At 36.8% G+C, this 72,089-nt stretch overlaps 3 protein-coding genes across 3 annotated transcripts in view; all 3 read right to left on the bottom strand.

Annotated features, from left to right (window-relative positions):
• Positions 1-6,105: 6,105 nt before the first annotated feature.
• On the bottom strand, positions 6,106-8,154 carry rassf10a (Ras association domain family member 10a). The gene has a single exon (XM_065273567.2). It carries the CDS (start codon positions 7,935-7,937, stop codon positions 6,576-6,578), a length of 1,362 nt encoding a protein of 453 aa, XP_065129639.2. The 5' UTR covers positions 7,938-8,154; the 3' UTR covers positions 6,106-6,575.
• A 1,608-nt stretch (positions 8,155-9,762) lies between these two features.
• tead1a (TEA domain family member 1a) lies at positions 9,763-55,872 on the bottom strand. The gene is made up of 13 exons (XM_065273539.2): positions 55,685-55,872; positions 55,248-55,332; positions 39,462-39,707; positions 24,191-24,255; positions 20,439-20,501; positions 19,139-19,273; positions 18,263-18,303; positions 17,847-17,902; positions 16,942-17,066; positions 16,077-16,250; positions 13,512-13,652; positions 12,204-12,356; positions 9,763-11,608 (listed from the first exon to the last, which is right to left on the bottom strand). Exons 3-13 carry the CDS (start codon positions 39,661-39,663, stop codon positions 11,495-11,497), a joined length of 1,269 nt encoding a protein of 422 aa, XP_065129611.1. The 5' UTR covers positions 39,664-39,707; positions 55,248-55,332; positions 55,685-55,872; the 3' UTR covers positions 9,763-11,494.
• Positions 55,873-59,502: 3,630 nt separating this feature from the next.
• The window catches only part of parvaa (parvin, alpha a), a 14,640-nt gene continuing 2,053 nt past the window's right edge, over positions 59,503-72,089 (bottom strand). Inside the window, exons 2-13 of the mRNA XM_065273528.2 lie at positions 69,422-69,511; positions 69,227-69,297; positions 68,994-69,096; positions 68,737-68,877; positions 66,865-66,980; positions 65,381-65,439; positions 64,678-64,697; positions 64,541-64,602; positions 64,389-64,457; positions 61,921-62,022; positions 61,475-61,547; positions 59,503-61,045 (exon numbers count right to left, since the gene is read on the bottom strand). Of these exons, the coding sequence (XP_065129600.1) occupies positions 60,969-61,045; positions 61,475-61,547; positions 61,921-62,022; positions 64,389-64,457; positions 64,541-64,602; positions 64,678-64,697; positions 65,381-65,439; positions 66,865-66,980; positions 68,737-68,877; positions 68,994-69,096; positions 69,227-69,297; positions 69,422-69,511 (983 nt within the window). The 3' untranslated portion in view covers positions 59,503-60,968. The remainder of the gene's footprint in view (positions 61,046-61,474; positions 61,548-61,920; positions 62,023-64,388; positions 64,458-64,540; positions 64,603-64,677; positions 64,698-65,380; positions 65,440-66,864; positions 66,981-68,736; positions 68,878-68,993; positions 69,097-69,226; positions 69,298-69,421; positions 69,512-72,089) is intronic.

Here is a 72,089-nt window from a genome sequence, read left to right on the forward strand (position 1 = left end):
AGAAGTTAAATAAAATAATCAAAGGCATTGCAGATATGTGGGAATTTATCTTTGTCTATAAGCAAATAAAAGTGAACAAACACTAAAGAGCTGAAATCAACTTAACCATTTATTCTGAACTGTTTTTCCATGGCTTGCCATCCACTTAACACAATGCAGGTGTTTTTAGTAATAAAATTAGAAAAATTGTCATTGGGAGAAACTTAAATAATGCTTAAACAATGGCAACATCATATGCCAAACCTGAATAATCTGCATAAAATTAATGATAAATAAATTTGTGATGTGCCATCAGTTGTGGTCTTGACCGCTCTCTCTTTGTCTGAGACCGAGACGAGACCGAGTAAAAATGCTGTCGATTCCGAGACGAGACCAAAACCTTTAAAAAGACCGGTCTCGAGAACTACAACACTACTGTACAATATTGGCTAGTGATCGACTTATGTTTAATTACATGCAAATAAAATAAACAACATAATGACTTTTAAAGCCACTTTTTAAATGTCTATTAACAAATGACTCATCTGCCACAATGTTTTAATGTCTTAATCTTTATTAAGAGGCATTGTTTAGCAAATTTGATAAACAGTATGTGATTATAACATATTATAAATTATTATTACATTGCTTGGTAGGTTTGTTATTCCCATGACAACCGCTCAATAACACACGGTAACCCGGATTCTGCAAATCATTTTGACAGGTTCAGTTTAATATTACACAAAAATAAAATAAAAATATGTTTTTTGATAACATATATTACATTATATTTAAAAATGATTAAACCATCGTGTTCTTCACATTTGAACGTCTTGTCTTATCTGAAAACCGAAAAAGAATGTGTTTTCCTCATGCTTTGAAAAAAAAATGAGTAAATAAAATATTTAAAATCAATATTTAATGTTTCTTACCTTACTTATGAGTTAAATAGCCATGTAATAAGCTTTTCGTTGGGATTCTGCGATATCAGTCGGCTATCACTTGCTTAGCATATGTGTTTTTTTCACAAATGATTGACAGGCCAAGTTTGTTCAAGGGTGCCGACACCTGTGCTGCATACCATAGTAAATAAATCATAAGCGCAATAATTACTTTTGAAACTATTTACCTGGTTATAAAACACAACATCTTTTGTTTCATTATTTCATTAAGTTTGCGCTGTTTGGGCCGTGAACCGCTGCTAGGGAACATGATGTCTCAGCCAGCAGAACATGTTTGCTCATATTCTGGGTTTGTCTGTCACACAGAGCAATGCGAGGTCAAGGCATCCAGCCAGATGTGTTTACCTTTTGTAAATGAGTAATCCTTCATCCAAAGACTTGCATTCCTTTACTGTAAATCACCACAGTCAAACAGTAAAATCAATGCGTTGTTTTGGGTGTTTGCGCGCTCCTGCTTCGTCAATACAACAATGCATCCGATTCATACGTATATATGCATACACCTGATGTAAGCAAGGAACTTGATATGGACGATTTATTTAAATGAATGAATAATAGCCAATAATATCACATTCTCTGCTACTGTAGCATTAATGTTTCAGTCATCTTGACTCAGTGGATAGTATTTAACCAAACTTCACAATCGGCTGACCGTAATCTTTTCTTAAGTCATTGCTTGAGGAAACTATTGTTTGAAATCTTCTCATGAGTTGCTTATTATGCCTCAGAGAGATGGCATTGCTTAATCTGTCTAACGCATTATGTGTGTGAGTTGATCCATTTTGAAACATTTATGAGAGCTGCCAGGGTCTTCCTCCATCTGACCCAGCTGATATTAAATAAATATATATAAATATATATTATAATATATAAAATAAATAAAGGCTGGGCATAGATTAATCTAGATTAATCTCATACAAAATAAAAGTAATTTTTTGCATAACATATGAGTTTGTGCTGTGTGTAATTATTATGTACAACGCATAAATACACACGCATTCATATATGTGTTTAAGAAACATTCACACGTGTATATACATTTATTTATATTTTTATATATTCTATATTATATATAAATAAAATATATATATATATATATATATATATATATATATATATATATATATATATATATATATATATATATATATATATATATATATATAATAAATGTGTGTGTATATATATATATATATATATAATAATAAATGTGTATATATATATATATGTATGTGTGTGCCTTTAAATATACTTAATATACCACAAACTCATATATTATGCAAAAAATTACTTTTATTTTGTATGAGATTAATCTAGATTAACCTATGCCTAGCCCATATATATATATATATATATATATATATATATATATATATATATATATATATATTAGTACATAATCTATACACAGTATGCAAGAGTTTGGGTGTATATGTGACCCTGTCTGTGAAAACCAGCTTAAAGTGTCCTAATCTAATAATTTCACATTGATATCAATATTTGGCATGACCTTACTCAGTCAATATTAAAGATATCAAGATTATATTTTCACAGGCAGGGATTCATTTAATGTAATACGTCACATATAAAAATACCCCATGATTCATTGCACCTCCCTGCTTTGTTGCATCTTGCATTTCCTGCGTCATTTTATGTTACAAACAGGTTGGTACATTTATTACCAACCTTTTATAAAACATTACTGCCCAAATGTGCTTTGATAGGGCTGCACGCGCTAGGAACGGCACGCTGCGTTGACAATAGATGTGTTTGTTTTAACAGGTCATTCCACTAGATCAGTAGGCAGTTGTAAATAAAACAAATTGCATAAGCCGAGGGCTATAAATACGCCTGGTTGAACTCTAAGACACAATGGTAGGATTTGCATTGTATGTTTGTCAACATATAATGTAAAGGAAACTTTTAAATATGTTGCAGAGATCTACTGTAATAAAAGAGATGCTGGATCTATCCCGGGCAGGTGTGCGTGCGAGTATCTGGACACCTGGGTACTGTAATGTGCTCAGTGGCTCTGAACTAATTTAATGTGGCGCCCTGATGTCAATGTATTATTCCCATTGGTGGGGATAACACGCGACATCTGTACTGAACGCACCAATATTTGTTTAACTGGTATGACTAAACCCTGCCATTCATTTATGAATCGCCAACACACACACCAGTATGAGATGCTTTTATATACATTTTTAAATCTGTATGTTTGGGGATCGAACCCATAATAATCCAATAGATTTACATTAACTCGTATCCAAAGACTGATATTTTTACCTGATCCAAGAAAGCATCAGACTGGAATACCTACCTAGTAACACCTAAGCAACCTCATACAGTAGCATCGCCCTGGCAACCGTCCACAGTCAAACTCCAGCCTGTGTTAGCACATGCGCTAATCGCTTTATTATTAAGCATACAATTTAATTCAAGCTTTGTATTTCATTGCATTGTGTTAGGTTGGAACCTAACAAATTGATCTGCAAAATGTAATTTGCTCTCAAATATCATCACATAAAGTACTGCTAGCAATCTGCATTTATTCCAGCATTAGAAATTACAATTGGTCTGTTTACTTTTCGAATAACAGTAAAATATATTTTTGTAAATCTTACATGACAATTAGGATATGACTGAGTCCACGTATTAACTTTGAAGACAAGTACAAAACTGGTACACGTTTGCCTTCAAGGTATTTTAACTCAGCAAAGCTGACTTTCTTCACATGTCAGTCTCGAACGCACCACTTCCTCTTAAAAATAAATGCGCGTTATGGAACGTGACCCTCTTGTATTCCTGTGATCTCTTTGCGAGACGTAATTTAAAATGCTTGGATGACATGTCATTTGATCTTGCCAAAACTGTACTATTAATCTCAATTATGCTTGTGTAATGACTCGGCCATGTCTGTAAAGGCAGTAAGCCCATTATGCTTTCATGAGCACCAAAATAAAACGTATCTACACTGGTTTATAATGATAAAACTCCTGCTTTTAATATAGACAGATTTTAGGAATAAATAATGGCATATATTGCAATATAAAAGTTTGAAAATTCCCAGAGTAGGCTAATCCGGGTTTTGTTGGATCACGCGCATGATGTCCGACGTCAGTGTTTGTCCCGTTCTTGTGGATTTCTGTCCGTCCAGCTGTTCTTGAATCTTTTCCAAACCCCACTAGAGCAGCTGGTGTTACACATCCGCAGACACACATTTATTTCCGCTGTTGTTTATTTGAAATGGTTCAATCCGATCCAGATTATTGGCGCTTCATCATCTTTCCTGCCCATCCTCCTCTTAAGTTTTAATCACAGCACAGACTGCTGCCAACAGGAAACCAGCAGACCCAGAATTTTCCTCGTGTCTATTTGACTCTAAAGTACATCTACTGTATATATGACTTAAGTTTAGTTCCTCTGGCTTTGCGTTGTTTTATGTTATGACAAAGTGAATGACTAGGGTCTATGAAAGTATAAAGATGTTAATAGTTTTAAATTATTCCAATTTAATTATAACCATCATGGTTACACACCTAGTGCAAAGGAAATTTCCAGTTTGTGTTTGTTTATCGGTGTGGCTAGCAGTGGCGGTTCAAGACTGCTCTTTCGAGGGGCGCAAATTCAAAATATGTGTTCAGACACTGAGTGTCGTGTGTTGCTCATGTTTTCAAAATATGTGTTTGTTGCGCCATGTGAACCATGTGCATTACGTGTTTTGTCAAAATAACGAAAATACACGCAAAAAACTCCCTTAACAGTAAACTCTGATTACGCATGAGATTATGCGAGTATCTGGCAAACGTGATCGTCTCTTTTATCATAAACCCTTTAGACACGTCTGCAGTAGGCACTTATTTTGACAAGACACGTGATGCACATAAGTTCACTCGACGCGCAGGACACATATTTTGAAATTACGAACCACACACATGACGGGCTACATACATGTTGTGACGAACTTCACATCGTGCGCCTTTGAAAAAAGAAGTCAACGACTGCCACTGCTGGCTAGTGTGTAAGGGTTGTGGCTAGAAGGGATACAGCAAACGCCAAAATCTCACTGGATGAGCGCTGTTTTATCCAGTGTATGGTAAGTTACTCAGAAAAGTAATTCATTACTAGTTACCAATTAAATCTTCAATCATATAATTAGATTATTGTACAAAACGCTCTCTCCAAAAAGTATTTAATACATTTTTACAAAATCCTAATTTAGTAAATGATACAAAGATAGGCTTGCATAAATCATATAAAAGTAAATAAATCACACTTTTTAAGGTTCAATTGTCACTATTAACTAATCTTTTAACTACTACTCCTAATTACTGCTTATTAATACTTAGTAAAGTAGTTTAAGAATTGGATAAGATTAAGGATGTTGAATAAGGTCTTGCAGAATCAGGCATTAATATGTGCTTTTTAAGTAGTAGTAAACAGCCAATATCTCTGTAATATTAACGCTAATAACCAACCAATTAATAGTGAGAATTGCAAACAAGACTAGAGTGTTACCCTACACCCAAAATTTCACAGGATTTGCGGCGTAGCTGTATCCCATCTAGCCCGAACTGCTGTTTTCCTCCTAATCCTACCCATAAACCCAACATCTCACAATATTTAGGTTGCTGTGTACCTTCAAGTCAAAACTGTAAACTGACCTCTGGAATAAATAAATAAAAAATGCAAAAATAAAAAACGTTTCAGTTTCCTAAAGACAAGGGGAGACGGCGAGCATGGATCACTGCTTTACAGTTTGCTAGATTTTTGGGGTGGCACAGTTTACGCACTTTACTATCTTATCCCACTTGCCTAAATATTTATTGACCAAATAAGTCAATTATTTGTTTTGAGTCTAATTTAGAGTGTAAAAAATAGACTATAGACAAAGAATGCTTTATGTAGTGCATTTTAAGTGCTGTGCAACTTAAAATGAATGTGTTGAATATGTTGTCTGTGTACATATCTAACATTTAACATACTGGGGTTTTTCCACAATGCCATAATTTCTGCAAGTACTGCCAGGAAAACTATGTTGGGTGGATTTCCCTTCTCTTCCTGTTTAAAACACCATATTTAAGGCTTAACGCTTAAATCCGCTGGATGTTCCCTGCCAAAACGTGAAAACAGTATTTGTTTTAAAGCATGACAAAGTTAATGCTTTATAAAGACTTTTACTATAGGGTTGCACCAAAGTTCAGACATTAATTTCTATTCATACAGTATATCCATCCAAATGTGGTGGGTAGTGTATAAAAGCATGAACAGAAATGACATCATCTTCAGTTTTTCTTTCTTCTGTCTCCAAACGTTTTATGCAGAGATTCACGCATAAGTTACAATAAATAATTCTTTAACATTAGCTTACGTGCTTGAAAGACAAATGCATGTCCGAGTAGTGTTCATATATTATAACATTGGTCTGCACACAGTGAACATCTCAGTCTATACATTGGTTAATTAGTTACTATTTGGTAAGTAAGCACCTTACAAGCTTGTACATGTTAGAGAGCGAGGTGACCATAACACTACTCTGGTATATTTTGCATGCATTTCTCTCTTATAAAGAGAGAATATAACATTGAAATCTACTGAGGCCGAGGTTCCCTGAGTTCAGCATTGAGCGATTCACACAAGTGACTCGCAGACAGCTGGGTTATCTGAGTCCTGGCTGTGCATTGAGCTCAGTCCCGTATCCGAATCATCATCATTGGCCCTGCAGGTTTTTGAGAGTCCCCTCGCCTGCTCCACCCAAATATTATCCTTATCCACACCTAACTGTTCACATTCAGCCTCAGGTGGCCCATCTTTCCCATCCTTCGATTCTTTCCCCTCCAGTTCGTCTAATCTATGCACCTTTTCCAGCAGTTCTCTCAGGTCTCGTTCCTTTGCATCCAAAATCTCCTGACTGATATCCAAGTCGTTCTTTACAGTCTCCATATCTGTTTTCAAGCGCAGCCCGATGTATAAACTCGTATCCAGTTGAGTTTTGATCCTCTCCTCGTCTAACTCAAGTTCAGTGTCTAATAGAGGCTCGTGGGACACTGAGATTGGTTCCCCGGGCACCGAAGTCACCTTAAGGGCCATTTCATCACCTACATTCTCCGCGTCTTTGTTGGAGAGGACCTCTCGTCGCCGTCTCATCCACCTGTGGTTAAGTTCCTCCTGTATTTCACCCGTAAGTATTTCCACGAGAGCCTCGCGCTCGGTTATTTCCTCTTGCAGTTGGATTACTTGGTCGCACCGTGACGCGTAATCCTCAAACTGCTCGATTGCTTCACCAAATGCGCACGGCGCGTCTCCGGTGTTTTCAGTGTCCTGTTCCTGCAAATAAGTGTCTTGTACGTAATTCACACCGTGTCTTTTCATCCGATCAAAGTGCACTTTTGATTCACACCTCTCGATTTCACCGTCCAACTCTTTAATCCGCTGTATCTGCTGCCGGATAGTGTGATCCTGCGAAATGATAAGATGCACAAGCGTCTCCATTTTCTCCACAGACGGATTGTCTCGTATTAAAACCTCCTCTTTCTTTTTATTAATTTTGTCCAGCTTTCTGAAAGCCTTGCGCACGACCCTGCGCTGTTTTTCCTGAGAAATCCCCATCGTGGGTTTGGTTGCGCTGTTCTGGGGACTCTCCTTACTGAGCACAACGCGCGCCTCAGCGCTCCGCGGTCCGGTGTTGGGCAGCGAAGCGTCGTTTTTAACCAAAACAAACCTCACGTTCTCCTGCTCGCCGCCCCACGCGCTCCAAAGGCGCATGATTTTGGTTTTATTAGGCAATATCCTTTCATATCCTCTCCATTTCTCCACGATGCAGTACGACTGCGGGGTGCCGGTGAGCATCGGCGCGCTCGCGCCTTTCTGTAAGTTGTGGTCATCCAGCAGAACTCTCACCACGTCCGCGCAGGTGGTGCGTCTCGACACACCGGACACCAGCTTCTCCTCGCGGCAAACCCATACTGAGATTTTACTCTCCTCCGGTTCCATAATTATTTACAGTCAGTTTACTGAAACCGGTTTAACCGTCCAGGAATTCATGGATAATGTGGCATATGGAGACACCATCCACCACCGTTTATCATCCGCTCCCCATTGGTCCGCTGGAAAGTTGCACAGTTTGAAGAAAATGACTTAAAAAGATCTAATTGTGCCAGCTGGTTGCGTTTCGTCCGTCCGTGACATTCAACTGATAGTTGTGTTTGTCTTTAAACTACTCAAGTGCGTTTGGGCGCGCGCAGGCACCGCCCACACCGTACCAAGATCACATGATGCATTTATACAGCAACTTTTAAATAAACACTGCTCACACTGCAAAAAAAAACCCTCTTTCTTAGTATTTATGTGTTGTTTTAAGTAAAAATATCTAAAAATTCTTAAATTAAGATTAATGACCTAGGAAAATTAATGACCTAGAAAAATAAGTCTAGTTTTTAGACAAAAAAAATAAGGGAATTTGTGCTTAAAACAAGCAAAAAAAATCTGCCAATGGAATAAGAAACATTTTTTTGAATTAAGTGTTTATGAAAACTTGGTAGATTTGCTTGTTTTAAGCTTGTTTAAAGCACTAATTTACTAAAAATTATATATTTTTTTGTCTAGCAACTACTTATTTTCCCAGGTCATTTTGCTCATCAAGAAAAAAAATTTAAATTTAAGAATTTTTAGATATTTTACTGAAAAAAAACAAACAAAAAAACTAAGTAAGAAAGTCTTTTTTTATTAAATGACAAAATATTACCTTCAATAGGCTAGGCTTCAATATTAATCCAGCTGTGTCTGCTTATTGTTGTTGTGACTACTGAGGTCAGGCACACCTGGATTAATCAGTTTGTCCAATAATGGCAGACAGGAAACAAGGAGCTGGCTGAAGTTCAGGAAGTAGTGCAGCTGGGCATAAAGTTTTTATATTTATGCCAAAAACAGCATGTTCGTTGTTTCATCTTTTTAACATTATAATAAAATTCCTTTTATTTAGTAAAATTAGTATATTTAATGGTAACTGGTTCCCATCTGCCAGATAACAGCAACAAAACCCACACATTACCATTAGAGACCCATAAACCATTATAGTCTCCATTAAAACCAATACAAAGCCCATTATAACCATTAAATTCAGTAGAATTTCTGTAATGATATACATTTAACCTAACTCTTTATTTCAATTTATTTCAATTTTTTAATGCACCTTAACATAATTAACAAGGGACCAATCAAAATGTATGGTTATTAACTTTCCACACAGTCTGTATTTTACCTGATATAGGATATACCAGTGAAATGTAATGTCACCTTGTAATAATGTTCATGCAAGTTATATTAAAATTCAAGGTGATTTGACATGACGAGATTTTGAATATGAGATTTAATCGTATTGTAAAGAGGATCACTAAGGTCAGTGAGTCCACATCATACATCACTGTATCCAGATGTACATTAATCTTTTCAAGCGTGTCATTGCATTGAAGGTTTTACTGTTATTTTGGGACATCTGTGCATCCCATTGCTAATTTAATGAAGATATATATTTAATAATTTCAACTTTAGTAAAATATGTATAGAATATATTTAAATTTGATCAAATCCAGTTTCAGGAACGCTTTAATCATTTTCTGAATTCTACCGCCATCTAGTGGTCTGAACATAAATATGAAATATATTCTACTTAAAAATAGTTGAGCGTCTATATCTTATAACAAATATAAAATATATCAATATAAAAAAGTATAAATGGCACAAAAATATTAATATTATTAACAAAGAGTGAAAATAACCTAGCAAGACATATAAAATAAACTAAACAGAACCGTTTGTGGTACCAACACTAAAAGTTTATTTTCATTTCGTTTTTTTTTGTGTCATCTCTTCAATGTAACGAAAAAACACACAATTGAAAACAATCATTTGACAAAAGAGTACATCTAGTAAAAAAGCTATTCAGTGCTTTCCAGACAACATATTCTCTTACTGAAAACAAATGAACAAGAACTCATGATGCCATTAAATACATTAGTGTGCAGTTTACTAACAGATACTTTCCAAAACATATAAAACAAGGGTGACCAAAAATATATCTTGCTGGACAAATAAACTGAGATCAACACTTTAAAATTGATTATTTCTGAACCATTAGCCAATTATTTTTTTTTCTTTTCTTGTAACTCTTGATGCCTTTGTGTATATAAAATCTTATCAGCCATCTCCACACATACTGTACATGATACTAAAATCCATGGATTTTCTATACAGGGTTTTCTGTGCATTTTGCCCCATCAAGCAATATTGCGTTGTTGGTGACCGCATTGGTGACCGCAAGTCCAGTAGCAAAATGCACAAGAGAAAGCATTTATCATTCATCTAGTTTCAGAGTTAATTTCTCCTCAGCTTGCAAAAGACTTAAAATGTCAAAGGCATTGTGGTGATATAATCCAAATATAACTCACTTATTTTTTGGTGTCCACATTTTGAATCTTTTCTGAGCTGAAAAACACAAAAGGCACTTTCAACACCTGTAGCATAACCATGGTATGAACAGAAGTGATGGGACGGATTTATTTGGTGTACAAGACCTACTTTTCTTTGACCGACTTGACTGAAATGTGTAGGACAAAATACAAACGCCAAGGGAGAATAAGACTAAATCTGTGATGCTAGACACTAAGGCACAGTATGCTTTGGTGATTTTGCTATGTAAATTCCCTTTCTTCTGTAATATCTTAATTTGAAAAGGAAAAGACTTTTTGAAAAACACTAATGTGATCATAAATCAAAAGAAACATTGAAAATTCACAAACAAAACTGACCAATAGGTTAACCTAAATAACAGGTGGTGATACACGAAAAGCTGTTTGTATCTGTGTGTCTTTAACATTTCCTGTGGCCTGATATTTTTTTCAATTATATTAAGAAAACTCTTTAGTGTTTTAGTATCTTTAATCGTATGTCACACTGAAAGAGCCCGTGTGCAGCGTAAGGCAGGCGGTTCCACATAAATAATACAGTACATTTTCAATGCTCTTTTAAAAAAAGTTAAATTCACTAAGAGTGAAAAACACCCGGGGGTAAAAGTCTTAGTGTTCAGTGTGAGAATAACAGATAGCACAACAGAAACAAAAGCTTGCGTGTACTATACCGATACAACTTTATATAAGCAACATCCTTCCGAAACGATGTCAGTTAAACACATCAACCAGGTTAATAACAAATAACGTAACAAAACCGTACCTCCAATTTACCGAAAACAAACAAACAAACAAACACCAAAACACAAATGACAAAAAATGATAATAAATGTAATTATTTTAGACCCCACCCAAAACGTGACAAAAGCCTTCTGGGTGGGACTGATCCAGGCACAGCCGCTTAAATTGAGGTTGTGAGTCATCGAAAAGGCTTGTTTTAGTCCTCTACTACAGCCATCGGCTGTGTGTAGTTGCCTTGGCTTAAAGTCTCAGTGAATATAAAGTCTCTACTGTTCACTTTTTCCTCTCTGTGGCCAGCAGGGAGCTGAAATCTTCTTAAGTTTGATTCGTACGTGACGCGGAGCTTCAATCCTTGACCAGGCGGTAGATGTGATGCTGTGCGCCGTGCTCGCTGTTGGAGACCTCGAACACGCAGGCCATGCACAGCAGGGTCTCTTGCGTTTCTCTGTTCGTCACCACCTGCCACAGCGCACAATAAAGTTGTTGTCAGTAATCGCTGAGACCAAAACAGAGTTTATATAAACCACAGTTTACAATTAAAGTCAGATGATGGGGTCGTGGGAGATGTCATGGCAACCTCTGATAACATACTTCTTTAATAGATTTACTTACAAATGTTGAGTCCTCTTGCAATGCATTTAGGCACTGTAGATAACTGAGGTATTGTACTATAAAGTGTATTATTGACATTGTGTACAGCATGCATTTAACTATGTGAATGTAAATTTACTACAAATGTGAAATATATTTCGTTATACGACGGGGCTGTTGAATGCTTTATTCTGATTGGCTGAGAAATATTTAATAGGTGTTGATGTTTTTCTGTAAACCGCACACTTAACCTTTTAAATGTCTTAAAAATAAGCACCAGAGCAATGTTTGTGGTAACTGTGGTATAAAAGAAATAATTGACTTCAGTCCTTTGAATAATTTTAAAATAATGCACACCCACGGCGTAAAGGCACGACGCAGGGTGTGCATTATTTTCTTATAATTCCACGGCCCGTTGTCAATTATTCCTTACTTATTTTTAATAATAATTTATATGACTTACCAGTAGGATGGTGAAGTTCTCTAGTACGCTGTTCATCATGTATTTCTCAGGCAGATGTTTCAGTTTATGGATGAAGTTGATCATGTATTCACACATTGGGGACCGGTTGATTTTATACACGAAACGGCCGTTCTCAAAACGTGCATATTCTGTCTAAAAGAGGAAAGAAAGAGACCACTTAACCTTAATTTTTTAAAATTTTGTTTTCAGTGATTGGTAAACAGAAATTAGTGGTGAAATGTAGTAATAATAATAATGAATATTAATAAATAAATAATAATAATAATAGTAGTAATAAAAAATAATAATAATAGTAATAAAAATAATAGTAATAATTAATAATAATACTAACAAACAACAACAATAATAACAGTAATAGGCAATAATAGTAATAAATAATAATGATAATAATAATACTAACACCAATGATAGTGATAGTAATAGACAATAATGATGAAAATAATAAACAATAATAATACTAGTAATAAAAATGTATACACAATAATAATAGTAATATAGTAGTAATAATAATAATAATAAACAAATAAATAAATAATATTAATAGTGACAGTCATAAATAATAATAATAATAATAAATACTAATAGTTATAATAATAAATAAAAGTAATAAACAATAATGATGATAATAGTAATAAAAACAATAATACTAATAGTAATAATTAATAATAGTAATAATAAACAACGGAAATATAAACACAAATATTTTTGTAGTATTTTTATAATAAAAAATTATTTTATAATAATTAATGTAAACATTACTTTAAATAAAGTGCAGAGAGAGGACACTTTAGTTGGACAAATTTATTTATTTAGCCTTCTTGGGCTTAACTTAGCACCCTCTGCTATACGTTACATTAGTAATACGCTCACTTATAATGTTGATTCGTAGCCGTAGCAAATTTAGCTGCTTATTGTGTATTATGTTATGCTATCTGTCGATTTTCTGTGCTTTTCACTGCTTCTATTAATGTAAAGCTGCTTTGAAACAATTACCAACTGTGAAAAGCGCTATATAAATAAAATTGAATTGAATTCAGAAAAATCTAATGAATTCTAAATACATGGCATGATTTGATCCATTCAGAAATAATTGGATTGTAAAAACACTGGTAGGCAGCTATTTGTTGAATCTTAAGCTGCCTTGCTGATGCCAGTGGAAACAGAATGTAGTTTTACAACATTTTTATCACATGTACACAGATTTATTTACATCATTTTATCTAGCTTTATTTAATTAATATTCCTAAATGACTTTTTTATTTAATTTGAAGCTCAGCAATTTCTCACCTCAACTTTTTCAACCACTTGTTTTCCGAAAGAGCAGACTTTTGTCGAGCAGGTGATGGTCATATTCTCTGAACTTTCGTAATGACTGGTCACACCGTAAAACGCTCCAGAATCTTCCTGGATGTTACAATTTAGGTCAGCCTATGGAGACATTAGATGATAATTTAACATTGATAAACAAACAGCATTACAAGACAAACTGCTGACAAAAATGCAATTCACATTTTATCTGCACACCAGTGTTGGGGAAAGCTACTTTTAAAAGTAATGCACTACAATATTAACATTACATTTTAGATACTTTTGCGTTACTTTTTCTTGGCTGAGGCTTGATCTCTTTCAGGCCTTGCAGGTGTTTTTATGACTGAAAAGTTCTGCATTCAGAAATTGCATATTTCATCACAAAAATGCTCTGGCCAGCCATCTCAGTTTCTTATTCAAACTGTTTCCACACAGGCGTGTACACATAGAGTGCATAATGGGACTATGTTTAGTTTAATTCAGTACATCATTTTTTTTTAATCAAATAAATTAAAGTAACTTGCATTACTTTTTTGAAAAAGTAACTCAAGTACTATTGTGTACATTTAAAAAGTAATGCGGTACTTTACTCGTTACTTCAGAAAAGTAATATTATTACATAATGCACGTTACTTGTAATGCATTACACCCAACACTGGTGCACACATGGGCAAACAAACACATGTGTAATTAGCAAACCTTCAAATTTGCAGGAGTAATGCACTTTACACTAACAGTAAACTTAATCTTTAGGCACTTAAACCTTCAAAAGGGTCTCTTCTGATATCCATAAGAGTATGACACCCAGAATGGCCTTTCAGATGATTTTAATGAAACATTTTAGCACATTTTTCAATTAAAACAGTGAATACATCAAGCACCACTGAAAGGCAGATAAAAAAAAACTCAAGGCTATATAAAACAAGATTTATTACAAGTGCCACGACTGTGTCCACAAAACCGAAATGAAAAGCGTAAGGATGCAGTGTCTGCTCTTCTACTAAAAACATCTATTAATAATAACAACAAACAAACAAGGCGTATGTTTGCAGGTATAGAAAAAACAGCTGTGTCGAGCTCAAGCATCCCAGCTAAGACTTTAATAAGAATTAACCTCTAGAGAATGATGCCAGAGAGAGAATACACTTTATATAGCTCTGTACAGGATGTAGCTGGCTGTTTCGCTCATGTGCCTGCACCTGCCGTCCACAGCGGCAGGTGTTCAAATAAAGCGTCTCTATCTAACTCGGCATCAGCAGTATTGAAGGACGCCACTAGTTTGGTTACACATTCAAACCGCGCTGGGATTAAATACACGACTGCAGGCTTTTAAACAGCACTTTAATCACATCTGATGCTTTCAGCTGGCCGCATTCAGACAGACACTGGTGGCTAGTGGCCGAACCATTAAGAACCGATTATACTACAATCCTGTGGTTTTATTTTAACAACTTTAATCTTACATTTATGCATTTGACAGACGCTTTAGTTTAAAGTGACTTACAATGCATTCAGTCTATACATGTGCCATGGAATCGAAACCACAACCATGCTAAATTTTAAATAGTTCCTGTAGTAGTTGGTAGAGGATTGCATTAAGGGATAGTTCAGCCAAAAATGATATTATACCCATGATTTACTCACCCCCAAGCTGTCTGAGTTGCATATGTGCATCGTTTTTCAGACAAACACATTTTCGGATATTTTAGAAAATGTTTAGATCTTTCAGTTGATTAAATGTAATGTTACGGGGTCCACGACCTTCAAGTCCAAAAAAAGTGCGTCCATCCTTCACAAATTAAATCCAAACGGCTCCTGGATGATAAACAAAGGTCTTCTGAGGGTAATCCACGCGGTGTTGTTGTAGAAATATCCATATTTAAAACTTTATTAACGTAAATAACTACCTTCCGGTAGCGCCGCCATCTTAGTCGCGTCCGCATTCAGGATGAGAGCTTACGCAGCCTACGGAGGCTACTCTGCTGCTGCTCTGTGCCCCCGCCCTCCGAATTTGTCATACGTCACTAAGAAAAGTGCGTTCACTACGCTAATACTCTCTCCTGAATACAGAGGAGTCTAAGATGGCGGCGCTACCGGAAGGTAGTTATTTTCGTTAATAAAGTTTTAAATATGGATATTTCTACAACAAAACCGCGTGGATTACCCTCAGAAGACCTTTGTTTATCATCCTGGAGCCGTTTGGATTTAATTTGTGAAGGATGGACGCACTTTTTTTGGACTTTTCTTTTAGGTCGTGGACCCCGTAACATTACATTTAATCAACTGAAAGATCTAAAACATTTTCTAAAATATCCGAAATGTGTTTGTCTGAAAAACGATGGACATATGCAACTCAGACAGCTTGGGGGTGCGTAAATCATGGGTTTAATTTCATTTTTGGCCGAACTATCCTTTTAGCAATGCAAAGGTTGCTTTGGGTTTGCAGGAAACACACAAGCTAATACAATGTATCGTTTGAAGTTGTTTTGGATAAAAGTGTCTGCCAAATACATTAATGTAAGTGAGAAATGTAACTGGACATACCCAGAATTTGACCAGGAAGAAGGCGTTCTGTGGACCTTTTCCAAACAGCTCCTTCAGCCCGCCCTTCTTCTCTGGGAATTTGTCGAAGATTTGACATATGTCCACCGTCTCCAGGAGCGCGTCACTGTACGAGTAATTCGTCTGGCCGATGTGCACAAACAGATGCTTGTTGTACTGCGGAGAGAGAGAGAGATTGTAATTAGATCACAGGCTATTGAAAATGAATTTAAAAGGCTTTTGAAGAAAAACTGCATCAGATATTGGTTGTCAAGGCAAGAATATATTTTTATAGTTTTATTGATTATAATCCCATCCCCAAATGTTGAGTAATGAAGCATTTAAATCCGGTACATTCGACAGAAGAGAAGTTTGTGTAAGTGGACACTTGTATTGAGAAGGTGACTCATTTTTTTGTATTGTTGCTTACAGAAGATTAATAGCTGCTGTCATGGCAAACCAAAGGGACGACCATTTTATAGAGATGATGCCAACATGATAGATTACATGGGTCAGCTATGAGATGGGCACAAGCATAACCACGTGCAGATCATTCTCAGCTTTTACTTTTAATCCACCAATGCATTTTGCTTTTAGTTTTTTTAACCATAGCCAGAGAAAAGTTGGGTTGTGTATCGTGAAAAGCGCTATACAGCACAAATAAAAATGACTGATGAAGAGATGTTTGCCTTTAGCTTAACACTTAAGGGAGTAATGCCAAGGTCACAGGTTCAAGATTGTAATACATGTTACAAATCTACGTCTTTGGTAGTGTAAATGAAAAGCAATTTTATTTCAGAGACAGCAAGGCTGTTGGATAAAGACAGCTTTTCTGTCACTGTGTCTGCTGTAAAGCTGTAAATCTCACCGACTCTGGGTCCCGCTGGTGCTCCAGGAAGGCTGAAAACTCTACCAGACGTAGTTTGGTGGTGCCGATGGACCGCCCGTGCCAAGCCGGCCTTGCGTTTGATGGGGGTGTCGGCGACTCGTAAGCTGCACACAAACACAAACACGTTATAAAATATGATGATATGCGGTTTACCAAAATGTTACTACGGTTGTCAGTGTTAATATGATAAAGACATTAATACAAAGTTTAAAGTTATTTTTGGTAGTAAAAAATATCATATGCCAATATAATATTGCATTATTCTGTTGTGCGCATTTTTTATTTATTTTACAAATGAGAAGAGCACTTAGTTTACGAAACTAGGTGTTCTTCCACCATACAATATAGTTCTCATTTTTTATTCGCTTAAAAAATCGCCACATTTTATTTTGTGCCGCCATACTTACTCGTGTAAGTACTCATGTAACAGTCTTTAAATAGGGAAAACATGTAAGTGTTTGGTGGCTTCTAAATTCATCCCTGTTTGGATCCTAAGGAATGAATGGGGCTAGGCTAAATGCTAACACATTCACGACGCGCTGTACAAAGATTAAGTGCACGCATTGAAAAAAGATAGGTATGTATTAATTCGTCTAAGTTGAGGTAAAAACATTGTAAAATATTGAAAAATGGTGGTGTTTTCCTTTAAGTTCTTTTCATTATAGCCACCATTTATCCATTACTTCTATATTTTGGTGTTGCGGTGTGACAAATGGATTTCAAAAAGTATAAATATTTGATGTAGTCTCAGTAAATGAGGTCTTAAAAGCAGAACGCACACTGCTTATAAAGTATGATTCGTATAAAGTCCCACATAAACAAACATGTACGTTCCCGAAACATAATTACATTTACAGTCGACATATAATTGTGAATATACACACCTGTGATGGCTGTGGCTGTCTGGATTGGATAATTCTGTTGCGTGAATGGCTTAATGCTAAGAAAAAAGACAATTATGACAAGGTGTCACATTAAATGCAGAGGTTACTTACTACACTTTTAAACACCATGGGGCGGTTTCCTGGACCGATCTTATTGGAGTCTGCATGTTTGAGCTGCCTTATTTAAAAATACCTTGTACTGACATATCTTACACATATATCAGTGCAATTGTTTTGTCTCAAGATGCACCCCAGTATTGTTTTTTTGTAAGGTTTGTTTGGAAAAACTACTTAAATGCCCTAGTCCTGGATTAATCTAAACCCTGTCCGGGAAAACGCCCCTAAATCTATATGCTCTATCTATGCAAATATAACAGGATCTAAAAGTCAGCGTAACTTAAGCTATATATACTTACTCTTGCGATGATCCCGGCTGTCCTGTTGACACCTGCCAAAACTTGAAAAGCAAGAAAAAATACAGTTACAAATTACAATATATACGGTATTTAATAACACATTATATAAAATCCATTTATGTGGAAAGAACGAATGTAATGACATTACAGATGCATGAAAAATTATTGTGCTAAATGCTCATGGATTTAAAGGATTAGTCCATTTAATAAAAACTGAATTCCAGATAATTTACTCACCACCATGTCATTCAAAATGTTGATGTCTTTCTTTGTTCAGTCGAGAAGAAATTATGTTTTTTGAGGAAAACATTCCAGAATTTTCTCATTTTAATGGACTTTAATGGACCCCAACACTTAACAGTTTTAATGCAGTTTAAAATTGCAGTTTCAAGGACTCTAAACAATCCCAAACCAGACATAAGGTTCTTATCTAGAGAAACGATTGTCATTTTTGGCAGGAAAAATATGCACTTTTATACCTTTCAACGTCACTACACAATTAGGTGAGGTCACGCTGGTGCGTAACAGGACCGAAGGATGACGAGAAGTTGTGGTTTAAAAGTGCAAATTTTTTATTTTTCCTGCCAAAAATGACAATCGTTTCTCTAGATAAGAACCTTATGTCTGGTTTGGGATTGTTTAGAGTCCTTTAAAACTGCAATTTTAAACTGCATTAAAACTGTTATGTGTTGGGCTCTATTAAAATCCATTAAAATGAGAAAAATCCTGGAATGTTTTCCTCAAAAAACATAATTTCTTCTCGACTAAACAAAGAAAGACATCAACATTTTGGATGACATGATGGTGAGTAGATTATCTGGATTTTTTTTTAAGAAAATAGACAAATCCTTTAAGGTGCTATATTGGGTGTCTTACCCCTGCTGCCCCAGGCAACGTGGGTCGTGGGATCCCTGCCAGCCCCAGTCTGTTATGGATGGCCGTGGCCGAGACGATCTGTGCAGAAGACATTGCTGCCATCCTGTTGATCGCATCATTTTTTGTAGTATGGTCCTTCAACAACATACGGAGAAAAATTTAGCTACTTCTATTTCTATTTAAACAGTTCAAAAACAGTTCAGCATACGAAGAAAGGCATAATTTTCAGCTGTGTTATTCACCAAGGTTAATCTGTTTTGTTAACACCTGAATAAGTAATTGCAATTTAAATGTTTATATTTCATTATATTATACAGACTAAATTGGAGAGTTTTGACCTTCTGAATCTGAAAATATCAAGGCAGAAATTAAAACAAGCTCTTAATATTTACTTTGCATACAAAACTTTCCACAAGATTCTTAAACTTAACCAGTTACATTGACTTACATAAAAACACTACAGATAAAAATATTAACCAGTCTGTAAAAATCCAGCTAAAGTCATTTTTTGTGATTTCCTGTTTTCTACATAAAATCATCTTACGTAATTTAAACAACATTGTGTGTAAATATAACCTTGATATCTTTAATAATGTTATTCAATGGTGCTTCACATTTTTAAAATACTTTGTTAGCCAATCAATTTGCATTAATATTAGTAGTGAAATGACATCACAGCTACGTGGAAATGTTGAGTAAGTGAATTGTCATTCGTTGTTTAACCACCAGATGCCACAGCTGCTCAAACACATGATCCCTTAACCCCTCCTCCCTTAACAGTGGGTCACAACACCAGCCTTAAAACATTCATGCTGTCTTAATCCATAAACAACTTCATCTGTATGACTAAAAATGCAACATACAAAGTAAATAGATGCGTGTGCATTATCATACAAATAAATGCTAAGTTGCTTTTTACCTAAGGTTTGAATTTGACCCTCATACTGCTTTATAAATCATACATTCACCCTGAGCGTGCTCAAGTCAAGCCGTAAATCACACACTGGACGCGGGGCATGTCAAATATTTCGTGCAATGTCTGGCCAAAGGCTTGTCCTTCCAAACAAGCAGACATTTGTGCCAAACAGGAAGGAAACAGATAACACGCAGAAGAAAAGAAGTTAGCCAGTCGACTGCATACTAAGAAGGGCAGTAACAAGCTGGAAATCTAGGTTACGGACAGCCGAACAGCAGGGCACCCGTCCTCACACAATGCTCACTACGGATATGGCCGAAGAAAGCACACACACACACACATGCTAAACAAACAGACTGTGTCCAACACGAGATTGGCATGTACCTTTAGCTTGGAGTGAAATTCTCTGGATTTCCGTCGGGCAAGAACCTGAATGTGACTGGAGACCTGGTCACACACACACACAGACACACAAAGGAACATTTTGTAACCATGGAGATGAAAGCCTTCCTGCCATTAGGCACAAAACCATGTCCTTTAATTACAAACTGAACATCTAACACAACCTTTAACATCAGTTGTTCAAGAGAAGAAGGATGAAAGGTGTCTGATCAGTAAAACTCATTTTTAATCATATTAACTCAAATTGTAAAGATTAATTTAACACAAAGCAACAGGTGTTTAATGTTGCAAAGTATGCTTCAGTAAAGGTGAAATGCCAGCGAGAAAACATTAGGATGAAGATGCCTCAAAGTAAATATAATTCAGCATCAAAATAACATTATTATTATTATTATTTTCTCAAGTCTTCAAAATCCCATAGAGAAAAATGATGTATAAAATATATACAAAACACAATATAGTAGTAGCCAAAACAAAAGTGATGTCCAACTTTGAACAATTAACATCTTCGCCTTAAACTCAAATATGTTATTAAAGATCTATAAAAAATTTGGTATGAATGTTGCAGTTTGGAGTATAAACTAAAGCTCAGCTTTGAGAAGAATTCAAGGAGGATTGGCAAAAAAATTAAACCGTTTATAAAGACGAAAACCAAATAACTTCAAAACCAATTTCTAAAAATATTACCATAAAAGAGGATCAACAAATATAATAATAACAGATAAAATTGTAATCAATGTTTGCTTTATTACCTGTGAGCTTTTAGTTTTTCTCTGTATTTTTTGTATATTCTAATAAAACACAGATTTTGTAATACGCTGTGATTGCTTTTATGCCAAATTATTTATCCAATAAATTCCTTAAATGTTTAGTGGCAATTCCCGGACAGGGCTTGTTGCATGTTTGAACTCCCAAACTCTTCCCCACCAGCCTTTTTTTATTTTTTAAGGTTGCCTGTCAGCTTTTTTTTATTTTCACAAAAGTTTTACAAAATGCCTTCCAGGAAAATTGTCTTCTATTAATATATCAAATTAAGGAACTTCAAATTGTTTTCTTTTTATAACCTCTAAACTCTTTACTCGCCATTGACGAGTTATCTTGTCAATTTAGAGAAAACCTTTGCAAAAAAAAAGTGTTCCTGATGAATTTTTATGTTAATCTGCAATGAACAAAATACAATCACATAAACGGCGCACACCTGTGTGCGACAGGTGCGTAGGAGAGCAGGACTCGAAAGTCCAAAATTGAAAAATAAAAAAAGAGAAGTCCCGCACTAGCCTGGGTGCCAGCCGATCTTAGCCCCGCCCACAACATTTTGAGAAACGGGAAGATCGGTCTGGGGTTTCACCGTTGAGGAGCTACTATGCGAGTTCCAAAACTGGCCGACGAATCAAATTGTGAGGGCGGGCTTTATACGATGATGGACCATAGACAGTAAAAGAAATGGACACAGCGACCCCATTGGATTCAACGGAGACAAGTGAAGTCAATTAGAAGCACGCACTTCCTGGGTGTCGAGCGTACTGCGCAGACTCAAACTGAGCTCAATGACGTGGATGTCACGTGAGCAACCTGTCTGGCAATTGTAAGTCTTCTAATAGCCGTGCCACGGGAAATCTGAATCACCTACTGAATTTTGCAGAGACGGCGAGCGTGAACAGGAGCACATTTTGGTTAGTATTCTGATTAGTAATCTCCCTGGACTTTATGCCTTCACGTCCACCCGATTGCCTCATAGTCAGTTAAAGTTTGCTGGTGAGCTTCTCTCCCAGTCCATACGGTAATTTCTCTACTGTGCGACAGAAAGTCGCAGGTTATGACGCAATCGTTAGCCTATTTTTACAAAAAACTGCTTCTACTGGGACATAACGTAAGATACATGGTAATGGAGCCTTTTATACATTTTCGTGTTTCTTTAGAAATAATTAATGGACAAATGGAGTCTTTAAACGCCTCAGATGTAAAGTTATTCGCTGTCAAAGTGACGCCAAAATGAATGGGAGTCAATGGGATGCTAACAGCAGATGGGTGTTCGCTAAGCAATGGCGGCGTCCAGGGAAGCTTCAATAAAATATGAAACCCTGCCCCCCTGTGATGGACAGATGATCAACAGTAACGTATCAACCACGTCACCAAAGAGCGCGTGTGTTCAATCTGTTTACAACGAAATGGCTGCCGCGGTAGAAATCAGATGTGTGGATTCTGACATTGAGTCTGTTCTAAAAGATATTGACGGAGCATTGATTTTAAAAGAAGAACAGAGAAACGCGAGCAAGGCATTTGTTGATGTTTTTGCTGCCCTTCCTACGGGATTCGGCAAAAGTTGTCGCACTTATGAAGGATCAAGTTAAAGAAGCAACTGAAATGGGTATCACGGCGATGCAACTCGGTGTGCACGACGAGATGGATATAATTAGCGATCGTTGCCAGCTTCTTTTCGGAAGCCCGGAATCGTGGAGGGACATGCTAGGCTCGGATATTTTTCAAGCAAACGTAATGGGTATCGTTGTGGATGAAGTTCAACTAATGTACAAATGGTAAGAGATAGTCTTACTGGATGACTTAATGTGATATAAATGAAATGTTGTAAACATAGTAGGTGTTGATGTACGTTCGCTAACTCAGACTTGTAGTGTGTGTCATTGTAACGAAATAACTAGCAGTTCGGTCAAGCTGCAAATACGTCATTTCAACATACGTCTCACACCCCGTTGCTCTGATTGGTCGTAGGTCTATCCAATTGAGTGCAGAGGCATTTTTCGGTTGAGACACGCCTCATAATTATAGCTCAATGGAGCGGTATCAGACTCAAATTCTGACTAGAATTGAGTATGACAACGTCAGGCTAGTCCCGCACACTATCCACTTGCAAAAATATAAATAATTTATTAAATTATTTATATTTTTGCAAGTGGATAGTGTGCGGGACCTCTCTTTTTCTATTTTTAAATTTTGTTAATCTGCAATACCACAATTATCCAATTTATGAAAAAACTGAAGCCAAAGCGTTATTTACTAATTTTAAACCACAAAAATCAAAAAAAAAAAAAAAAATGCTGGCAGGTAACTTTTCAAAAAATGCCTGGCGGGGAATGAGTTAAATATGGGTAGGTTTCTTTAAAAATATCACATTTTAAGCAAAAAGCTGAAATAATTGCATTTTTGTAAAGTAATTTTGTTAGAGATCAGATTCAGAACTATGATCAAAACATACACAGAGTTTAAAATTAATTAAATTAGTTTTTGTTTCAGTTTTTTAATAAATTGGTTAATAGTGGATAATAAGCCATCTAGTGGATAATAGCAGAATTACAGATTGCCTTAAAAACTCATCAGGGAAGCATCAATGGCAGGGAAATGTTTTCTCTTAATTGACGAGATGACTTGTCAATGGCGGGGAAAGAGTTAATGTAAAAACATCTTGCCCTGACAAATTTTAACATATATCAATGCCATTACTTTGTCTCAAGATGCACACACCACGCATTGTTTTTGTACAGTTTGTTTGTAAAAACTACTTAGATGTCCTAAAATAACCAAGGCCTAGTCCTGGATTAATCTAAACCCTCTCTGGGAAACTGCCCCATAGTGTTTTGTCCATTGTGTACTCTTCACCTCATATTTTGATGGTTTAATCTAACAATGAGGGGCATTAAAACTAAACATTGTACACATTTCTCCCAAGACATCACTTTTGGGCACTACTGTATAATATCTTTGTAACATTAACTAACCTGCTTTCTTGTCCTTGTCTTTCCTGTTCTGAGTTTGATGTATCTGGCGATTAATTCATTGCGACCTGTAAAAAAACACAAATAAATGCTTGAACATGCATGCCCACTAAAAATTGCATAACATATTAAGGTGACTTTAGATTGATCATTCTACTACAGTTCTACAATTTTATTAGTATTTAGGTAAACAAAATTGCGTATATGTTCCTTTAGCTCAAATGGTGGATCACAGCAACACTCAAGGGTTTGATTTTCAGGGAACACACATACTGATAAATAAATGTATAGCTTGCTTTGAAAAAAAAAAGCGTCTGATTAACCTAATATGTTATAATTCTCCTAAATGTTTAATGTGGTAAAATTAAATGTGACAAGTTTGGGTGGAAGAAAGTCATATGGTTTTGAAACGACACGAGGATAAGCTATGACAAAATGTAAATTTTCGGGTGAACTATCCCTTTAAGGACAACACATCTGACTCTAAGCCAATAAAGAGCGTCAGGCTATTTTCTTCAGCCAGCTAGTACCCAACGTGCATGCGGTGTAATCTCTTCTAACCCAGACCCGGGCCTCTCTATTCTTTCACACACAAACACGCGTACACGCATTCGCACACACGCTCCGCGCACACACAATACGGGCATTCATGCACACCCTCCTCTCAGATCAAAGGACCCTCCAAACGGCCAGCTGTGAGCATGCTTACTAGTGCATAATTCTGTCCTTTCACTCACTTGAAAACATGCTCAGCTGGACTTGGCAGACCTGCAAAACAACCTCCAGAGAGAAAAGAGACTTAAAGAGAGAGAGAGAAAGACAGGACGAGAGAGTCTGTTGAAAAGTGTTGAGTTTTGAGAGTACCCCGTGGAGCTTGATAGACAAACCAAAGAACAAAGTGATCAAGACACCGATTCAGTCTTGGCAGAAGATAAGATCAACAACACCATTATTACAGAATGACTGCACATTACTGATCAACACAACTGTGCTACAGTGATGCTATCAGATGGTGTTTTATTAAAATACAGAATGGTTATCATCATATTTACATGTAACTAAAAGCATTATATTACCATCGTACAGGGTAATATAATTATTTATTTATAAATCCTTGTACATTAAGCACTTATTGAAGTAAAACAGAAACTTAGAATAAAAAAATAGAAAAGTCTGATTTAATGAAATTATATCTTATATGCACACCACTATATGCACTTTAAACATTTACATTAAAATTAAAATTAAATCTGTAATTTTTATTGAATATTGTGGGATTTCTTTAAAAATAATCTTTAATCAAAAACGCTAACAACCTCGAAATCTCTCTTAACTTCCGGTCACTTGAAATGGCGTGAGGCCTGGAAAAATATGACATCAATTAGCAAGTGGCAACTTCAAATGATCCAATCAGTTCTTGATGGACAAAATCAAGTCCTGCCCTACATTTTATCTCATTTCAGAAGTCGTTTCACTCGGATATGCGTCACAACGGGAACAATAAGACAGTTGCTAGTTCCGTTTTATGCCCACTTTAAGGGGTGGTCACGCTACACTTTTCGTTCCATTGACTTCCATTAATACGCATGCTTGTGCGAAGATGTTCGGCATTTCGCTTCGTACCTGGTGAACTCTGACATGCGTATTCATATCACGTGAAGACTTGATCAGTAGATAATAGATATGTCGCGGCGTGACCTCTTTCTACTTAAAAGCAAAGATGGACGAAGCATTTCCCGCCCATATTCGCAGCAACGTCCGAAACATATCCGCATGCTTAAGCTCTAGTGCGGACGCACCCTTAAGGCGAAAGTATGGTCAATTTTTACGCGAACCCGAGTGCAGTGCGTAACAAAATTTTCGTCAAATGAAGAGTGCGTGCGTACGATGTTAGATGTCTTTGGTGTCCCCGAGTACGTATGTGAAGTTTTAGCTCAAAATACCATATAGATAATTTATTACAACATGTTAAAATTTCCACTTTGTAGGTCCTTTTAAATGCAAATGAGCTGATCTCAGCACTAAATTGCAGTGCCGTGATTGGATAGTGCAGATTAAGGGACAGTATTATCCCCTTCTGACATCACAAGGGGAGCCAAATCTGAATGACCTATTTTTTCACATGCTTGCAGAGAATAGTTTACCAAAATTAGGTACTGGGTTGATATTTATCACATTTACTAAGTTGAAAGAAGCACTGCGGACCCAATTATAGCACTTAAACATGGAAAAAGTCAGCTTTTCATGATATGCCCCCTTTAAACATTAAAGTTCACATCTTTTCTGAGCTTTAAGTGGTTTCTTTCCTTCATTATTTGGCTCAAATGACACATTTCAAAGTCATGAAAAAATGTAAAGATGTAGTAGTACGTTATCTTAAATTTTTGTCTATAAGATAAATTTAAAACATCTCTAAGCAATGTCAATATACACACTAATAACAGGGATACATTATAGTGTTCTGATGACTAAGCGATGTCAGGCAACGTTTAACTCTAAACACATATCTCTTCGAGTATCTGTCCGAGTTTGGTGATGACTCAACACTGGACCATTAAAAGCACATGACTGAAATAATCTTAAAAGCAAACACAAGGGATGAAGAACTCTTACAAAGTGAATTACAGAATACAAACAGTACAGAATGTGGTTAAGTGAACTGGCCTGAAAACTGACCTTAAAGTTTGCTATGGAAGAACCCAGTGAGGTGGAGGCCTTTAGGGTCAACCCCATTCCTTTAAAGTACCGACGTTATGCTGGTGGATGCTGTCATGGCACAGAAGCCATTAAAGGTAATCAAATAAGAATATCAGCTAATGTACTGAGATCAGGTGCTTTATTAAAAGTCACTTTGGATAAAAGCATCTGCCAAACGCATAACTGTATGCGTAATGCAAGAAGATTGAGGCTTGTCAATCATTTCCGACTTCAGACTCAAAATACTAATCACGTTTGATCACCGCTGACATGAAAGGCTGTGACATTCAAATTTGATCTATCATCAATGTTTATGTGGGTTAACTGAGAGCACATCAATGTCACAAGTGTTTAGCAGCATTATATTACAAACCTTTTTGCTTCTTGAGCATCTTGTTTTAGGATAACTCAGGTCTTCATTTTGAGAATGTTTGAATAGGGTTTTCACTATGTGGGTCAATGCTTTCCCATACACAAATCCTTGTGGCCGGTACTATTTTTGGCGCCATTTCAGTGGCCTTTCTAAGAGACCTTGTCATTTATTCGAGCTAAGCATAACCACAGATGCAACACAACGCTGTACAACATTAACTACTGTGTTTAAAACAGGGAAAAACAAGAGTAATTTTAGATAGATAGATAGATAGATAGACAGACAGACAGACAGACAGACAGACAGACAGATGCATAGACAGACAGACAGACAGACAGACAGACAGACAGACAGAGAAACAGAGAGACAGACAGACAGACAGATAGATAGATAGATAGATAGATGCATAGATAGACAGCTAGACAGATAGATAGATAGATAGACAGACAGACAGACAGACAGACAGATAGATACTGTGCAAAAATCTTAGGCCACCACCACCAACTTCTTGTTTTAGAAGTTTTAATGTTTTCCAATCTTTTCAAGTTTTTCAATCTATTTTATTAAGATACAAACAGAAAATACAGGAAATATGTAAAAAAAAAATCAGGACTAAATGTCTGTCTTAGGCATCGTCGGTGTTTAAACACATCTTCAGCGTTTTTGAGCAGAATATTTAAAATGAGAAATTAGGATTTTTTTTATTTAGGTGTATTGGTGCAATCACACCAGACGTGGAAGAGGCGTCAAAAGCGAGTGATTTACATGTTAAGTCAATGCACAGGCGCGAATGGCGAGGCACGGATGTCGCGTTTCGCGCGAATTGAGCATTGTCGTGTGATCCACGAGTTAAAAAATCTGAACTTTGGCAGATTTTCTCACCATGTTAACCAATCAGGAGCTTGCTCTAGCAGTGACGTGATTACAGGAAGCGAGCGGAGGCAGAAAAACAAAACATCAATGTAGGACATCATCGCAACACGAGACATCTTTGTACTTTTTCATAAGCCCCTCCCATGACGCAAATTTATGTGTGAATGTCTCAAATGACTAGAATATGAAGCAAGTAAACTAAAATGTTCAAGCGCCCAACTACGCGCGACTAGCGCGTTTTTGCCGCCACTACCGCGTCTGGTGTGAACGCACAGTAAGAGATCCTGCAGTTTCCTACTATTGCTCAAGTGGAAGGGGAGTTTACCCTAAAATCTTGACACATCAGTTTAAATTTTTATACAGTTTTTAATACTTTATACACATTTCCTGTATTTTCTGGATGTATTTTATTAAAGAGACTGAGAAATAATTATATATGATCACTATAACATTGCAAAAACAACAAATCTAATTCTGGCATGGTGACCTAAGACTTTTGCACAGTACGATAGATAGATAGATAGATAGATAGATAGATAGATAGATAGATAGATAGATAGATAGATAGATAGATGGATAGATGGATAGATGGATAGATAGACACAGACAGACAGACTGAGTTTCTGTTCTTGCCTTCAGATGGCTCACAAGTATCAGGGTGTCGGCTTTAGGCTGTAATAGTGACGGGTGGGCAGAAACCCCACATTTTTGGGACAATGACTGTGCTGCCCTGCCAGGCCTGATGGATGAGTATAGGGGTGATTCACAATGGCCTAATTTAACAATACGAAGATATTTTCTGTAGGAGGTCTACAACTCAGGAATGAGGATCATAAACTCAGTGCCCAAAATTATGCTGCACAGTTTTGATTTTTAATGGCCTTCATAAAAACATACACCGAACAATGAATCCCTGTAGCTCAACCTGGGAAAATCATGAGTTCGATTCCCAGGGAACTGTACCTTTAATGTACCATAAATCTTTTAGGATAAAAGCATCTGAGAGATGCATACATGAAAGAACATAACCTGTTGCAGGGTTGGCTTATATTCATATAAAAGAAAAGTAAAATAGAGATATCAAGGCCACAAAAATTATACCCACAGCTTCATTTTAATTTATTTTAATGCAAAAACTACCAGGCTTCCAATGTACATTAGAAAGATCATCTTGGTTGCCAATTATTTTGTGCTGGTGAACTTCATGGCTGTGTTGGTCCACCAATATAAACTAGTTTAAAGCCTTTAAAATTCATTGTGGTCTGGGCGTTTTCAGCAGGGATATTATTATAACTTAAACAATACTACCCCCAAAAAATCTTTACTCCACCCTTAATGCCCAATTTCTGTGGTGCCCTGAAAGCTATAAACTTGCTGTTCCAGATGCACAACGTTTATGATTTTGATCTACTAAATTTCTGAAGTATTCTGCTTTGACTGAATCACACTACCAGAGTAATAATAATCCACCTGATTTACCATACAACCACTCACGATAAGAAACAACAAAATGCCATATGGTTATAAGTAAAGGTCAGCCTCCAAAAGCAGATGGTGATCTGAACAATCCCCTTTCTGGGATTGAGGGAGCTTAGACCGATATGATCAATGCAGGTGTTTCCCTGAGAGCAGGATCGAGGGGTGCGGCCAGTTTTTTTCCTGCCAGATAAAGCCATTCACACACACACATACACACGCTTATATGCACACACATGCCTGCTAGCATCTGATTAGAGTTAGCCAGCTGTCCGCTGTGACGGGTAGAGCCCGTAACTCGATGACACCCCTCCATCCGCAACCCATTTTTTAGAGGGAGGGTCTGAGGGAAAATTCAAGGCCAGATGGCAAGAGACCGTGACGGAAAGTCTTTTCTTTTCCAGTGGACACCCCACCAACAACCCCTCCCCATAACCCTCATCCCGCCAAAACTGCCATGATTATTTAGTGAAACCAAATCTGAGAGGAAAGTCAAGCATACGGTGACCCTGACAAGTGCTTTGACACTTCAGCCACACTTAAAATGCTTTCATTTGTTTGTTATTTAACAAATAATGAGAGCAAATGGCATTTTTAGAAAGAAATATAGTACAAACAAAATCACAAAAGATGCTTTCTAAGTTTTAAATTCTTAATGGATGTTTGTTTTAAGGAAAACCACCATTTTTTTAATTTTATTTTACTATGTTCTTTCCTTAACTTAGACAAATTAATGCATACTTATCTTTTTTCAGTCTTTAAATAGGGAAAACATGGAAGTGTTTGGTGGCTTCTAAATTTAGCCCTGTTTGGATCCTAAGGAATGAATGGGGCTAGGCTAAATGCTAACACATTTATGACGCGCTGTACAAAGATTAAGTGCATGCATTAAAAAAAGATAGATATGTATTAATTCATCTAAGTTGAGGTAAGAACATAGTAAAATATAGAAAAACTGTGGTGTTTTCCTTTAAAAGTAGGCAAAAATGTATATGGAAACCTTCGGGTTGTTAAAGGTCAATGGAAGAGAAACTATTTGATAATTTACTCAACTTTCTCAAACAGAATACAAAAGATGATGTTTTCAAGAACATTGGCAACCAAACTTCATTGGACACCATTGACATCCATTGTATGGACACAAAAGGCTTTTCTCAAAATATCTTTTTATGTTCCACAGAAAATATAGTCATATAAACATTTTGAATAATATATAAGAATTTTAATTATAATACAGAATTTTAATTTTTGGGTGAACTATTCCTTTAATCTGATGATGTAATGTTACTCTGACCCACTAAAAATTACTGGGTTGTTTTTAACCCATGCTGGAAAAATATTGGAAGCTGGGTTAAAAATAACTCAATGCTGGGTTTTTACTGGTGTGAGTTCTGTCCAATATTTATGCAGCATAGATTAAAAACCCAGCATTTTTCTAAGTGCATACAGTAGGACACCTTCAGCTTTTCCAAAATCCAATAAATTATCAGTGCTTAAATATCATTATGGTTGCAAATGCTGTTTCATGTCAACCACCTGTAGCTCAATTGCTACACTGTTAGAAAAAAATGGTCAAAATATATAAAGATCTATCACTGAGGCTGTATACATTAAAAAGGTCCTAATATATGTATCATTCGGTACAGATATGTATACATTTGGTAATATGTACCTTTGAGATACTAATATGTAACTTTGAGGTAATTATATCAACTCTTTAAATAAAAAGCTGTACTTTTTGAAAGGGTACAGCGCAACCACAGTGACAGATGGGGTAAATATTTAGATTTTTTTTCTGACAGTGTAGAGCATTGCGTTAACAACACAAAGGTTCAAAGGGTTTAATTCCCAGCATGATATTATGTATACCCTAAATGGATGAAAGTGTCTGCCAAATGCATAAATGTAAATATAAACTCCTAGCTGTTTAATAAAAGTGTAAACTATAAACCGCTGTTGTTTTTACAGCCCGTAATCTGCTGTCTCTAGTTTGGAGTCACAGCCCACTGCAGTATGTTTTACATTAAAAGCCCTAAAAGCATCTACAATGGTCCAGTACCAAAAGGCCTCCAGAAAGCTGAAAGCTTTGCTTCTCTTCCTCCAATAGAGAAGCCAAACTGGAAACACAGCATGGAAGGAATTGGTTTGGAGCTCTTTTCTTTAATGGGAGCAATTAAGCATGCTTCCTGTGTGTGTGTGCGCGGACATGCACGCGAGTACAAGTGTGCTTGTCTGACTGTGTCCTAACATGGTGCGCCGGCTGGAAACATCACACCAGTCTACAGAAAATCACACACAGCCCCAAATGACCCCGCTCTTGCTTTCTACCTCATTTCGTTCAGCTTGATAAAGTTACCTTGCGCATACTTTTATGATCAGAGAGCTGTCTGTTTGCCAGGGTTCGACTTTAAAGTCTGATGGTTTTAATTACAATGTTTTTCTTGAGATCTTGGATTAATGGGGAATTTAAAAAATATGTCTTGCTGCATGCACTGCTAACTAGAAAATGTACAGCCAATGTTAGACCATGTTAATGCTGCCACAATGCTAGGGTGTTTATATGTGGTTGCTGCGGTGTTCTAAAGTTCAAGTTCAAGATCATTTGCGATTTATAGATTTCACATCTGAAAGGAAGGGGTACGTCCTTTTTCTGAGCGTACTTTCGGTTTTGTCATGATTATGAAATTTGGCTAACGGTTAAATGTCTAATTAATTGTGACGACTATGACGGTTTATTGTTTTATTGTTTTGACATTTAATTATCATAAACTTTTTGTTCATGAAATAATGTTCACACATTGTGATTATGTAAATTAAATCTTCTGGCAGTAAATATTATTACCCAAAACACATATTTAAAAGTAATTATTTAATAGATATCTTTCAAAAACTGAAAATTCGCGTTACACTGTCAGTTAAAGGGATAGTTCGTCCAAAAATGATATTAAACCCATGATTTACTCACCCCCAAGCTGTCCGAGTTGCATATGTCCATCGTTTTTCAGACAAACACATTTTCGGATATTTTAGAAAATGTTTTAGATCTTTCATTTGATTATATGTAATGTTACGGGGTCCACGACCTTCAAGTCCAAAAAAAGTGCGTCCATCCTTAACAAATTAAATCCAAACGGCTCCAGGATGATAAACAAAGGTCTTCTGAGGGTAATCCACGCAGTGTTGTTGTAGAAATATCCATATTTAAAACTTTATTAAAGAAAATAATTACCTTCCGGTAGCACCGCCATCTTAGACTCCTCTGTATTCAAGAGAGAGTATTAGGGTAGTGTACGCACTTTTCTTAGTGACGTATGATAAATTCGGAGGGCGGGGGCACAGAGCAGCAGCAGAGTAGCCTCCATAGGCTGCATAAGCTCTCATCCTGAATGTGGACGCGACTAAGATGGCGGCGCTACCGGAAGGTAGTTATTTACGTTAATAAAGTTTTAAATATGGATATTTCTACAACAACACCGTGCGGATTACCCTCAGAAGACCTTTGTTTATCATCCTGGAGCCGTTTGGATTTAATTTGTGAAGGATGGACGCACTTTTTTTGGACTTGAAGGTCGTGGACCCTGTAACATTACATTTAATCAACTAAAAGATCTAAAACATTTTCTAAAATATCAGAAAATGTGTTTGTCTGAAAAACGATGGACAGCTTGGGGGTGAGTTAATCGTGGGTTTAATATCATTTTTGGCCGAACTATCCCTTTAAGGAGCGCCATCTGATACAGTCTCAATTATACACGTGCTGCAGCCCACCCTAGTGTTTTTTTAAAGATGTGCAATCATTGCGGTGATCTGAAATTATTGCGATGAGGTCAAACAATGGCGATGAGATTATTATTTAATCATTGTGACAGCCATAATCACACATACGCATTTTTGATAAATGATCGTAAGATCAATTGTATGATGGTTTCTACGCAGCATTACGTTTTTTTCTGGTGTGTCCTCCGCAAACCCACAATAAAAAAATACAGATTTGTCCTGTTTTTTTATTTAAATATAAGATTTCAATGATATTTTGATCATTGAACTATGAAATCTCCCCTTTTTTTAGTTTTAAAAATCTGGTCACCTTATTCTGGGTGGTTGCTACACTGACAAAAAATAAATGGTCAATAATGGTCCCTAGCTGTCACTGGAATGGTTCCCTTTCAAAAAGTATGCCTTTATAACTAAAAAGTTAATATTTGGTACCTTAGAGGTACATGTTAGGACCTTTAAAAAGTTCCAGTGACCGCTATGGACTATTTTTGACCATTTTGTCGTACAGTGAAGGATGTTGCCGGATGGTATGTTTATGGCACATTCACGAGTATCCATGATATTTTGGTGCCTAAATATGGTTTGGGGACCATGAACAACAGTATAAGTAACACTAAAAAAATTTAATTAGCCGGTTAATGTAATACTGATGTTTACTGTATTTAGAGCATAAAATACATAAAAAACACTTATAAGGAAAAATTACTTTTCAAAAGCAACCACAAAAGCTTATATAAAGCGGATTAAATTACTCTATGTAACATGATATCAATGTCTGTTTCAATCACCCATCCATCTCAAACAGTTAAGAGGTGTGAGGATGGTGCATGCTGTGACCCGTCTCCTAACTGGCTCTCGATGAGGTAACATACATGTCCCTCACACCTATCAGGGCCAAATGAGAACATTAATGCGGTTCAGATGGCACTCATTTCTCAGATCCGTCCAGTCTTCTGGGCGTCCGTCGAAAAACCCTTCTTCAAATTCACAAGCCATCTCTAGAGAGACATGATTAAACTTTGTACCTCCGGGAAAGAAAGTGAACAAAAAAGTCGTCCACAAAGCGGCCCAATTTTATGCAACACAAAAGAAGCAGAACGCAGGCTTTAAAGCGGGAATATACATAGCTGATTCAGTAGACTCTGAAAGGTAAGCGCCCCACATCCAACGACCTCCTCTGGAGCAACAATACAACCCTCAACACAAAAGCAATTTTACAAACACTTTTTTGAAACCACCTGTCTTTCATTTTTTTTTACCAAACTACTATTTACACTGAAAACCATCCTTCGCTAAACCACATTCAGGAAGTTTGAGATTTTTTATGTGACCCTAAACAACAACCCATTGGGTGATGTGTTGGTTTGTCATTTCAAGTTTTTAAAGGGTTTAAAATATACATTTGATTATTATGTGTATTTAATGAGACTCAAACCCATGATCTTTGTGTTGCTAACACCATGCTCTACCAGTTGAGGCTTACAACTGTCTTTGCATATAACACTAACATAGGAAAAAGTATTTTAACATGAATAAAAAGAGTGCAGGCTCGTCTTGACTCTATACAGCATGCTAGATATCCAGCGGGTAAGCACGAAATGACTCTTAACTTCCATAACCTTTAGTTTCCCCTAAGGTCCAAGCTGGCACTACAGTCTTGGGTCTGTTATCCTATTGTGAAACACACACAGCATTTCCTATCCTTCGAGGCACACATTATGTTCACAAAGCCCATGACTGCCTGAATACAGCTTGCCCCTGAACCAGTCTGGCATTTCTATGTATGTAAGGGAAAATGTACAGTCAGTAATTATTGCGAAATAATGACATGGTGTGCTCAATGTCAACACTGTGCTAGTTACTAAAAAAATTATGTGAAATACAAACTTGAATTGAAATTATTTGATGGTAAAAAAACTGATGAAACTAGCACAGATATGCAGGAAATGGGTTGGCTGTCACCTATCAATTAGGGGTCAGTGACAAAAATTGTTTAGCAAGATGGGAAATTCAAAAATCTTTTAAAAAAACTTGTTTTAAAAGCATGCATCTGGTTTATTTCAATGCACAGTGTATTTATGTTAATGTTATGCAGTAAAAAATTACATTTGCATCATTTTTATGAAAGTTAAGACTGAATGGACCTGAAAATGTCAAATGGTGTAACCGCCAATTGTGCAAAGAATGAGAATTATTAAATATTTTATCCATCATGATGGCATGTAAGTGTAATCTTAAAAAAATAAAAAATAAAATGTAATTTTATTAGTTATTTCTAAATGTACATTTTAATGGGTTTTTGTAATATTTATCCTGACATATGCTGAAAACAGCTCTGTTTTTTAAATAATCTTTGACAAATGATGTAAAAATGTATGTAAAAAATCATATTACACTAAACTAGATGATTATATTTTATTCCACATTTTTATGAATATATTTATATTTTTATTAACAAAAAATAGTTACACCAATTGACACAGACCGGTTACACCACATTGACATTTTTGAAATTATCCCCCAAATATTCTGTCAAAATGAAATAAAACCAGAAATTTTAGACTTGGTCCTCAAAAAAGAGAATGTATGCAAGTAATCTGCCAATTTATTTTAAAATTTTAACCCTTTTACATTTAATTGAACCATACGGACACAAAATAATAACGTGATTGACCCTTATACAGTTTATGACTGACCGATCAGAATTGGTAGAGCATTGCATTAGCAGTGCGAAGGTCGTGAGATTGTATATTATAGTGAACACACATGCTGATAAAAATGTGTAGCTTTGCACTGTAAGTCTGCCAAATGCACAAATGTAAAATGTATTTCTCAAGATACATGTTTAAATATAAACCAGTTAAGAAATAATAACAAGCAGAAATTGTGTTAAGTCATGACAGTATATCCCCCAAAAAGTGAAACCACTGTGATTAGATCTTGTTTTCATCAAGCCCAGCGGGCGACTGTCAAATCTACTTAAGGCGTGCATTCGCTGCTAAAATTAAGTGCTAGCAAAAGAGGAGCCAAGCCCTTTCTGTCAATAAAGAGTGTGCAGTGATCATCTTAAAATGTGTAATATACTGTATGTCAGTGGTTCTCAAACTGGGGGGCTGTGAGATGGTGCCAGGGGGGCCCCAGTTTTAGGACATTTTATAAAATACATTAATTTATCATGAATTCTGTGTAATTAAACCTAAAACAATAAGACTACTAACCAACAGCACTACTTTGTATACTTTAATGTTTTGTTTAATTAAAATGTTATGTTTTTTGTCATAAATTTTCTTTTGGGGGGCTGGGAAGGAATGCACCGTACACAAGGGAGACCGCACGCTAAAAAAGTTTGAGAACCACTGCTTTATGTGACCTTGAACCACAAAACCATTCGAAAGGGTCAGTTTTTTGTAATTGAGGTTTATAAATCAGCTGAATAAATTGGCTTTCCAATGATGTGTGGTTTGTTAGCACAGGACAATATTTGGCCAAGATACAACTATTTGAAAATATGGAATCTGAGGGTGCCAAATATTGATAAAATCGCCTTTAAAGATGTCCATATGAAGCCCTTAGCAAGACATATTACTAATGATGAATAGATTTTTTAATTATTTATGGTAGGGTCACTTCTACTTGAGTCTTGTTTTTGCAAATATGGCGGCGCAGTGACACGACAATCTTAAAGGTGACATAGAATGATTGAACGGGGTATTTATCCTTGTACTGTGATGTGACATGTAGACAAAAAATTTTTTTGTTTGGGTCTGTAATGCCTTAAGCCTTCCTAAAAACCTCTCTCAGATAGCTCTATTAGGGTGGGGGATTTTAAACAAGTGGTTTTGCACCTATTTGGCTCCCCCTATTGGCTTAACTTGCAATCTCATTACTGATTGGCTGACTTTGCTGCCACTCAAAAAATGTAGCCAATTATTTTAAAGTGGAGGGGCAGTGAGATGCCTGTGATGTCATAAGCATCAGTTTTTCAGATTGAGCCGTTTTCTGGCTGACATTTCCAAAAGAGGAATTTCTATGAGACTGAGATGTTTAGCATGTCTAGCACTTTTTGTATGTTTGTGAATGCGGGTAGACTACCATTATTCAACAAAGACAAGGTAAAAATGGTTTTTCATTCTCTGTCCCCTTTAAAAGACTGATCATATACACCTATGATAGCATTAATGTTAGTAAAATATGGGATCATTTTAATTTTATTTCAACTGGTCCTTTAAGGCTAACATCCTAAAAGCAAAAAAATTAAAGTATTTCATGGGGACTTTAAGGTTATAATATTACTGGTAAGCCATGAGTGGAAAGTCAAATGTAAACTATTTTGCTCCTCTCCAACTTTAACGTCTCCATAAATAGGAGAAGAAGTCCCTCAGGTAAACAGTGAGATGAGATCAGAGGGGTCACGAGGCAAGAAACAACTACTTATTGTTTTGTTGAAAGGCGGTTGCCATAGAGATAGCTGCTAATTAACCACACCGCTAGCTGCGGCAGAGCTAGGACCCGGATCTTGTAATGTTTCTTAGAAAACCCATCCTTGACCCATGCATCGCAAATAATTGCTATGGACAATGAAATAACGAAGGTGACGGCAAAAACGCTAGGCTCTGGAATGTCACATGGACACCATTGTGACAGGTACGCCAGAGAAACCCCCCCACGAACAGCAGCCAATTTATTTAAAATACCTTCATGAGAAATGACTGTGACCATGGGAACAAACAGGTGTCTCTTGAGAAAGCCGCTGTTTTCGCATTCATTTAACTTTACAAAAGAATTCAAAGGAAGTTTTAATGCAAGGCAAGATTTGTTGTGGAAATTAACAGTCAGGTTAGGGTTAGGGTTCAGAAATAGAAATTGCGATAAGTGGACACACAACATAAACAAAACCTTATTATACTACAATAAAGAGAAAAAATCCTGCACACTTTTTAAGATTTTGATCAGTGTTTCGTACCCATGACCTTTGTTTATGTATTTAAACATACAAATGCAGGATTCACAAATTTAATATACAAAAAACAGAAACGTCAATTAGCACAGTCCATCACTGATACATCTGATCTGATTCATTTCGGGCATTGCCATTTTCCTATGCACCTATTGATAACCATGCAGGTGTCATAGACACCTGTTCATTATACAGATAAGAAAAAGAAAAACCATTGTTGTACAAAACACAAAAATACCTGAATGCAGAATGCTGCGATTAACCAATCAGAAACAAGTTTTTCAGAAAGCCATGAAATTCCATAATTTATACTTTCTCCATGTTTTCTCATAGATCAGATGCTGGTTTTCTCCATCACATATCCAGATGTAAGGATTGTTTGCTTACTGATTTGTATCTAATAAAGAAGCCTGGATATAATTCCAGGCAAGGCCAAGAGCATGTTCAATATCCAAAGAGAGAAAGAAGAGCAAAATTCCCTCTTTCCATGACATCACCCCAGCCGAGATTTCAGGTGGGGGCGGCTGTGGGGAATTGAGGGGGAGTGGGAGCGCAGCTGGTGTCAGCCGCACGACCATCTGCTCCTAACTAATGGTTCACGCTGACTTTACAACAGAACCCAGGACAGTCTGGCCCAGCGGAGTCCCGTTTTACCAGTTTTAAAGGCCCAACGGACCTCACAGAGTCACCGTCTCACCCCGAGGACGAAAAACAACTACCAGCTTCCCTGAGAACCTTCTGATCATAACTCTACCCGCCAAATTCAACAACCGACTCTCGATTACACGCAGTCAAAACACCCCTGGTAACAGCAGTCAAAACACCTCACACCAAGTCAAAATATTGTGACATTGATGTTGAGAAATTGGTTTGTTTTTAAATTGTGCTTAGATGTTGAAAGATCTGCAAAACAGCATTTTTTAAAATCAGATCCATACGAAGTATACAAATAATGTATTCACTGCAAGGTCAGAACAAACAAATCCGATTTCACTACTTACAAAATGACTGTGAACAGTCTGTCCTATAAATCGGATTAGAAATACAAATTGGATTTCCTTGCAATGTAAACAAAGCCTAAGGGCAACCGTTTCGTAGTTTATCGAAAAGTTGGGACTCACCATACATTTTCCCCTCATCGGACAGGATGATTTTCCGTCGGCCGCAGGGTGGGTAGATAGCCAAGGCCTCCTGAAAGCTCTGCTCAATATCAGGACTCCATACGCCCTCAGCGTCATTGTCCATTGGCTTATCGGCCGAGTCGCTCATTCTTTCGATATCCTCCCCGGCACTTTCGCTGCCACTCCAACTGCTGGGATCCATGACAAAGGCTGGGACCTCCGAGCCCGGTCCTGGGGAACGCTAACCTGCAAGAATCAACCAAGGAAGTTAAACGAATAGTTACAGTCTCTGACAACATAACCCCCCCCCAAAAAAAATTGTATTACTTTGGTGCTATATTGCCTTATATGTATATGAGGAGCGTCTGACATGTTTTCTCGTAAACGAGCATTATTTATCACGCTCTTATGTTTAGGTTCAGTAATTTTACTTTGATGGCAATGAAAAGGTAATTAGTCAGTAATTGAAATGCCTCATTTTCACAAATGTCCCTTCGGTCATTCCATTGGTATTTAACAAAAGCACGGTGGTGGCAAACAATATGGTGTAAAAAAATCCCTCTTCGTTTCAGACTCAGGAAAAATCTGCTTTGGTTTAGGAAATGAAAAATAACGATTGATGCTGAATAAATTAAATACCAAAAAAATATTCTTTCATCAGATAAAAACATCAAACAATAATATGACAGCTAAAAGATAAAAGCGTGTTTGAAAGCCAATGAAGGAAATAAGAAAACGCTTAAGCCAAGCTCATTTAGGAGTGGCACTTAAACCAAACCAGCTGCTGTCTTACAAGTGAACGCTCACGATCTGCCAATGATTGAGTTCAGTTGCGGCAGATATTTGCTGAATGACAAATTTTCATCCCACAACTTAACAGAGAGTGATTAAGCCAAATCATACGTAACGCTCCCCCAAGTCACCGCTTTTATCATCAGCAATGCAAGACCACAACGTTTAAAGTTAAAGGGAACTGCTTGTGAAATATCTGTGGTTAATCACAATCCCTTTATAAACACCACACTGCTAATCAGAGGAAAAAGTGCAAAGATCTGGCAGAAAATCACCTTCATGTGCAGCCAAGTGCTCGTGTAAACATCCAAGTGCAGTATGAAATCTAACATGTGTGCAAGCGACTTTGAAATATACTAAAGAGGCGTAAAAATGAAACAAAAAGTCTAAAAACAGACCCATTGAAAATGACTGTTAATTACAAAATCTGTGATTTTAAGTCTCGTCTGGCCTGGCAACCATGCGTGCAGGGGAAATGCTCAGTAAAAACACTGCTGCCTATTGTGGAAGTACCACCATGTGTTTCCTGTCAAATTTGAGCAGGCTACACTTCACAGTTTGTTTAATTGTGGGTGTGAGACAGACAGAGAGAGAGAGAGACACACACACAGAGAGAGAGAGAGAGGTTGTTGGAGAGATGAGCTGTATGTGTTTGTGTCACAGCATGACTGCCTGTACACATAAACTATAGGTTAGGTACAAAATTGTCCCCAGAACTGAATTCCCTTTGGGGCCATCTAAGGACATCCCATTGGAAATTCAATTCATAAGTAAAAGAAATGCTGTATATTGTATGAAAAAGAAACAAGGGTTTGAAAGTTAGGATCTGGAATTTTTGGAAAGGTTCCATGGGAATAACACTGGAATATATGGGAATTGTGACACAAGGAGAGATGAATCGAGGAAGTAGGGGTGTCACGATTCTCCAAATCCTCCATTCGATTACATTTTCGATTCTAAGGCCACGATTCGATTCTCGCTTTTTTTTTAAGCACAAAAAAATGCCATGCCTTTTATGATATATAATATCTGACCTTGAACCTGGAGATGCCATGTTAGTCGTGCTGCCAGTGGAAAAATATGGTACACACACATACCTGATAAAACGAAACTTCCTGCTTGCAGATGAACATTCCATACTTTGCACCTCAAAACAAGCTTTTATTACCGTCAGATTGTGAGATTATACCCCAATAAGTCATGTTTAAATGCTGTTTTCATAACGCTTAAGAAACTGAAACAAGTTGTTGTGAAACTTAAACGGATCTCATTTCAGGGAGGTGCTTGCTGTTTTTTGTTTCACATGTAAAGAGCAGCACGCGTGGTGTCTCTTGCATCTGCCATGCTATCCTTTGATTGGCTGTAGCTAGCTAAATTAGAGGAGGTTGACTCACAGCACTCAACACGTGTTTTTTTCCCACTTGGGAAAACTGGACGTAACATGAGAGCGTGGCAGCATAGACGATTTCATTTTTTTAATTCGAAGTTGGGGGTTGTTAAAGGGATAGTTCACTTTAAAATGAAAATTCTATCATCATTTACTCATCCTCATGTTGTTCTGATGAACACAGAAGAAGATATTTTGAGAAATGATGGTAAACACAAAGAAGTAAGTGACCATTGACTTATAATGACTTAAAATATTTTGGAAGTATTGTGATAAATGATGAAGAAAATATTTTTATAAATGATTGTAAAGACACAGTTGATGGTACCCAATAAATTCCATCATATTTTTTTATTCCTACTATGGAAGTCAATGGTCACTATCTGCTGTGTGTTTACCATCATTTCTCAAAATATCTTCTTTTGTGTTCATCAGAAAAAAGAAATTCATACAGGTTTAGAGGATAAGTAAATGATGACAGAACTTTCATTTTAAAGTGAACTATCCCTTTTATAAAGGACTTAATTTCGATCGATTTTGATTTAAAGGAACAGTATGTAAGAAATGTATATCAATTAATCATAAAATGGCCCTGATATGTCACTAGACATTAAGAAATCATTTTCATTTCAAATACTAATATCACTGACAACAGTGGTCCGGCAAGGATATTGTCATTTAAAAAGTGGAGTTGCAGCCCTCAACTGATGTTTATGTTGTCATGTTGTGTATTGGCCACCAGTTGTGTGATTGCAGTACCAGTTTTGGCCACAATCCCACATACTGTTCCTTTAAAATCGATTTAAAATCGAAATCATGATACTCTTACGAGGAAGTAAATATTTGTATGTGATTCTATAAATTACCCAAAATGTACAAATAATTTCCTCTCCTTAAATTTCTAACTTGAAATATTTCCAAAATTCCTGAGTTTTGCAACCCTAATCAGGATCAAATTTGCACAAGTTATTTCACAAAAAAAATCAAAGAGTTTGCATTAGAAGAGTTTAAGTGTTAAATTTTTTTTAACACATCCTATCTGTATTTATTTTTAATGCTAGTAAGCACTATAAACCTACTTTTACAACAGTTCATATGTAGAAATGCCCATGAAGGACACTCTGGACACATGTCGGTTTTCAAAGATCATGATTTTCAAGCATGTTTTAATTTTTAGCGTAGGTGGGTGATCATTTTAAATTATCTCTCAGGCATATCTCAAGATGGATTATGGGATTTACAGGGGTGCAGGAAGGCAATGCACATTCCCCCAAAACAGGGTTTTGTGGTTGTAAGCAGTATTGTGTAGATTTTTATTGCTGCAGTTCAAATGCACAGTACAAATCCAGTTATTTGTATAGTGCGCACTTACACTTGACCGCAAAAAAACATAATGAGTTGCTAATTTAATTAGACCATTTATTTTACATTGACCCGAGCATTGGGTTGTTTGTACAGTAGACGGTGCACAGTGCACACATAAAATGTATTCTGTTAAGAAAACATTTAGTCAGCGTATCCCCATTGTTACCTTTTTGGGAGATTTCAGTTTGGGAATTACATACAGCTAATGTAATTTGTTATATATAAACATAATAGAAGTCAATGACATGTTCCCATTTAGAAAGCTGAATAAATGTGTGTGTACTGGGTGGGTGGGTCTCTCACTAACACTGCAGTGATAACTAACTGTTTTTATGCAGTCAATGCTGACATTGCAAAACCTCACTGATACTGCTGAGAGAGTGATAAAACATTTTGCATGCTGCAAACTGCTAAATGGTTTGGCTCTTGAACATAATCTTCCTGACTTAGAGATGAACTCAACTGTAATGACTTCCAGCACAGTCATGTGTGCGCTTTTGGCTTCGGCCACAATTACAATGCAATCTGTAGTTTTCCACTTAATGCACATCATGGAAACATTTACAGAACGCTGTATCTGTCTCTTCGCTGCACTACTTTTTGCTTCAAATCAGGGCCATTGTTTTTGTTAAGGAGACCGGTTTGGGGATTGTAACGTTTTGCTTGCATAATAAAAAATGCAGATGCGAACGGGTTGATTTTTATACAGATACTCACTCACTCTTCCCAGCCAATCAAAGCAGAATGCTATACTTGCATATTATGCTAATATCTTAAAAATCTGAGAAATTCAGCATCAGTTTTTAATTAACATAAACAAAAGCAGGATGGTGGTTTGGACTGCAGAAGATTAAAGAGAGCCTAAGTGTGATTTAATCAAAGAGAGAGAGGAGCGAGAGACATGGCCCTCATCACACCACATCCTTTCTATAATTTATAGGACTTCATACTTCAAAGAGTAGGAAAGTGAGAAAGATCATTCAAGGATAGATAGACACAGATACACAGACAGACACTTCACACTTCAAAAAGTAAAAAACTCAGTGAGAAAGATAATTCACAGACTGATAGACAGATAGATGGATGGATGGATGAAGAAGGATGGATAGATGAATGGATGGATGCGTACATCATGCATCAGCAAGCCAAACGTTCTCTCATGGTCTGCCACATCACCATGCAAAACCAATGAAATTTGCACGAGCCATGTCAGTTTTGGATGTCTTGACAAATCTCAGTGTTTCGTTATGTATGCACATGTAACCAGCCCATAATCCCTCGCTGTGCGGCGAGTAGGCAGTCTGTCCGCTCCGGTGCTTCTGCTCTCGCAAAGTGGTCGTGAAAGCCAAGATGTTGTGACTGCTGCAATATGGCAGTGCTTGATGCTGGAGCGAGAAGTGCTTGCGCTGGGGCATCGGTGGCAGATGGAGGGCCGAGATTAGTCATGCAACAATGTAGTGTGGTCACACTTACAATACACTTCACCCTCCAGGCAGCCTCAGCCGGCCAAACAAGAGGCATGGGTGTGATTCCACACTAACTGGGAGGCACACATCCACCATGGGCAGCTGTCTCACTCCCTCTGGTCTACAGTTACTGCCAATGGATGAGGGTACCTCAAAGTAGATTTGTGTGTGCAAATCTACCATATCTGTATGGCAAGGGACAGTATCTGTGTCCGGTCCGGTGTTTGTGATAATCTGTGATATTAACTTTCCAACATGTGTCACCCAGCCTGTGACTCATTTTTTTCAAAAATACAACCTTGATATCTTTAATAATGAATGAGTGAAGGGCTCGTTATAGTTGTGCGTAGGGTTTCGCGTCGGTTTTCATTTATACTTTCGCGTCGCCGTCCGTGTTGACGTGCAAACACAGGCGCAGACCGCTGGTAGGCAGTATCCACGGATGTAACCACAGTAGCAGCGTGACCTTCAATGAAGAAGCAGCTCGGCAAGTTAACCCACAAATGAAGAAACAGCAACTTGTTGACTATGTTTTGAGAAGACCAGCAATAATGGAAGTAAATAAACAGCGACTTTTGTTGCAGTTTGAGTTAAATCACTCCTCAATTTGGCCCATCTTGTTTTCCATGTTTTCATGGTTGCAAACTGAAATACCAATGACGCAATTTTTTTACCTGACTGGAGGGGTTCCGGTGGACCAATCACAGTGCTTGCGGCCCACGTAGAACTGACGCGCTGTTACAAATTTCGGGAGGTGCACGTCAGACTACGCAGAGGCTACGGATAACCTACGGCGTAGACCTTACGCACGACTATAAATCGGGCTTAAGGCCCCAATAATCAAGTGAAATTAAACTCTGATTCTTTGTTCATAAAACTTTATGGATTTCATAGGCTGGGTCACGAAAGTCTGTATATAAATTCAAAGCAGAATCCAAATGCCTGAGACAACATTTTTAAATTAGCTAAATAGAAAATTAGCTTAGGATTCTGAAAGCATTGAAAACAAAGATGTTGTGAGGTAAAATAAAGAGAAAATATTTACACTTCGCACTATTTCGCAATACTACTTCAATAAACAACAGGGATGTGTATCGACAATAATCTCGCGATGCGATATATATCAAAATGCATGGGTTGTGATGCAATATGTTGTGGTACATTGCGATACTGTAAAGCGGGGTAATATATTGGGATATTTAATATTTTAGGAATATAAGAGATATAATTTTAGGAAAAAGCGATCATTGAGAACACACCACCACCATATGCAAACCCTAGCAAAAAAAATGTGGTGAGCTGCCACAAATCTAGTATGATTTTTATTATCTAGTAAGACTTTTTTAAGATGTCAAATAAATTGTTGATATCCCCAGAGTACGTATGTGAAGTTCTAGCTCAAAATACCATATAGATAATTTATCATAGCATTTTAAAATTGCCACTTTGGAGGTGTGAGCAAAGATGTGCAGTTTTGGGTGTGTCCTTTAAATGCAAATGAGTTGATCTCTGCACTAAATGGCAGTGCCGTGGTTGGATAGTGAAGATTAAGGGGCAGTATTATCCCCTTCTGACATCACAAGGAGAGCCAAAGTTCAATGAGCTATTTTTCACATGCTTGCGAAGAATGGTTTACCAAAACTAAGTTACTGGGTTGATCTTTTACACATTTTCTAGGTTGACAGAAGCACTGGGGACCCAATTATATTTAAACATGAAAAAAGTCAGATTTTCATGATATGTCTCCTTTAAAATATTGATATTGCTTTTTATTATTCAAATTTTCTTACAACCCTAATAAACAAAAATCTAATTTATGTCACTGACCATGTAAACGACTTGATAAAAAAGGTCAGATTTCCTTGTTGATCCTTGATCTTTGTACACACATGTACACATATTTACATAATTACAACATTCAAATTATCATAAAGCGAATAACTGCAAACTCTGTAACTTTTAAAAATGCACATGTAAAAAGAATATTGCATTAATCTAATATATTTAAAGTTAAACATAATGTCAAAATCATAAAAATAATCAAACGAACAAAAACGGCTTGTTCTAATTCAAAACGACTACACAAAAAATGTTGTAATGCCAATCCTCTGTATGCTCCATTCAATCAAATGAAACGAATCCCCCCACATGGTCGCATTAACCCTCGTAAGCTCATTCCATTCTCATAACACGAGATACATAAGACACAATGGAGAAGGCTTATTAAGTTATTAAGTGAAGGCATAATGAACGAAGGGTTTTCATATATCCAGTGTCTGTAAGCGATCTATCTCGGAGCTTTTCTCCAGCGTTTCAAGCCATGACACGAGATGCACGCACAATGCTATTAGTCTCTATATTACTCTGTCATCAGGCAGGAAATTCAATTAAGGATGACCTAAAAATCTCTTCTTTCACTGTTTCTCTGAGATACACAGGCTTTAGCATTTCAATGGCATGTGTTGTATTGCGGCCAGCACATCCTGTATTGCGATTGTCTGTGTAGTATTTGCTTAGATGAAACCATGTCCTTTTATTTCTGTGGAGGAACCACGCCAGAAAATCCTTAAAGCCTTAGAGCCTGAACAGCATTATCCGAGGAAGACATCTTCAAGATGCAAGAGAAGCATGAAGGGTGCTTAAGAAAGGGCGGCGATCTATTCACTGAAAGCTGCACAAAAAAGCCTTTAATCAGAAAAATTGTTCTCAACCTTGTAATGCGTTTTCACCGCCCTCAGCTCTATAACCAGAGCGTACTTAAAATTAATGATTTGTCACAGTTATGATTAAAGCATGAGGCTCACAAAAAGATATGAAGTAGACCACAAGAAAAAACATCCATTAGAAGACATTTTGCAAGTTATCCTTCACATCTAAACTTAAGGGATGGTGGCACAGAAAAAACTACATTGATGGAAATTTATTTTTGGAGGTCACTTAAACCTACTAATATCCCATCACTGATCTCCGAATTGCACAACACAGATTCCTAAGGGTGCTGGGCATGTCCTGTAAGTGTAAACGCTGTCATTGTTGCTTTTTCGCTGGCTATGTAATCCTCTCAGATAAGTGCTGATGACCCAAAAGTGAAGACTACTTCTGGTAAGATGGTGCAATAGATGGAGAAAGAAAGAGATTTGCAAAATAGTTAAAATATGTTGTCAAAACAGTCACATTTTTGTGTACACGAACATATGCAAAGTATAGTTTATTTGACTCATACATGTACATTCGACACATACGCGTTGCACATGCAATGCATCTGGGCTACATACTATATTCTGCTATAGGCGCATACGCAACCTACGCGTACAATGTACGTGGGTTTCAAAAATCTGGCGGTAATCATACAGTACGCACGCACTCTTCTGATGACGACAATTACGTCATGCGCACTGTACATGGACCCTTGGGTATGGGTGATTCTCGCAAAATTAGATTTATGAGGTGTCATGAAACATTTTGATAAAAAAAAATGCAAAGTAAGAGTATCAATGATTTCAAATGATATTATACAAACCAAATTTTTTTTTCACATTTAAGGGGAAAATTTTCATTACCGCAGTGTGTCCAAGACTGGATTTGGGTTCTTTGACATGGAAATATTTATAATTAAAAAATCTAAAAAATAAAAAGCTTCAGTGCATGTTATACTATAAACATTTACAGTAAAGAAACATGTGGTATTTGGTGATCATTGGTAAATGAAGAGACAATAATAAGGAATATAAATGTGTTCAAGACCAATTTTCTCATCCTCCGCAACAATTTTTAATCATTGTTTAAGCCCTCAAGGAACTAACATTTAAAAAAAAAATTTTGGAAGGGACATAATTGACTGTGAAACTCAAGATGGTTACCAGGTGAGCAGTTCTTATTTTTCTAACCAGATAAAAGTTGAAATTTTGTTCGTCATAGTTCCTAGACAACTTTTTAATTCTCATTACCGAAACATGAGTTTGTTAATGCATTTATTTAATGTAATATCATGTTGCGGAAATGATAATTTTTGATAATGATAATCTAGAAAATGTAAGTAATTCTATAGACGGTTTCAGCAGTAACAACATAAAGAAGCGGCTGTCGCGGTCCGCACATAACTTCCGGTAAACTCCAAAAAGAATAAATAACAACAAAGTACTTTAAGCGTAGTTTATTTATATATCAAGCAAAAAAAAAACAACACATAGATTACCTAGGAAACTAAAACATTTGTTATTTTCGACAAGGCATTCGTTCAAGAGATCAGTTTAGTAACTAGTCAGACCATTAACAAAACAAAACCGGAAGTAAGGTTCGGATCCAGACGTGTATCACGTACATCCGATGAAACCGTCTATAGGAAATATTTTTTAAATCCTCTAAAAATAATCGTTATAGTAAGTTCAGACCTTAATCTTATATGTTAAGAAAATGGATTCAAGAGCTTTTTAAAAATTCTGATGCTGGACACCTAAATCTGGATTTCGTGAGAATCACCCCTATATGTAAAAAATGGGCTATACTTCGGCCTTTAGACTACAAGTTTTAAGGCATTGATTGGTCCATATTCCTTAATCAACATCCTTAGTTACTGTAGTTTGGGGAAATCCTTTCACCGTTCTAACCGTTCACCTAAAAGCTAGCTGGTTGATAGGAATGTTGACAAAATCCCCTTAACCCTGCATCTAACCCTGAATGTGCCTAAATGTACAATTCCATGGGACACGTGCAAAGCACACATCCTTAAAGTATTTTGAGACCATCTGGGAGCAGACTGGCTTCCTCTAGGAGTTGTGGTGGTAATAACTCCACAAGCTCTATTCTTCTAAAGTTGGCTATTTTTCGCTGAGTCAGACCCTGCTATTATCCAATGTCTTCCTGGGGTGTCACTCTCCCCATGCCGTCCCACAATGCCTCCTCCAGGAAATGGAAGAGACGACGTGTTCAAATAAGTGTGAGCTCCTGAGAAGCATGACTAGTGTTTGCTCATAACCTTTTCTGACCATCCAGCGGGGGACAAATATATTTACACCAAAGGGGGGCCATGAACTGTGGTCACCTACTGATTTAGCACAGATAGCTTCTCTTAGGGTACATAGATGGTTGGAAGAAAGTCTTTTCAAAACTCACGGTACATCTGATCACACTATCAAAACACAATTGCTCGGCTTTTCTTGACATCTCCTGAAATCCATCTAGGACACAGCGGTATCTTTTGTAATCTACCATCCCATTGGGAATATAAATGTTTTGGGCTTTCTTGTTATCGTTGTTCAAGTGCATGGCATACACTTACTATTAACTACCACCAAAAGAATATGCATTCTAAATATGTGTAATGATAATGTTACATATCTTATGTTTAAATGTTATTGAGACACCTTTGAAAGAGTAAACTGAAAACTGTTAACTGGAAGTCAAAGCTTTGTGTTTGTATCAGGAACTGACTCATTTAGAAACTGATTTTAACTCTTTAAGCTGTTTTTGTGGCATCTCCACTGAGCTAAGGGAACATTAAAGTCTACAGAAAATCTACAAATAACACATATAAAGATGAAACATTGCCTACATAAAGGAAATCGCATCATTTATAACCAGTTTTATATCTCATGGGAATTATTAACTATTTTACAACCCCAAATCAGAAAAAGTTGGGACACTGTAGAAATTGTGAGTAAAAAAGGAATGGAATAATTTACAAATCTCATAAACTTATATTTTATTCACAATAGAATATAGATAACATATCAAATGTTGAAAGTGAGACATTTTGAAATGCCATGCCAAATATTGGCTCATTTTGAATTTCATGAGAGCTACACATTCCAAAAAAAGTTGGGCCAGGTAGCAATGAGAGGCAGAAAAATTTAAATGTACATATAAAGGAACAGCTGGAGGAGGCCAATGTTTAGGAATGGGAATGTTGTCCCATTCTTGTCTAAAACAGGCTTCTAGTTGCTCAACTGTCTTAGGTCTTCTTTGTCGCATCTTCCTCTTTATGATGCGCTGAATGTTTTCTGTGGATGACAGATCTGGACTGCAGGCTGGCCATTTCAGTACTCAGATCCTTCTTCTATGCAGTCATGATGTTGTAATTGATGCAGTAAGTGGTCTGGCATTGTCATGTTGGAAAATGCAAGGTCTTCCCTGAAAGAGACGATGTCTGAATGGGATCATTTGGATCTAGAACTTGGATAAACCTTTCAGCATTGATGGTGCCTTTCCAGATGTGTAAGCTGCCCATGCCACACACACTCATGCAACCCCAAACCATCAGAGATGCAGGTTTCTGAAATGAGCGCTAATAATAACTTGGGTTGTCATTGTCCTCTTTAGTCCGGATGAAATAGTGTCCCAGTTTTCCAAAAAGAACAGTTTTCCACTTTGCCAAAGTCCATTTTAAATGAGCCTTGGCCCAGAGAAAACGCCTGTGCTTCTGGATCATGTATAGATATGGCTTCTTGTTTGACCTATAGAGTTTTAGCTGGCAATGGCGAATGACACGGTGGATTGTGTTCACCGACAATGTTTTCTGGAAGTATTCCAGAGGCCATGCTATGATTTCCATTACAGTACCATTTCTGTATGTGATGCAGTGCTGTCTAAGCGCCCGAAGATCACGGGCTTCCAGTATGGTTTTCCAGCCTTGACCCTTACGCACAGAGATTGTTCCAGATTCTCTGAATCTTTAGATGATATTATGCACTGTAGATGATGATAACTTCAAACTCTTTGCAATTTTTCTCTGAGAAACTCAGAAAACTATTTTTCACCGCAGGGGAATTGGTGATTCTCTGCCCATCTTGACTTCTGAAAGACACTGCCACTCTGACAGGCTTTTTTACACCTAATCATGTTGCCAATTAACCTTATAAGTTGCAAATTAGTCCTTAAGCTGTTCCTTATATGTACATTTAAATTTTCTGGCCTCTTATTGCTACCTGTCCCAACTTTTTTTGGAATGTGTAGCTCTCAAGAAATCCAAAATGAGCCAATATTTGGCATGACATTTCAAAATATCTCACTTTCAACATTTAATATGTTATTTATATTCTATTGTAAATAAAATGTAAGTTTATGAGATTAGTAAATTATTCCATTCCTTTTTTTACTCACAATTTCGACAGTGTCCCAACTTTTTCTGGTTTGGGGTTGTACGAGGTGGCTGATTCGTATGAATTCATACAATGTAAATTGTACAAAAATGTATGATAATTTAAAAAAAAACATTAATGAAGCCCCACCCCTAAACCCCATGTCAATGAGGTGAAAGCAGGGGCCTCATTTATAAAGCGTGTGTATGCACAGATTTGATAGTAAAGTGTGTGTACGCAAAAATCCACGGAAAGGTCCATATTTGACATGGAAAAGTGCTTAGCGCCACGTCAGGGTTTGAGCAGACGTACACACTTTTGCTTGTCTGATTGCTGCAGATTTTTGGAAGTATAAGCCATTCTTGCTGCTCGAAATTGGGTTTAAACATTGACAAGCGCTCTTTTATATATATATATATATATATATATATATATATATGACATTAATTAGCCATTGTTTAAAGGCGGAGATCTGAAACTGCTCGGCTGCGCGCACAAGTTCAAGTTAATTTGCAATTTATAGATTTGAAAGGTTTATGAATCACACTTATGCATTTTTGATAAATGATCGTAAGATCAAATGTAGGATGTTTTTTACGCAGCATTTTATAAATGAGGGCCCAGATCTCACTAAAATGTACGAATGCCAGCATACAAATTGATACGAATTAGCTGCCTTGGAAATTAAATACAAATTGCTTTGAGCTTGTGATGGTAGTTATCACATAAAGCTGATTTTTAAAGCATGTATGTATGATTTTTTAAAATCCCCACCCCTAAACCCAACAACACTGGGGTGGAAGCAGATTTTGCTAAAACATTTTTGGCAACAGTCCAATGATCTGACATCGTGTCATCAATTTAAACATCTATCATTAAAAACTACTTACAAAGTAAAAATTCTTTCCTTCCTTGTTTTACTTTCAATTCACTGCATTTACTTTGAATTTAAAAAAAAAAAAAAAACAGTTTCATAAGTCAAGTCAAGAACACCCACATTAACAAGCTATGCTAAAAGGCTGGCCAGTAATCAGCCACTAGCAGACTGTTGACGTCAGTGGCACAGCTCCAGTCAGGGTCTATCACACACTCCCTGGCTGTCTTTGGTCTCGTCGAGTGGTGGGCTGTGCGGAGAGAGCGGTCCTTTTGTGACCACAGAGTTTACCTCAGGGCACGGCGTGGGCCTCCTGCTGCCCCAGGCCACTGAGGACACCCTATTGTTCCTGTGTTCCCCGAACAAAGCCGGCCACCAGTGCCCCTGATACACACGGTCCCACTGAGCTATTGTTGAACTGACAAACTCTCAACCCAAATTTCATTACATATGAATTTTCTTTTGTCGCCACTTCAGGCTTCCCTCCCGCGTTTTGCTCCGACAAATGTTTTCGGGTTTCTTTTATACTTCCCACCCCCCCTTCCAGTAAGCACACAGGACTTGTGACTGTGCATGGACGAGAGAATGAACATATGTGTCTTACAAGGACAACATTGTTATTTTGGTCGGTATAGTTAATCAGGTAGTGGAAAATGCAAGAAAAATCACAATCTGCATTGCAAATCTCTTTTACGATCAGCACGTAGTATGCATGTCATCACTTCTTACGGAGCAGATCCTCAACACCTGTTGCTGAAATACTCACAGTGTACGTGTCGTGTGAATAAAACATCTGTGCGCTTCATCAAAAAGAGTCATTCAGAAATACTCTGCAAGGACATTTAGCAAAATATTGTTCCCTTTTTTTTCAAAAAAACAACTTATTTTAATTATAAATTTGTCTTTTTTATTTACATTTTATTTATAACTTATAACATCATGGAGGTTACAAAATGCTATGAACCAATGGATACCATAGATAAAAATACAAAAAAAGAAATCGTATAAAATATTTATAAATATTTATTCATTTGAATATTACCTGAATATATATATATATATATATATATATATATATATATATATATATATATATATATATATATATATATATATATATATATATATGTTGCTTTTTTGCTTTTTATTATTCCAGATCATATTAGTATATTCTTGTCTATGTGCTTTTGAAGATTTATAAAATTAAAAAGTAAAAAAAGAAAAAATTTTAATTTAGTTCAAAAACTATGAAAACATTAATTCTGTGTACTTTCTCTACTACCTCTCTGACAACTTAACTTACTCAGTCGCCCTCTTTGCATAAAAAGACAAGAGAACAGGACAAAATACAACATAATGGTGTTGATAAGCTAAATTACCAGATAACATCGAAGCACACACGAGCCATATGGTGCCTCCACCGCTATCGCCTGTTGCTGGCATAACAATAGGTCTGGCTAGACGGTGAGTGGCAGCAACAGTCAAACAAATGGTTGTTCCTCTGAATTAGCTGAGCAGCAGAATGAATACACAGTTTAGCATCTTTCAGCCTACAGGTGCGCTTAAGTGGCAAACCAGATGTCAGCATGTGAGCGGGACTGTTTGTGGAGTAATTCAGGCGAGCCCCTGCTTCAATAACAGCAGGAACAATGAAGGGCCCTTCCCCCATTTTCCCACAATTCTGTGCTCCCGGAGGAAGCTGTGTTTAGTGATTTTGCCACATTGTTTTTTATTCTACTTCCCTGACAAAGTTTATATTATTTAAAAAAATATGATTAATATTATTAAATAAGAAAATGCAGCAAAGAAAAGAAAACTACATGTTTATTCATTAAGTTTTACTTAATGACGTTTTAATTAAAAATACTATAGTGTACTATAATACATACAATAGTAATTGTATGTACACTGCTGTATTTTTAAGCAATAATACTATAGTACAGTATAATTACTATAGTATACTCTAGTATGTTGCAGCATTAACTGTGGTAAACTGATAAACTGAAACAAATACTGTGGTATACTTTAAGTAAAGTAGCCTATCCTAGAGTATTTTTCCATGTGGTGGGCATCTAAAAGACATAGTATTTCAATTTCAAAAGAGTGCAGCTACTTTGTTTACATAAGTTAAATAGAAAGGCAAAGTCAAAACAACAATACAATGGCGTGGGGGAGCGACCTCCCCTGAGACAACAAACTCCTGTCACATACTGCTTGGGGGGACAACAAACGACAAAAACCCAATGACTTCGCCCTACAAGTAATATAACTCAAAGTATACGCGAGATACACACGTGTTTAAATTCTAATTAAACTGTAAGAAGCAAATAAAGTGTAAACTGAATTTTTTTAATAACTTCGCTGTCACGTAAACCACTTAGCAGGATTGTATGGCTGATCTTAAAATAAAATAAAACACATAAATAATCGTGCGTAAATATGAAAGAATGTGATACAAAGAGTCCTATAATATTAGATTTGACCGTTAAAAAACACTTATGCTGCACAAAAACACAATTTACTAGTTAAGAGACTAATTTTAGTCGCTTTCAAACATAGAGATTAATTATTAACAGGGGCTGGACCATGGACTTTCTCCCTAATCCTTTATTTATGTACACAAAACTGGAAACTGGTTTCTTAAGAAAGCACCTAAGAGAATATGATGTCAACCACATCATGAAACTAAACAACCGCCGGTACATAAGTCAGTGAGGTCAAGTAAATCAATAACACTGATTCAGTCGTATTACAAACATGAATCAGAACATTACAGGCATGACTCGTGCTAATAAAATATTCAAGTAAATATGACTAGTGACTTACAGTTAGCGAGATTGTGGTGAAGCAGCTGGCACGGATCGCAGGAAAATCCACAAGTGATGAAAATCTCTGCTGGTGTTTGTACAATCTACAAACAAATATACATTAATCTTATTACAGAATAGCCTATTTTGACACAAATATGAGTTGAAGAACGAAGATGTGATTTTTCGTTTTCTTTCGCTTTTCCAAAAGAAGATTATTACGCTCGTGTCACTTTTAAAAACTGGGAAAAAGACCGCTTTTAGTCTAACGTTAGTAAGTTAGACCTTGCTAGTGTCAATCTCTGGCCTCAATACGTAATACATTTCATACAGCATTAAAAGAACTAGTATGAAAAAGAAATGTATATTTTTATCATTTTAAACTATGTTACATGAACCCTAAATAGCCGCTATAACTTAACGCTGCTGACAACTTCGTATAAAGCGCAAACTTACCTCAGTCTTTCAAACGCGCGTGAAGCTCGCGATAGGATCGGGCACACGCACGGATTTATTTCCAGCTGGTCGCGTTTTTCCTTCTCGTGCGAGCGCAAGAGCGCGACAATTCCGCGTATCTAACAGCGATGTGAAGTATGCGCGGAATGAAGACAAGAATGAAATGAACGCAAAGAACTGAGTTTGCATTGGGGGCGGGGTCCGAGTGACGTCGCCGCAGAACTCCCGGCCGATGGGAGGGGCCGCGAGTGAGTGCGTGACCTCACTTGGGAAAAGTTAGATTTAAGAATTCATAAAATTCGTGCGTAATTGAGCACATTAGGTGTCCTCAAAGCTCAGAAAGTCTGCCTCAGTTGTGTTTTAGACACCCCTAATCACATATAAACAAATACTGGCCCCTTTGCTTGGACAAGGGTCCAAAAGTTATGTTTTTATACTAAAAGGCAGTCAATTATACTGCTATTATATTTAAATTACATTATATTCCCCCAAAAAAGCACCTTCAGCCTATACATTTTATTAGTGTGTGCGTGACCTGGGCTCGAACCCATGACCTTTGCTAAATGTTACTAACACCTCTGCCAATTGAGTTAAAGCCAGGGAGACCATAAAACTGTTCAATACATTGTAACTGGGTTATAATAAAGACATATGGCTTATTTAGATTACATTTTTCTTTTATGTATAATAAGGAAACATTACAGGATAAATAAATAAGTTAAAATAAAATATAAAACAGCAATTTATGCCCCTAAAATCTGACATAATGGTTTCCAATAGGACCCACAAAAGGGTTGTTTACCTAGTTAAATGTTCAGCCATTATATGAACCATTGCCATCTTGTGGTAAGAACAAACTAAAGCTGTTCTGTTTAATATATGCATGATAAACAGACACTTATTAAAAGAAAAGATCACAAGTAAGCAGCCATTTCAAACAGACACATAATTAATATATAGCATCAAATTGGTGGGTGTTTAAACACAAAACCAAAACGTTGAAAGAAAAGCAGCTTTATGTAATATCAATAACACTAAGAGGAAGATGATGTCATTTGCATCAGAAAGCAATTAGTAAAGATTTCTACACGACAAGCACATCCGGCAAGTACACAGCTCGGTAAAAGTGAACAGAAGGAGAAATGTGTAAAAATCCTTGAAAATCAATAAATGCTTTTACGCAGGGAGAGAGCAGGAAAGGAATGAAGGGGTGTAATTAAATGGTCATATAATTGGATCTGGAGAACAAGCAATGAAGCGGCTTGTTAACTTGTTACTGTTACCCGTGAGAGCAAACCAGCGTGCCTAAGCTCGCCATTAGCAGAATGTTGTTCTCACATCACTGTAAAAAAAAAAACGTCAACAAATCTATGAACAATTGATGTTTTTACGCGTGTTTGACCTCTCTGTAGTTATTACTTGATGAATAGCATTCCCAGAAAAATTGCACAAGGACTTCCTTGTCACCGTGAATTAATTGCATCCCTATATCACTGTAAAAAAATTGCAATTCAACTTTGACTTTTATCTTGACTAGAGATGAGTTGCTGTAACTTATAAAATAAAGTTGAATGAGCTTAACATATAGAGTACAGGGATGCAATCAAATCACAGTGAAGAAGTCCTTTTGCAATTTTTAAGGAATGTTATTCATCAAGTAATGGCTACAGAAGGGTCAAAAAACATCAACTTTTCACTAGATTACTTGACAAGAATAAAAAATGTCTGTATGGATAAAAAAGAATGTATAAATGAAACTACGTTCAATGGCTCTTTAGCAGATTGGATGTCATGTTTTTTCTATAAATGGAGGTTGACATTGAGGTTGATGTTTAAGATAAATGGTTCTTTGCCTTTGATGTTCAATTGTCGTTGTAATTCTTATAATCCACATGCTGAGGGTGGAGGACCGAACCAAACCTCTTTAAGAGGACATCAGAGAGGATGGACGGATAAAGATTTGAAACCCAAATACAGGAGAACCTATAATTTACTTATAACTTTGTCATGTCTTATCTTCAAAAGCAGTGGTTCCCAAAATTTTCCATACATAAGACAATCTGGGCCCCCCAACCCCTCATATTTTATATGAGAAAATATCTGAACTCCCTTATCTTTGTATTGTAAGCATATTAGCAAAATTTACTCAAGCCAGAATGCATGGGTTTTCTGGAAACTAATAGATGAAAATAAATAAATAAATAAATAGAGGCGATGTGACACAGAGAGAGAGAGAGAGAGAGAGAGAATGGGAAAGAACAATGTTATGAAAAGCGGACAAAATAATTGCAACCTAATTGTAGCCACGGTGTAATTCAGGACATTACATAAAGGTCAGTCAATTACTTTGTTTTCTTCTATAATTTCTCCCACCGATTACACAAATAACCTCAGGGATTTTAATATCCATGCTTTTGGGAAAACATGAAGTCAGAATATGTTAAAGAGTTGAAGCAATATAACCTTGCCCTTCTAATGTTTTCCTTCATTATTCGAAAACAAACAGAAATATTAAATTCAGTATTCTCTTTGTTTTTTTTTTTTAGTACTGTATGTCATCAGGATAAAATACAAAAGCATTTTTAGAGTCACATAGAAACATAAATATGCTATTTGAAATGACAGACAGTGTTGCCAAGTCTGTGATATTCCCGAATTGGGCTACTTTTAAGCTTGTTTCTTGTGCACGGATCTGAGGTGGAAGGATTTAGTTCATCAGCCGACCATTTTAAAACAAACAGTGTTTATGACTGCTTATAAACAATTTTTTTTAAGTATAAATTGTGTGCAAAACAGAAGTGACTGTAAAATATGTATTTTAGGTAAAGGAGTGTCATGAAATTTGGCATGTGGGCTTCGGTCATTGGGCTAGTTTTGATTGGCTGTGGGGCTGTTTTTTATGCCGACGTAATGCAAAACATCATTTAACAAGCACTTGTGGTTTGGAAATACAGGAGGCACCATTTTGTCTTGTGGACAACAAAACAGGTTTAAAATCTCATTTACATTTAAGGAGGGACCCAATCCAGAATATCAATGACACTTCAGGGTGGACACTTGAATTGGGTTAGTAAGAAACTACATGGAAATGCCCCAGAAACTCATACAAAATGCATAGCAATACACCACAAAACCACACACAAATTGGGAATTTGAATGCAGATATAAACATTTAAATTGTTCAACTGCATAACAATTTTGGACACAATTCTCTGGTGTCAAAGCCATTTTTTAAGAAATACCCTGAAAAATTTATTCTGTTCTACAAAAAAATCAAAGTGCGCTTCTCTCCTTTTAATTATGTTCAACTATTTTTGGTCAGATTGTGTCACAGCACGGGATTACAAATGTTTCATATCAAAGACGTTATATTTTTCTGTTATTTTTACTTAAATATTATTTGAAAAACCCTGGCAAAACACTCAACTGCTACAGCCTATGAGATCTCAAAATTGTTTAAGAGATCCGATCAGATCATTATTTTGATTTACCATCATTTTTGAAAGAATCCAATAAGAATGTTGAAATGAATTCTCAAACACCAGTTCCCCATATGGACGATAATGGTTTTGAATGGAAGTAAATGACCCCTAAACAGCCTTCCATTTAAATAAGGACAATGAGGGGCAATGTCTGCTGGTCATCCATGTGGTATTTTTAAAGCCGCAAGCATCTGCTCTAGTGAGTAAAGCGAACAGACTCCATCACTGACTCGATACGATTTAAAGTACAGCCACTCGAGAGCGTAGCATTTGGAATGGGGAAAGGTGCAGAAAATGACACCAAAAGATAAGTTTGACAAAATCACAAATGGCAGATGATCTTCCACATTTAATGTAGATTTTGTAACATTTTCGGGTGCAAAAAAAGTGTCATTGTTTTATGAATAATGTTAATGTTACTGCAATGGAATCCATCAAATGATGATAAAAGAGATGAATCTTTTTTACTAATATAAAAGTTGAAAATATGCATAGTTTCAGATGTGTCATTTTAAATAGAAATTTTGCCCAATTCAAGCCATGTTATACGATAAAAATAAATTATAGTTAACACAAAGAAGTACACATGATATAGTCACTACGGTACTTCAAAATAACAAACTGAGCCAAATGTGTCTATCAACATTATATAAAAAATATTATAAAATGTCTTTGGTTGAGGCACATGCACTATGCAATTTCTGCAAGAAAAGAAATCACAAGAAAGGCTGAATGTAAAACGAACATAAAACTGCACTTTAGCTGCTGTCAGGGTTAAAGGGCTATTCCACATTTTTGAAAGGCTCATTTTCCAGCTCCCCTAGAGGTAAACATTTGATTTTTACCCTTTTGAAATCCATTCAGCCGATCTCCGGGTCTGGTTTTACCACTTTTAGCATAGCTTAGCATAATCCATTGAATCTGATTAGACCATTAGCATCATGCTCAAAAATAACCAAAGAGTTTCGATATTTTTCCTATTCAAAACTTGACTCTTCTGTAGTTACATCATGTATTAAGAGTGACGGAAAATTTAAGAGTGACGGAAAATTAAAAGTTGCAATTTACTGGGCCGATATGGCTAGGAACTATACTCTTATTCTGGCGTAATAATCAAGGAATTTGCTGACGTAACATGGCTGCAGCAGGTGCAATGATATTACGCAGCGCCCGAAAATAGTCCCCTTGATAACTTTCAATAGCAGGTTTTAAATAGAAAAAATATCGAAATTCTTTGGTTATTTTTGAGCGTGATGCTAATGGTCTAATCAGATTCAATGAATTATGCTAAGCTATGCTAAAAGTGATACCGCCAGACCCGAGATCGGCTGAATGGATTCCAAAACTGTAAATATCAAATGTTTAACTCTACGGGAGCTGGAAAATAAGCCTATTTTCAAAGAAAGTGGAGGTTCCCTTTAAGTTTGAGCCATTACCGTGCATTAAAACAATAAACAAATGTGACGAATAATGTGTGAATAATGTGAAGTGCAAGATACGATGGTAATCTTCAATACTATTTAGGCCCTTAATGAATACAAGAATACATTTTATCTTATAAAAATGGCTAATAACATTTCCAAAAATAAGATGCATTATTTGAGGACTGGAATGCTGCCATTAAAACATTTATATTCTTAGTGTTATAATCTTTAGTGTCTTTACATCTATCTAGACGACAAAAAAACTTAAGACACGAATGACAGTAAAGTGGTGGTATTATACAAAACCATTATTAATATCAGTGTCTGTCTGTGACTCTTTGATATCAGTTTAAAAACATCAAAAAAAATTGTTGGTGCTCATTCCACGTGCCTGTACTTGGTGAAAAGATTGTACAGAACTCGAAGTGTTGACTTTAGGTCACAATTCACAATATCTGAAAGAAAAATAAAACAAGAACAACAAAAAACTGTTATTATTAAGTAATATTACTGGGTAAAATAACTTATACAATGCAAAAATGTATGACACATTGAAGCAAAATTACAAAGCAGACAATGGGGTCTTCAAAACACGAACCTTATATATAAAAGTATATATATATATAAACTATAAAATTTAAATTTAGCACAAATAAAGACAGTCCTGCTTTAAAATTGTCCTAATGGAAGTTTTCAATTATTCCAGAAACTTAAAGTATATTAAAGGTTTAATAACTGCATGCAGGTTAAAATATCATTTAGGAGCTAGGAAAACATCAGTAGCTATAAACAGTTCTAACAAAGTCCCATCTTTAGTAAACAGCTTCTTAGTGCAATGACAAAACTAAGCTAATAGGATTTGCTGTGAACAAAAGCATAGTTACCCTCAGGCCTGGGTTTTGGCCTCTCCAGGCCACCGTCCTGCATCAGCTCAAATGAGAAAGACACATTATGAACCTGCAATTAAACAAAACAAAGTGACACCCTTAAGACATTTAAAAGTAGGAGGTGTTTAAAAGAGAACCCAGTTCACAAAACTAAACTGCATATAGACCTAAAGCGGTTATCTCTAAAATCCACACGCAAGCTGGATATTACAGCTAAGCTACACACCACACCACTTATCCATTTCCTGTGCAGAGGCAGATTACAGATGCATCCTGGTGCTACAAGCCCATTTGGCACAGGCCGGGCCTTCTGGATTTGACCCAGGTGAGCAGCCTGTTCTCTGGGCTCGCTGTCAACAACCACCCCCTCACTTAGCATAGCACACCAAGATGGCTTTCAACATTGAAAGATGATTATCGCAGATGTAGTGCTAAACTTATACCTTTTGGTCAAAATTCTCAGGGGTCAGGAAGAAGTTGTAGAGAGGAACGAAGTATCCTTCCAGAAGTCCCATCAGAAGCACCAGATATACACCATCTGCAAACTACAAATGTGTTTTAGTTAGAAATAGTCAATCCTGTTGTAGATGCCAACCGTAGCGATGTTGAGAATGGATGATAACGTGATTTAAAGATACAGGGTCCTATCATACACCCAGTGCAATGCGCGACGCAAGTGTCTCTTGCTAGTTTCAATTCTTTATCTCCTGTTTTTTACAAATAAAGTATTTTTTACAGTACCAACCTTTTCTTGCATATTTGCTAAATATTTTATGAGATTACAATGATTATGTAGGATATCAATACTTTTACAGCAATTAAAACCCAGCTATTTTTACTTCCATGACTGAAGAAAACGGCTTTTAAAGGTTTTAATATCCAAAAACAATAATTTCAATACAAATAAAAACAACACAATTGTTTAACATTAATCTTAAACTGAGGGTCTTCTCCCTCCTTTTAGTTTTGCAGTTTATTAATCCCACTTTCTAAATAGGGATTAGGCATGGCACCAGGCCCAACATGCTTTTGAAGAGGATGAGAGCTGAGACTCTCATTGGTTTATTGAACGTTACGCCCAAAACATACCCATTACTCATTATGAGAATATGAACAACCCTTTAAGGCCGTGCGCTTGACACATAAACAATTTTTCCTGTCGTTAAATTAGCAAAAGTGGGTTCGGACATGGCCGTTTAGACTGTGCGCCGTGCGCTTTACGCCGGTTTCACAGCGCATGAGGAGAGCGTTTGCTGCGCGTGGCCATTGTGCTTTCACACCGGCTGCATTTGCAGCGCATACTGTGCAGTTTAAATAACATTATAAAAATCTCAAGTTCACATTACATTATTTTACATGCATTTATTAGCAAAACCTCTTCAAGACGCTTTTTGAAGTTCAGTGTAATTTATATAACTATGATTATATATTATTATAATGACAGATATAGACACAAAACACAATTATAGACATAAAAAGCCCATGGCACATTATAAGTTTTGTTTCTCTGAAGTTTTACGATAAAATAAAGAATTCACTCAGTGATTGACAGCATGAAGCAGTCGATCGTGTTTCCCTTCAACAGTTTAAGCATAAGATTTACATTTATAGATGAATCTATTTCTCTGAAGATTATTAAGATAGATGAGGACTCATTTGCTGGGCAGAAAGTGAATGAACGCAGTCTTCTGGCAACAGTGCATTAATATTTCATTGCTTTCTTTTAAATTGCTCAAAGTCATGACTGTTTCAAACACACTTGCGGTCACATTCGTGATTTTATTGTAAAATTACACTTTTTCGACCCAATCCACGACCATTTAAACCATAAACAATGCACTATCACTTTAATAGAGCGTGAGCAGCACAGCAAAAATAGAGCCGACGCAGAAACGATAGCAGCACTGCTGCTTCAGCAACGCTCCTGCCACGAGCTGTTGGTTGTAATATAAAATCTCACTGCTAGATGCGCTAAAAACCCACAAGGGACCTTTAAAAGGATAGTTCACCCAAAAATGAAAATAATGTCATTAAAGACCCTCATGTCGTTCCAAACTCGTAAGACCTCCGTTCATCTTCGGAACACAGTTTAAAATGTTTTATATTTAGTCCAAGAGCTTGTTGACCCTTCATTGAAAATCTTCGTACGGTTTACTGTCCATGTCCAGAAAGGTAATGAAAAAATAATCAAAGTAGTCCATGTTGTGACATCAATGGGTCAGTTAAAATGTGTTGAAGCATCAAAAATACATTTTGGTCCAAAAATAACAAAATGTACGAATTTATTCAGCATTGTCTTCTCTTCCGCGTCTGTTGTAAATCGCATGCGCGAGACTAAAGTCACGTGACTGCAGTGACGTGTTATCCTCAGACATGTTTACGAAGTTTTTTTTTTCAAACTTACAGGGTGCATCTCTCTCAGACTGTAAAGGAAGCCTGGTTACACAAAAAAGCTGGATCGCACCAGATAACATGTCAGCCGTGTCGGACATCAGACAATGCTGAATAAAGTCGTGATTTATTTTTTTTTTGGACCAAAATGTATTTTCTATGCTTCAACACATTCTAACTGACCCACTGATGTCACATGGACTCCTTTGATGATGTTTTTATTACCTTTCTGGACATGGACAGTAAACCATACGTAGATTTTCAATGAAGGGTCAACAAGCTCTCGGACTAAAATCACTTAAAACATAAACTGTGTTCTGAAGATGGACGGAGGTCTTACGAGTTTAGAACGACATACGGTTGAGTCATTAATGACATTGTTTTCATTTTTGGGTGAACTATCCCTTTACGGCTTAAAGAAACATTTTATGCAAAATTGCGGAGTTGTAAACTATTCATTTAATGTGTTTACGTATACCAGGCAGATTATATACTTTTTTGTGTTGGTATAATGTGATACCTGCGTGTCCAGCTCGGCTACCTCCAAGTTCAGCTTATTTAGGTGTTTGTTAACAAAGGTGATCAAAGTCTGCAGAAAAACACAGGCATAGGTTGTCAAGCTTGTCTATATGTGTCAATGTAAAGGCTAATATTCATAAATGTTTATCATACCTTCTTCACCACATTGAGCTTGTCAGGGGCGTGGTCAAATAAGGTATCAAAAGCATCACGCTCTATAAGTACATTCATTATTATAGTACGACCATAACTATTTTATTATTGTTCAAATAACAATTAATTCAACTTACCATGCCGACCAGATAAAGCCCTGTAAAGATAAAGAACAGTCATGTTAAATTATAATTGTGCCAATATAAAATGTGTTTTCACAGGCAGGGTCACATATGGTACCCTAGGATCAAACCTCTGGCATCTATAACTTTACCAGGAACACTAAAAGATACAAATAATACACCATGCATTTCATTTAGCTTTTTACTCCTACAAAACCACGAAAATGAATCTCCTGTAAATGTTACGGGGCCCTTAAAGCCAGGCAGAACAGTGGGCAGTGATATGGTTGGGTGAAAGGGTGATCAAATCGATCGGGCAAGTCTGAGACAGCACTGGACAGGGTCCTGTCCCCATGAGACCTCCTCCTGCCACACTCTCTAATCACTCCTGCCAGCCATCAGCCCGGGCAACAGCAGCTACTGTGTGTGTGATAACAGCCTTAGGAAGTTTTCCACAAACACACACACACACACACACATGCAAAAACACACACTTATCTCCCCAGCTGCCAGGTGCCTGCTGGACCTCTCGACAGTCAGCTGTGCACATATGTGTCCACACAAAAGGGTGATAAAACAGTGTCAGGGCTAAGCCAAACGCCAATGATTAAAGCATATGAATGGAAAAATTACAAAAGGTGTAAAGATGTTAAACCCGCTGATGTGGGTGAGATAGAGGTGAGATATGAAAATGAGTGTGATTGCAGCATTGACGTACTCTGTGTTGCCAGTGATCTCCTCCAGAATTTGACGGGATTGGAGAATTCCCTCTCGTTTCTAAACGGAAGAGAACATAAGAGTAAATCTCTGGAAATCTGCTGTTTGATATCAAAATGTCTGTTATGAGACAACAATGAGTTATTCATCAAAGTACAACAAGACGATGCTAAAGGAAAAAATGTGTGCAGTAATAGTTTATACTGCAGTATTCCCATGCCATTTGACCTACATTTTCCACCAATTTTCCTGTCGTTTAGGATAACAGGATATGGATTTTAAGAGACCAATCAAGATGCTTATTTCCAGCTGCCTAATATTTCATAGATGTAAATAACAAAAAAAAAACTTTCACTATAGAAGATTTCATTTTCATTTACCTTTCGGATAGGAAAATCACAATTCCTTGATTTTCAAGGTTTCCTGTTACTCTAGGAACCTTTGAGACATCTACCAATTAAACTAAAAAATTTACATTATTATTGGTTTAAAGGTGCCAAAGAATGCAATATGGTACATTTTTCTCTAATATCTACATAGAAGGTATGTGGCTTTATAAAGGGCAAAAATGATCCAGAAACATTGTTAGATGTCCATTTAAAACCCTAGGATTTGCCCTTAGACTGAAATGGTTTGTTATTACCTTATTTGAAAGGGTCATGAATAATAATGTTGAGCTCTGCTCTGATTGGTTGTTTTTCAGAGCAGTTCAGTTCAATAGCTCTGTTTGTTTGCGCGTGTGTAAACAAACCTTATGTTTGAGCCTGTATCAGACGAAGATACAGATTTTGAGGAATAATCAATAATTCGGAAATTGGTAAATGTAAATTCAAAAGTAGAACTTCCTCCTAAATGCTAACACATAGCATTAACTAGCATGCAGCGCTAACTCAGCAGTCACAGCTTTGTTTTTAGCATTGTACTTAATTTAATGTGTCATTTAATGTACATCTCGAGTGTAATGTCACAGTTGGTGTTAAGTTGAGATTGGTGTGTTTTATGTGGTCTTCGGCATGCACAAGGTTGACATATGAAGGATAAAACAATCATGTTTGAGGCTCATGATATGTCATTACCATGTACAGAACTCTTATTATTCATCTATGCCTAGATAAATCGAGTTTTACATTCTACGGCACCTTTAATTAGTTAAATATTGCTTTTGTTTCTGCATATATGTGACCCTGTCTCACCATCTAATTATATTAGGAGCATCAAAGTTTGATTTCATGTTTATTTCATTTCTTACTCAGTCAATATTAAAGATATCAAGTTTATATTTTCATACAATGTTCTTTACATTATGTAGAATGATTTTATTTAGAAAATAATAAATCACAAAATATATAACAGGCAGGGTTACATACTTACAGGTAGGTCAACAAACTAACCCGAACATTAGTTTGATTTTGTTGTAGAGTGGTCAGAAAAACATTTAGTTAATTAGAGACATAATAGGAATATGAATAATTTAAAGCTACATACCTGCACCACAACCACCTGTATGGACACATGATCGGGGAGCCGTATAGGTGCTCTGAATTGTTGTGACAGCGCCACCAACAGGTGAAGGATGGCCACAATGCTCTTAGCATGAACCGCTGGAAACAGTCAAACATTGTATAAATATTATTTGTACATTAAATTTATAGCGTTTTTGAATTTTATTTCAATAAATTATATCAGTGTTGGCATAAAGTGGCTACAACTAAAACAAGCCTTGTGAGATGTTACTTAAGGACACATGATTGATTTAAAACGAGAATCAATAAAGTAAATAAATCTTTCCGCCCCATGAAACTTAAAGCACAATAAACGACCTACAATCTCTTTAGTGTCTTTTCTGCCACAGTGAAGGAATTGACTTCTGCTAAAAGGCCCTGTTACATCACTTTAAGTGTTTTCAGAGTCTTTGATGAAGATGACATGCAGACCAATTAATAGGATCTTAAACCTTAAAGGATTACTCCACTTTCATAAAAAACACAATATTTACTCACTCCCACGTCATCCAAAATGTTGCTGTCTTTCTTTGTTTAGTCGAGAAGAAATTACGGTTTTTGAGATAAACATTTAAGGATTTTTCTCAATTTAATAGACTTTATTGGACCCCAACAGTTCACAGTTTTAATGCAGCTTCAAAGGGCTCTATGCGATCCCACATGAGGCATAAGGGTCTTACCTAGCAAAATGATTGTCATTTTTCGGAAAGAAAAATAAAAATATGCACTTTTAAACCACAACTTTTTGTATAGCACTAGCTGTGTGAAACGCCAGCATGACCTTACGTATTGCATAAATCATCGAAAGGCCACCCATGACGTATGCAAAACTACCACCGCAGTGTGAAAAAGAGGACTGTTCTGATGTTGTTGTATATGGAATACTAATCAGGGTTTCCCGCAGAAAATTTGTGAGGCAATCAAAGGGGCATTATGATGAAAATTTAAATATTTTTATTTAAAACACTCAAATAAAACTTAATTTTGAAGAAACTATGAAAGAAAATGTTTTACCTCTAACGGGAATAGCTGTGTGATGAAGTGAAACTAAAGGGTTAATAAACACAAACTAACCGTCCGTGCTACTCTCCGAGATGCACTTGACGGCCTTTTTTGCAGCGATTTTTTTTAACAACTTAGTTAAGGCGGTAGGGTTTCCCTAGCTTAGGCGGGCCGCCCGAACTGAAAAGTGCTGCTTGAAACCTTGCTAATTAATGTCTTTGTGTCAGTTTATTGTTTAAAATGTTCCACAAATGTGCGTTTCATACACATAATGTGCTTACGCAATATGTAAGGTCGCGCAGGTGCATCACTTGGCTAGTGCAAGAAAAGAAGCTGTGTCGAAAATGACTAATATTTCGCTACCTACGACCCTAATGCCTCGGTTGAGACCTTTGAAGCTGCGTTAAAACTACAATTTTAAACTGCATTGAAAATGTAAACTGTCAGGGTCTAATGAAGTCTATTAAACTGAGAAAAATCCTGGAATGTTTTCCACAAAAACATAATTTCTTCTTGCCTAAACAAACAAAGACATAAACAACTTGGATGACATGGGGGTGAGTACATTTTCAGGATTTTATTTTTATGAAAGTAGAATATTCCTTTAAGATTAAGGCATTTCAAACACTATTGCATGTCTAAGGGCACAGTTCAAATGTCACACCATGTTTGCATTGTCTTCACTTCATCTCCTAGGCAGTGCTTCTAATTTCTTCTCCTACAGAGCAGCTTTAATGGAGAGGTTGGTTTCAATCAAGCTCTTATAATGAGCTCAGACATCTTGTTTAGTTGATACATATGTGTTTTATGGAAGCTGAAGCTCTCAATAAGGAAGGAGGCTTCAGGGACTTACAATCAACGTTCCATTTGATGCTCCTGGTGGAGACCTTCAGAGCATCGTTGATCCTCTCCAAAACCGTCTGTAGCTTCTGCTTCTGGGCAATTTCAGACTGGGTTACCTCAGCGACGTTAAGCTTCTCACCTTCCAGCTTTTCTGTGGGGTGGAAAGCGTGACTGAATCAGAACAGACTTACGAAGAAGATCCCACAGGTAAAGAATTATTAAAATATTAGAGTCTTGATAGTGCCCAAACTATTAGAGATTCCTCACCAAACAGTTTCTGGAGAACCTGTCCGTCATAGAGATCTTCTGCCAGGTCCTTCACAATGATCCTTTCCCCTACCAGCACATCATTGATCCAGTCAATGAGCACCTAATTCAGGCATTCGACATATACGGATTACTGAGATTTATTTTGCTTACAAATATTATACAGTTAAGATTTTGGTCATATTGCAACACCATACACTTCTAAACGAACAAGATGATATTTAAGCACAAACCTTCATGAGTTCCTGCAGTTTAGGGTCATTCTTTGAGTTGGGGTCCACCATGGTGCGGACCTCATTTTCCTCTGTGACAGACAGAAGCAGAAAGAGGAGAAGTAGGACATGACAGGCAAAGATAAAGAAAAATAGAGGTTGGCAAGCGCTTATTATCAACCCGAGGGGGCATATACAAGGCTACGGGTTTAGTACCTAGCATGATGTCCTCAGGATGAAGCTCAAAAGGTGTGGGACTCATGGGAAGATTAATGGCGTTCATACCCTCTTCCTGCAGCTCAGATACTGTGGGATATAAGACACACTGGGTGAGCGATGACAATTATTTCTATATACTGTGACCAAAAAAAATCTCATTTCCTATAAAAAGACATAAGGGGTTCTTTGTAATTCAATATTGCTTTGATATAGACACTATAGTTACAACACGCTGTTAAAGCTTCAGTCTGTAACTTTGCCTCTATATCGCCATCTCTGTTTAAAACATGAAACTGCAAGTAACTTTACATACTTATTTTTATGTGTTGAAGTAAAACATTTCCTGTAAATCATACTGAACCAGAGAGCTCAACTTACAAATTATTATTAAGGCAGGAAGACTTTTTTTAACCTAGTTATTTAAAACAAAAAATTATTGGTGTAACACACTATTAAGGCCATCTTTATGTTTACCGTAGCAAGGAAATGTGTATATGAGGAAATGTGATGCAGATGTCTAGCAGACCAATCACAGTTGCGGTCCATGTAGTATTGACACGTTGTTCTTGTTTTTGGACAGATGGGCGTCTGGCTATGCAGTGATGGTCACTTAAAATTTTTTGCAATTCCATATCAATACCCCAAAATCATCCATATGAAATTTTTGTTATACAAATCAACATAAGCGGAATCAAATGCATCTAGTTGGCACTAATAGGAACTCATTTCCCTAACACGCCTCCCCACTTCCCGCTTTCTATCTACCCCTTTGAATCTCCTTCTCGAAACCACCTGAGATGCCAGCTCATCGCTTCGAACACAACCCAGCATGCATCTCTGTCTGCATCTCTGATTATAGGGATGCGAACATCCTGTGCTGGATTCCAGAGGCTTCATGTGGAGGACGATATCCTATTAATCAACACCCTCTCGAACTCATGCACAGCTGATCTCCTGCTGCTTCCTACAGACACAGGGGGAGGTGGGAGGATGCAATCCAAAGGCATGAAGAGGCATCATGTACATGAATTATAGTGAGGGCTACGGTTGAAGTAGGTGATTGGGTGGTTAACATGCAATGCAGAGATGTTAATATTGTGGATTGTGGTCATTAAAGGCGGAGTCCATGATGTTTGAAAGCCAATGTTGATATTTGAAATCACCTAAACAAACACGCCCCTACCCCAATAAAATCTGGACCTTCTGTTGATAGACCCGCCCCACACATACGCAACCCGGCATTTGATTTGATTTGATTGGCTATAAGTGTGTTTTGGTAGTCGGCCCGTCTCCTTTTCCAAACCGTTTTTCAAACATCGTGGACTCCGCCTTTAAATAAGACAATATAGGTAGGGTGAAATACTGCACAGGTTCACAAATCATGTTCATGGATGATGTATTGAGATAAAGTTAAATGCTAAATGATGTGCGCTAGACGTTATTACTTCCGCACTTAGCGGACTTCCGCACTTAGCGGACTTCCGCACTTAGCGGACTTCCGCACTTAGCGGACTTCCGCACTTAGCGGACTTCCGCACTTAGCGGACTTCCGCACTTAGCGGACTTCCGCACTTAGCGGACTACTACTACAGCGCAGACCGATCGGCCTATGACAATCGGCTCATATGAAATAAACAAAGTCTGCGCAGAATTGATCACTGGTGATCCCCGTGAGATGCATGCTAGATAGAAAAGTTTCCGAGTTACGTCAAACTTGCCATGATGTCATGCTGACGTGTGCCAAAAAAACTATTGCAATGGCGAGGCAGGCTCTTCGGATTCTGCAGTGAGCGCAGTTGCTCTCCACTGACTGCATTGATGAAAAGTAAGATTTGCTGATACACAGCTTAATGCTCATTGGCCAGGGGATGTCAGCTGTTGACTTCTTAATTGTTATTGACATATTTTTTATGAATTCCTTTAAACTTTTGTATTGGTTCTGAATTACTTGTACTGTGAGCTGTTTATATTTCACACAACAGAAAATAATTTGTATTACCACTAGACATATACATCCCAATATTTACGAAGTAGCATGAACCAGTAATGAACAGTTCGCCTTTGTTGATTCTCCTTATAAACATCTTCATGCAAATGCATTTATTGGCATTTCAGTTGCATCTATATAATCCGCGATAAAATACGCAAACTCAATCTCTGCCTCTGCTGACGTTGTGGTGAACTCGAGATGCATCTCAAACAAGCCTATTAAAAATTATTGCGAGAGCGATTCGAAAGCAATACTCTCGCGAAAGTTTGATGTCATACACCGATCAATCTGCGCAGTGCCACATGAAGTCAAACACACCTAATGTTTCTATGGCAACAAAAGCAGAAACCGAGGATAACCTGGACATAGGGATGTAACCATTAACCGTGCAAATGCGCGTTTTCTCAATAAATGAATTTGAATGAATTACGGTGAAATCCCGGCACATCCGAACGCCAGGGGGCGCTCTCACGCAGAAACTCCCTTTGTGCCACAGAAGAAGTAGCGTTACAAACGCTATTCCAGGAAATGTCTGCATAAATATTTATATCGCTGTTCTTCAAATTGTTTCAGGTACTTTCATGATAATAAAGAATATTTTGAATAATTTTGTTTAATGAGTGTTGCTTTTTTAAATGTACGTTATAAACGACTCAGACTCATAATGATTTTAGA

Source organism: Paramisgurnus dabryanus, chromosome 23, assembly GCF_030506205.2.
Source record: "Paramisgurnus dabryanus chromosome 23, PD_genome_1.1, whole genome shotgun sequence".
Lineage (NCBI taxonomy): Eukaryota > Metazoa > Chordata > Actinopteri > Cypriniformes > Cobitidae > Paramisgurnus > Paramisgurnus dabryanus.

What these genes read in the sequence shown, in the direction of transcription:
- rassf10a (XM_065273567.2), bottom strand. Translation starts at nt 7,937, where the DNA reads ATGGAACCGGAGGAGAGTAAAATCTCAGTATGGGTTTGCCGCGAGGAG.
- tead1a (XM_065273539.2), bottom strand. Translation starts at nt 39,663, where the DNA reads ATGGATCCCAGCAGTTGGAGTGGCAGCGAAAGTGCCGGGGAGGATATC. An exon ending in AGACAAGGACAAGAAAGCAG is followed by an intron (nt 20,502 to 24,190) that starts GTTAGTTAATGT and finishes GTGTGTGACCAG; the next exon opens with GTCTCCAGTCACATTCAGGT. An exon ending in TCTTCCTGGTCAAATTCTGG is followed by an intron (nt 13,653 to 16,076) that starts GTATGTCCAGTT and finishes ATGTCTCCATAG; the next exon opens with GCTGACCTAAATTGTAACAT.